Consider the following 72089-nt stretch of genomic DNA (forward strand, 5'->3'; position numbering starts at 1 on the left):
AAAATATTAATTCCTTTATGTATCAGAATAATTAATTTAATTTGAAAAATTTAAAATTCCTTCCTTCCTTTATTCCATATACTTTATGTGGGGCCTCTGCTATGTGCCAGGCTCTTTGATGTAGAAGATATGGGAGTGAATGTGGCCTTTGTGCAGTTGTAGGGTTATATAAGGTTATGCACTATGCTGAATTGCTCTGGACTGAGGGGGCTTCCTGCTAAAACTGGGAAAGTCCCTACATAGTAAGATGAGTTGGTCATCCTAAATGATAGATTCTGAGCCTAAGTAAGTTGAACAAAAAGTGAACAAAGTAATTTCAGGTACTGACAGATATTTTGTAAGAAACATTCAGGACGATGCAATGGAGAGCATTTTGGGGTGGGGGTGGGGTTGGTGATCTACAGGAGGTCTCTGGGGAGATCACATTTATCTGGGGATGGATGAGGAGGTTGGGATGTAGCCAGGAGTGCAGGGGTGCTGAGAGGAAAAGGATTTGGGCTTCTTTGAACATAGAACAGTATCTAGTATGACCCCAGTGAGCTAAATCGAATGTTCTGAAGGGAGGGAGCATTGGAGGGAGGGAGAGATAAGAGCTTTGTGATCCTCAGTAAGGAACTTGAACAACACCACCAGCAGTTATATTCCATTTTAGTCGATCACTTACATCATTAATCCCAGCTTCCCATTTATAGAACAGGATATTGAAACAGGGACTTGAATAAATTAAGTATCTAAAGTCACAAAGCTCACAGATGGTGGAGCAAAGATTCAAATTACAGTAGTACAGGATAGAACCCACACTTGTCAACTACGTGTAACTGAGGGGAGTCCTCTTGGCCAAGGTGATAGGTTTTCATCTTCCAGACTCTCCAGCCCTCACTATACTGGCAACCATCTAGCACCAAGAATAAGGGGTGGCATTTATATGCCCCTCCCCCAGGCAGTGACAGTTTTTGCTAAAACAGTAAGGAATGCTGGAGGACCCTCTGGAGATTTTGTTGACTTGCTGCAGTGCTGAATGGGGACAGTTATGGGATGGCTTAGAAATAGTCATTTTGTGTGTAATCAGGTCACTTCACTGCAAAAACATTTTTGTTTCTGCTTCCTTCCTTCCCTGGGTCTTATCCAGGCAACAGTGTCTGAACTTTTCCATCCCAAAGGCCAGAGATAATGGGGCACAGCAGGTTGATGTTGTCAAAAGAGGAGAGAACTGTAGTTAGGAGCACACGCACACACACACACACATACACTCACACACACACACACCTTGAACCAGGGTATACATCCTAAAATGTGCTTCAAAAAATATGGCTAAGGAATAAACGAAAACCTCCCAAGTCTATAACTGTTTTTCTGTTTGTCTGAGATCTCTTTTCTGCCCCAAGTAAAGGAAATGTGTGCATGCTATGAGCAAGTGCAGAGTAACACGTGAGTTTCTTTCCCTTTCATTTCCATTTTTGACCTTGTCCTGATCACGTCTGTCACCAAAAGTCCCCTTCAGTGTCCCATACCTATAAGTAACTTGTGGGTCCATTAGTTTTGCTTATTTGCAGGTGTTGCCTCTCATGGGAATCAAGTCTGGATGCTTGTAATTATGTGCTTCCAACTGCTAATTTCCAGCTCCTTGGAGAGCACAGCTCACATATCCACACCCCTTCCTAACTCAGTTCTAATAAAATCCAGAACCCATATCTGCTCAGGGCCAAGTACCTTCAGAGCACAAGCTCTCCTTCTCTGTTCTCTGGCCACTGAATAAACATCCTATTTGCCTTAAAACTAGTTATTAAGTTAATGGTATTGAGTAGGAGAAAAACCTACAAATTTGGAAACACATACAGCATTACTGTGGCCAAGGATGCTTCTCTATGAAGGTGATGTCCAAGGTCATGCTTTCTCTTTCCTCTGGTAACATCCTTTCTTCCCTCCATGTTCCCCGGGGCACTCCTGTCAGTATCTCAGTAGGCCCTGGGGTGTTGGTGTGCAGCTCTAAAGAACACTGATTAGATCTGACCTGAATTCTGCTTCTGCCTCTTATTAGGTATGTGACCTTAGACAGGTGATTTAATCTCTTTGAATCGGTGTGTTCTCACTTATAAAAACAGGATGTAATGCCAGGCTCATAGGTACTCAGTGTTTTTATCATTTAATTTAAAATCTTGAGTGTTGGTCCAAAGTCAGAAATTAAGAAGGTCAAGGCAGCAGGGACATTGAGGCTTAGTGTAGTGCAAGGAATGGCAGAAGAACTGGAGATGAGCCAGAGCTGTTCCACTCCTGTGCTCTCTTCTTCTGCCTGGTGGCATTGAGTTGTCTAGGTGCCCAATCAAGCACTATTAGACATTTTTGTTCCTAAGTCAAAGGGTACATCTGTTTTTGATTTATGGTAGTCTAAGGCAAATCTTGATGTCTTTCTTAATGTACCCATTACTTATACATTGCTGGTGGGACTACAAATTGGTGCAGCCAATTTGGAAAGCAGTATGGAGATTCCTTGGAAAGCTGGGAATGGAACCACCATTTGACCCAGCTATTCCTCTTCTCGGGCTATACCCAAAGGACTTAAAAACAGCATACTACAGGGACACAGCCACATCAATATTCATAGCAGCACAATTCACAATAGCTAGACTGTGGAGCCAAACTAGATGCCCTTCAATGGATGAATGGATAAAAAAAAATGTGGCATTTATACACAATGGAATATTACTCAGCACTAAAAGATAACAAGATCATGGCATTTGCAGGGAAATGGATGGCATTAGAGCAGATTATGCTAAGTGAAGCTAGCCAATCCCAAAAAAACAAATGCCGAATGTCTTCTCTGATATAAGGGGGGTGACTCAAATGGGGTAGGGAGGAAGAGCATGGGAAGAAGATTACCTCTAGATAGGGAAGAGTGATGGGAGGGAAAGGGAGGGGGAAGGGGAATTGCATGGAAGGTGGAAGGAGACGCTCATCGTTATACAAAATACATGTATGAAGATGTGAGAAAAAAAAAAGAATTGGGTCACCTTAGATTGGGTAGAGAGAAGTGATGGGAGGGGAGGGGAGGGGAAGGGGGGAAAGGAAGGACAGTAGAATGAAACAGACATTATTATTGCTGTGTGTATATACGTGACTGCATGACCAATGTGATTCTGCAACCTGTACATTCAGAATAATGAGAAATTATATCCCATCTGATTCAAATGTATGATATGTCAAGGTCATTGTACTGTCATGTAAAACAAATAAGAAATTTTTTAAAAAAGAAAGCACTAGACTTAGAAGTAGAAGAACAAATTCTAGGCCACATTCACTGGGTCACCTCTTTCAGAGTTTGCATCTTTCAGATAGAAAGTGTGCATCTTCATATACCTCATGTGGGCAAATGGCATAGGGTAATGTATGCGAAACTTTTTTCTCCCCAGAACCCTGACATCAGCTTTCTGCCCTTCCAGAATCCTCCCTTAAAATATTTTGCTTACATCTGTTAAAGATTCAGATATTTTCAGTTTTCTCTTTTCTGTCCTCTATCCCTAATTCATGCACATCACCTGCCATGTAAATTCACACACACAAAAACACACACACTCACATTTCATCTTGTCCTGTCATCTTTAAGGTTTTACTCTCTATTAGCCTGAAGAATAGCCTGACAATATTTCAGAGCTGCTAGTGGGTTAATGTAACACAAAACTGCTTAGTAGACCAGGGTCTGTTAATTTTTCTGTAAAGGGCCAGTTAGTAAATGTTTTAGGCTTTGTGGACCCTGCGGTCTCCATTGCAGTGATTCTGTTCTGCTTTTGTAACATGAAAGCAACCATAGACAACACATGAAGGAATGGTCATGGCTGTGTTCCAACCAAACTTTATGTACAAAAAAAGGATGATGAGCTCCATTTGACCTGTGAGCTTGTAGTTTGCCAATTTCTGTCACAGACAAAAGGGTAACAGTTAGTTGCGGCAGTCACGAACTATGGCAGACATCTAGGTCAGAGTTTTGGAGCAAATAAGGATTTGGGTGCTCTGACCCCTAACCCCTTCCATGCTTGAGTGTGTCAACCTGAAGCTGCAGGCAGGGCTGGTCTCACCATGGAACCCTGGAGGCTACTGAGCTGTTGATTAGTTTGAGGTGGTTTGAGGATGGAAATTTACAAGTCGGCGGAAAGCTTTCTCTCTGCCAAGGACTGATTCAGAGTTCAGGGATTAAGCCTTTGGCGAGGAGATCAAACTGGAATTTTACATGTCCAGCTCCCACTAGCCCCAGGAACTAGGCTAGGGCTGGCTCCTGTGCTGCTGGCTCTGAGATTGTCCTTAAAGTCAAGAAAGAAAGGAGAGGGGTCCCTGTTTTCTGCTTTTGGCCTTGATTTTGTATATTTCTTCTGAATCTGAGATGAGAACATACTTTGGAAACAGCCAAGGAGCATGAAGGAATTTATCCCCAAGGCCAAGAGTGACTAAACTGCGGATCTTAAGTTCTCAGTAGGGATGCAGAGAAGCATGGGCACAAAACTTGCATTTCATCCCAGCGGCTTTGTTTAGCTGGCTCCATTGCATTGCTCCCTGTGGGCCTGGAAAATGACCCCTACTTTCCTAAGAGCTGTGTCCTTGCCACACATGTTTATGCCAACAGGCAGGATCTATTTCAAAAGAAGCTTTCTGTTACCCATTGTCATTTTGGATCCTCCTGTTGTTGTCAGTCATGGTAAAAAATGTTCTCAAAAGATCCTGTATGTGGTAGAGTTGGAAAAGATGCCCCTGCACTGGTATGTCTTTTTATTTCTTTCGGGGAGATATTGAGACCCAAACAGTGAGGTCAATCAACTTCGGGGTCAAACAACAAAGCTCAGGTGAAAGAAGGATTAGAATCCAATTCTCTGGACTTCTATTCTATATTTATGAGATAGAATGACACTGGTGCTCTCTGATGATAAAGGTCATGGGGTTAAAGTCACCAGTGGTAGATTTGAAACTGTATCTAAGAAGAACAGGGACTTTATTTTTACCTCTTTACCTTGAGATATAAAGAAATTTTTGCTTCATTCTGTCAATCCAATCTTATCAAATCATATGAAATCAATTTTGGCTTACTTCATCTTTTTATACTCATGAATCAGTCAGCATGGGCTTAGTTATGTTGTGGTAACAAATGATCCTCAAAGCTTAGTGGCTTACAAACACAAATTTGGATTTCTCATTCATGCCTCATGCTTCTTGTAAGTTGTGTTTCTGCTCCTTATCTCTAGGAATGAGGTGGGCAGAGCTGCCTCTGTCCCAGGGGTCATACAAGTCATACAGGTCATAGCCAAGTCGGTCATATCACCTACTTTGGTAAATAAAGTATTATTAAAACATAGACATGATAATTCATTTGCATACTGTTTATGACTGTTTTTACTGCACAACAACAGAACTAGAGAGTGGCAACCAAGATAGGATTGTCTGCATTGCTGAAAATCTTATGTTTTCACCCTCTACAGAGCGAGCCACTGACCTGGGTCTGTGAAACATGGATGGTTTGTGGCAGAAGGAAAGGAGATAGTGTGAACTGTGGTATGGTTCTTAAACTGTCTCCCTAGAAGCGACACTTGATTGTTTCTGCTTGTGTTTCCTGAGCTAAAACAAGACACGTTGCCATTATTGATCTCCACAAAGCGGGCAGGAAATAAATCTATTGCAACATGTTTGTATTTTAATTGTATTCTGGATATATTCTTGGTTGCAAACAATAGAATTGGATTCTTTAACTTAAACAGATGAAAGATTTATGTGAAAGCCATCAGGTAAATGCAAAGTTGATAAGAAGGCCTTGGGAGGCCCCAGAGGGGACTGGGGAATCACAGCCCAAACCCCACTGCAACAGTTGCCTCTGTGACCTGGGGATCTTGCCCTCTGGCCTCTCCTCACTGCACTGTTTCTTTCTCTAAAGCCACCATGAGTAGCTTTAATTGAACCTTAGCTCCGATGTCACTCCCTCAAGATTTAAAGTGCTGGGTGGGTGCTGCTTACTGACCACATTTAAGCCGTGTGGCCATGTCCTAGCTGCTGGGAAAAGGAACAGCAAGACTTCTTCATGTCTGGTAGGAGGAAGGACCTTCACTCCCCTAAAGACTTACAAAGTGAACAATTTCTTCGACATAAGAAACCATGCTGGGAAGCCTAGAAAGCCCCATTATTATCTACTCTGCTATTCAAGTGCTTAGAGTTGGAAGCTGGGTGGAAAATTTGGCAAAGTTTGACACTGCTTTGAATTCAACTTCCTAAATGAAATGTTTGGAAAGGATGCCTTCAGCAGGCAGCCTAGAGGGATTGGAAGAAGGTAGGAGAGTTTCCTTCATTTTTTGGTCATTCACAGTCTAGGAAGACAGTCATTATCTGGATGTTTCTTTTTTTTTCTCATTATTGTTTTATCCCCACAAAAGACCTTAACAATTTAAATCAGCAATCGCAGCCTTGACCAGTATAAGAGAAGGATGGTAATATAGGTTTGAATCGAGTGAAATATGTTTTGTATTACTGCTCCCATCTGGTACCTCTTCTGGTATGAACAATTCAGATTGGATGGTCTCTGTGTGTCTTCATAAGTATGAAGAGCAGAGGTAGTTTGACTGGTTGAGTTGGGACCTGGTTTTGAGAGAGTGTGCTCAAAAGATACAAAATCTGGCTTTGTGTAGGGGCAGAGAGTCACTCTAATGAGGGCTTGTTGTCCCACAAAAGGCCTCCCACTTGAAGCCTTGAGACCATATCCAAATGAAAAAATTATTAGACTTAATGATTGAAGGAAAATAACATCTGCTGTGCAACTTAATTTCTTAATCCATTCCTGGATTATCTTTCTACAAATGAATATTTTTAATAAATTTATGTTTTGAGTAACATGATTATATCACATCATACTTTTGCCTTAAAAATATTAGCTGGTTTTGTGCAGGTATTTTAAACTCGGTTTTTAGCTAAATTTTAGTATTTCTTTGTGTATGTGTGTGTATGTATACACAAGTGTGTGTGAATGTGAAAACAGAATATGGATGTGGCCAGAAAAATTCTTAAACTTTAATTCTTTCTTTTTCTTTTTCTGGGGAGAGGAGCAGGGTAGGTACTGAGGATTGAACTTAGAAACACTCAACCACAGAGCCACATCCCCAGCCTTAAATTTTATATAGAGACATGGTCTCACTGAGTTGCTTAGTGTCTTGCTTTTTGCTGAGGCTGGCTTTGATCCTCCTGCCTCAGCCTCCTGAGCCTTTGGCATTATAGGCATGTACCAACTGTGCTCTGCCTTGATCTTTAATCCTTTATCTGAGTTGATTCAAGCAGACATACCTAGAGTTTCTCTAAAAGACATGAAACCTGAAGCAAGAAGAGCAGGTAAGATATTAGAATGTGCAGTCACTGACCTAAGGACCTGGAAGCCTACTTCCAGGGACTGTAGGGACTGAGGGTGGAGATGGTTTCTGAATGATTGCCTTGAAACTGATGACAGAACAAAGGTGTCCTCAGAGTGTGAGGCATATACCAACTCCTGTCACTTCCACATTTAGAAGTACCTGCTGGAAATTGTCAATAAATTAGGTCCACATGGCAATATAGCCAAAAGTTCAAAGGTGAATAAAACAGGAACAGGTTAGTAGGAGGGGAGATAGTGGAGGCAGGCTTTCCATGCCCAGTGCTTCTCAGCCTCAGAGGCTGATTCAACCCTCTGATTCTGGAGCCCATCATGTCCCAGAAGCTTGAGTTTCGTAGAATCCATCTCATCTGCCAGTGGAGAATAGAATAGGCTTCAAAGTTGGCTCTCCAATTTCTTACTAGAATAAAGACCCTAAAATCACATCTAAATTCTTTGAATCTTAGACTCTATCTCCACGCCTTCGCCCTCAATTGGCATCCTGGTGGACTTTTTCCCCTATATCCTCGCCAACATTCATTGTTGCTTGTATTCTTGATTGTTGCCATTCTGACTGGAGTGAGATGGAATCTCAGTGTACTTTTGATTTGCATTTCTCTAATTACTGGAGATGTTGAACATTTTTTCATATATTTGTTAACTATTTATATTTCTTCTTCTGTGAAGTGCCTGATCAGTTCCTTTGCCTACTTATTGATTGAGTTATTTTTTTTTTTTAGTGTTAAGATTTTGAATTCTTAATGTAACCTGGAGAATAATGCTTTGAGGTGCAAGTGGCAAAGATTTTCTCCCATTTCTTCACTCTCTTGATTGTTTCCTTTGCTTTGAAGAAGATTTTTAGTTTGATGACATCCCACTTATTACTTTTTGATTTTACTAGTCCCCAAAAATTAAAGGGTGAAGGTTCTCTCTGATATGTGGATGCTAACATGCCACAAGAGGGTGGGGGAAAGAATAGGAGTTCAATGGACTAGACAAAGGAAGATGAAGGGAAGGGAGGGATATAGGAATAGGAAGACGGTGGAATTTATCTGACACAACTTTTCTATGTACAAATACGAATACTCCACAATGAACATCTACATATGTACAACCAGAAGACTGGGATTCTAATGAAAGAGAATAAGATGTACTCCATATTTGTATAAATATGTTGAAATACACTCTACTGTCGTGTATGTATAAAAAGAACAAATAAAATTTTAAAAATTGGCCTAAGACTTGCTTTTCTGGAACCTTATTGATGCCCACAAATCTGACCTCTTTTATCTCCTTGTTATCTTCTCTGGCCTCCCCTACAAAATCAGTCTACCTCAAAGGTCTAAAATAAACGCAGATGTTTTCAAAGGAAATGAATCAGGATGTTGAAGAGCTATCTGCGCTCCCAAGTTCATTGCTGCTCTATTCACAAAAGTTAAGGTATGAAATCAACCTAAGTATCCATCAATGGACAAAGACAAAATGGTATATATATATATATATATACAATGGAATAATATTAAGCTTTGAAAAAGAAGGAAATTCTATCATTTGCAAACATATGGATGAAGCTGGAAGATACTATGCTTAATGAAAAAACTAGGCACAGAAAGACATATTGCATGACTTCATTTGTTGGAATCTGAAAAAATCAAACTCACAGACAAAGAATTAGAAGGGCAGTTAAAAGGCATGAGGTAGGGTGGTATATGGAGAATGGGGACATGATGGTTAATGGTATAGATTTTCAATTAGGAGAACTAAGTTCTAGAGATATATTGTATAGCACGATGACTATACAATTAATAATAGTGTAATGTATAACTGAAAATTGCTAAGACAGTAGATTTGAAATGTTCTTATCCCACCATATATACTTGTATCAAAATGTCATGTCAAACACCATAAATATATATATTTTACATTTGTTAATTTAAAAAAAATGAAAAGAGAATAAACTTGGATGTGAGCTCATATAACTGGGTGTCCATGGCAGGCTGCCATTTTAATTTTTCTTCTTTTCCCAGCAGAGAAACTTGACTAGGGATGGAGACTGAGGACTTCCCTTAGGATATGCAGTGGCTCTGCCTGAAGGCTCTTTTGAAATTCTCAGGATACTGTCTGGGGCATAGGGCAGCTTGTCCAGGCCCCTGTTCACTAATGCTGACTTCACTCTTCTTCACATTCATGTCTGCAGATGTTTTCTGTGGTCAGAAAAGGAATCGACTTTACCAGCCAGCCCAAGTGTGCCTTTTATAGGAACGCTTTTCATGATCAGTTCTTTAGTAGAGTGAAAAAGAAATGCATGGTCCTAATCCCTATTACATGGGCCATACTTGACTAAAGCTTTTCCCTTTCATTTCCACTCTAAGGGTGATTTATTTTTATTGATGACAAAGGGAAAATTTTGGTTTTTCATTATCTGATTCATGAAAAAGAGGATATTAGTACAGATTGAGCAATCTTAAACGAAAAAATCTGAATTTATAAATGTTCCAAAATCCAAAACTTTTTGAACACTGCCAGGACACTCCAAAAGTTTTGGACGTTGGAGCATTCTGGATTTTGGAGTTTTGCATTTGGAATGCTCAACTGGTAATGCCTATGCAAATATTTGAAAATCTGAAAAAAAAATCTGAAATACTTCTGGTACCAAGCATTTTGGGTAGGTGATATTTACTCAACCTGTAGCCAAGTTAAATTTATGATTTAACTTAATTAAAAAATGAAGCTGGGGATTTAGCTCAGTGGGAGACTGCATGCCTAGTGTTCACAACTTGGGGTTCAATCCTTAGTATTACAACAAAACAACAACAACAACAACAAAACCAACCCATATTTAATGGATCAGAATCTTACTATTTCAACAAGAGAATTAGCTGAGGGATTATCTGGTCTAATTCTTAATTTTTAAAATTGGCAAACCGAGGCACAGTGAGAAAAAGAAACTTTGCCAAACTCACTCAAAGCATTCCTTCACAAGTGTTCTTTTCTTTTTTTTTTGGTCCCTTGCTCTTTTTATATGCAACTTCTCTTTCCCTTAGCAATCCCATCAACTTTTTCCTGTAAACTGCTTTTAGTTACAGGATTATCAAATAAGAGTATTTTTTAAAGGCTTGTCACAGCTGTGCAAGTTGACACATAAGCTAGATCATAGGATAAGGGTGTGGGCATCAGAAGTCCTGATAGTGCCTCCCACCAGCATGGTTCTCTTATGCTTCTAGTACGCCTATGCCTTAGAATCAGAACATCCAGGGCAGGATTAAGAAAATGTGGAGAGGTTCAAGGAACATGATGAGGTAGGACATGACTTGGAGGCCAGAGATAGGAGCGCAATGAAGCTGCATGGAACCTGAGAGGCACCTGGTTGGGGGATTGCTGGTGATGCATTATAAATAAATAGTGTTTTTTCCAATTGGTATTCTCCAATTCATAGCTGTGGATGTTTGGGGGAGGCACAAGAAAATGTTTTCACAGCCCTTGGGGGTGGTGTAATGAGAACCATGTGTGAATGGAATACTGAAGGAGCCACACCTGGGACACATTCAGCTCCCATCAGACACTAATGTGGGGAAAGAGCCAATGCATTTTGAATATGGCCCATTTTATGAAAAAATTAACACCGAAACAAACAAAAAACAAAGCAACAACAGAAAATACTACTGAGTCTAAGATTTAGACATTTTTTTTTTTTTTTAACAAAAGACGAAAGATTCAGCCATGCTTGTGTTAAAAAGAACCAGGGAAAGAAAACGCCAGAGTCGGAAGGAAAAGGCTGTTTCACTTCTGTCTCATGTGCATCCCCCAGGGGGACTATCAAGTTACCTTCCAAATGAAAAGCAGGCACTTTAAAAATGACTTCATACCAAATGAAAAATGATTCTCATCTGAGTATGGCTGTGGGGGTGGAAGATGGGATTTGTAACGGGGATATTTGTGGCTCCTCCCCTCTTCTGGACTCAGGGTTGCCAGGAAAGTGGGGATAAAGGATTGACTACCACTGATTTGAACAAAAATGCCATATTCAGTTTCTGCAGTTAAGGTAGTTTTGTTCTCATAGTTACTAGGATGTGAAAAAAAATAAAATAAAATAATATTTTGCTGGGTGTGATGCTAAGGACTCCAGAGTTCTGAATTTTACTCTGCAGCAAATGGGGAGCCATAGTATTTTCCCAGTTGAATGCTGTCCTAGGATTGGCAGAAGGAACCTTTTATGACAATTGTTTGCCTCTTCTTGCACTGTTTCCCACTCTATCACCCACCTCAGTTTACCAAATTCAGCTCAGCAAATACTCTGATGTTTTCAGGTCATCATTGTTCCTTTGCTGAAGCTAGTTCTTCTTTTTTAATCCCTCCCCATTTGCTTGCACAAAAATCACCTCATTCTAATTCCCTGGGTTCATCTCTTAGCCTGGCACAGGTGCCCTTGTTCATCTCTGTAATGGCATTCATTATACCCTGTTGTAGTTATGGAGGGAGTTATCTGCCTTGATCACCGGACCCTAAGCTCTTTGGGTGAAAGAAATGTACTCATTCATCTCTGAAATTCTAGTGTCCAGTAACTACAGGGGACACCTGAAACCTGGTAGGTACTCAGTAAAGCCATTTTTTTAAGAGAGAGAGAGAGAGAGAGAGAGAGAGAGAGAGAGAGAGAGAGAGAGAGAGAGAGAATTTTAATATTTATTTTTTAGTTTTCAGCGGACACAACATCTTTGTTTGTATGTGGTGCTGAGGATCAAACCTGGGCCGCATGCATGCCAGACGAGCGCGCTACCGCTTTAGCCACATCCCCAGCCCAAGTAAAGCCATTTTTTAATGAATTAAAGAATTTCAATTTCTTGGCCTTGTAAAGCTTCACCTGAGTTTCCAGCTTTGGACACAGATTCTGAAAACGTGGCTCATATCAAGCAAAAGTAACTGAACCCAAGGAAGAGAACCCTGGGTTCTCTTTTTAGGGCCCAGAGGTCTCTGGAAATCACTGGAAACAAAAGACTTTCCAATTCATTTATAGCTGAAAGCAAGCCTCACATGTTCAAAGTTTCCAGTATCTGAGATATTGCCTTCCACAGAAGTCCATGGGAGCTCTTGTGGAAGGTATGGGATAGACTACAGAAGATTGTGGTGGACTTTGCTGCTTTGCTCAGTGCGATTTTGTGTTCCATTTTTGGGGTGATTTTGGTCTAATTGTGGGTATTACCAGGTAAATGATAATGTAATCATCAAACTACCAAGGACTTATGGGCTGAAGGCTTATAGTACATTTACAATTTTATAGCCTTATTTCCTGCATTAATGCAAAATGATAAGTCCAACATAGTGTGAAACATTGTGTACTATGACAATTGTCTGCTGGTAACATAAGACTCTTTTGATTATAGATAAAAACCCAGCCTTAATGGATTGGTCAGGGAAAAAAGGAATTTATGTACTAAAGTTGAAAAATCCAGAGGAAGCTGGCTTCAAGCACAGATTGATTCAGGGATGCAAATGAAATCATCAAAGCTTAGGTCTCCTTTTTAAAATGTATTTGCTTTATTTCCAGATACCATCTTGTGTCCCCTCACCCCCAAAGGTAGGGCCCAGGGTCACTCTTTCCAGGTCCACCTAAAATGTGAAAGATGAGAAAACCACCTCCTGGAAAATTTTATTTCTGGGATTCTTTTTGATCAACTTGAGTAGGTGCCTCCTCTTACCCATCCCTCTAGTTCTGTGGTTTGAGTGCCATGATGGTTCAGGCTTGTGACACTTGCTCCATTTCTGAAACTGGGGGTGAGTCCCCAAATATAAGGAGAATTCCCAAATCATCAAAATAAGGGATAATGAGTATCAGTAGGTAAAACAACAGATGTCCACTCCATGGGGATAAAGATGGAGGAGGCATAGCTAGACTATTCCCAGAGCTGATCAAAGTATGAATGCCACGTTCTGACCAGTCAAGGCCAACTCTATACAAAGTACTACTTTTTCACTCAGTGTTTGAAGTTTGGAAGATGTCCCCTGTTATACAGAATGAAGAAAGAACAAGTCTTTGATTGGAGTGAGGGTGAAGGCACTTTCCCTGTGCACGTGAAATGCCTTCTTTTGGAGCATCCTTTATGACTCCTGACTATAGTAATACAAAGAGAATGTGTTCTAATGACTGCTTCTTTGTCAGAACTTCTTGGTTAGAAGCCAAGTAACAAAATAGGAGAAGGTCTAAAGCCAGGGGCTCTGTAGGCAGGCAGCTCTGTACTGGAGTGGGGAGATTGGCTGGAAGGAGCTGGGGGTGAGAGGACGTACTAATGCTGTTTTTTCTTAGTGGCTTCTGCAACTGTATACAGGAGAAGTAATTGAGACAAGGTCATTCATTCCCTCATTCATTCATCTATCAAACATTTCCTGACCATCCTCCAGTTACTGGAAATATACTACCTGGTATACTGTATGTTTTCAATAAATATTTTTGAATAAATGAAATCTGGGGAAACATACTTTCATTTTACAATTAGAGATGAAAATTTGAGCATGAAAGCATATAACTGGTGATAACATTAGTGTTAGTGAGCTTCTGTAGTAGTGTAAGTACAGTTGTCCCTCACTATCCATGGGAAATTATTTCCAAGACTCTTGACTCTATCAAAATGTGCATTCTTGAGTCTTTTACATGAAGTCATCTAATATTTGCATACAACATATGCATACTTTCCAGTATACTTTAAATCATCTTCATATGATTTAACATTTTTATTAGTGCATTACAATTATACATTATAGTGAGATTACTTGTGCCACATTTGTACATTTACATAACATAATTTGATCAATCTCATTCCCCAGTACTTTCCTTTGCCCTCCCCTCCTCCTTTCTCTGATCTCTTTGCTCTACTTTTCTAATCTCCCTTCTATTATTATTATTATTATTACTTTGATTAGTGCATTATAATTATACACATATAAGCAGGATTCGCTGTGATAAATTCATACATAGATATAGCATAAATCGATAGATCTTGTTCCCTGGAGCTTCCCCATGCCCTCCCTAAATTATCTTTAAATTACTTATACTACCTAATATAATACAAACATTATGTAAATAGTTGTTAAACTGAATTATTAAGAGAATAATGACAAGGAAGAATCTGTACGTTGTAAGTACAGCTGGAATTCTTTTTCTGCTTTCACTCTGAGGTTGGCTGTATGCTCATATGTGAACCACCCAGACACATAGGGCCAGCTACACAGTGAGGTAAGGATGATTAATAAGAAAAGCAGCATTACTGATAGTTAACACTGGAGTTTTCTAGTTGCTTTCATGCTAATTTCCCTTACACCTATTATGCCATTTAACCCCCCTCCAATAATGACTGTTAGGAACTGTTTGAAACTGTAAGTTTTCCATGTGAATTCCAAAATAATCTGTATCATCCCTATTTTACAGAAGAACAATGAGAAGTTAACATACTTGCCCATGATCACACTGATATTAATTGGTAGAACCAGGGTCTTCCTAGTAACCAGACGGCTTTCACATATCGAGCCTTAATGTTGGACAGTATGGGAGGGCAAGAACAGAATAGGAATAGAACAAGGGTCACAGATTTCCTAATATTGTCTACCAGACAAATTTTTTTATGTTCAACTGAATCAGGCAACTTCCAGTGAGGGCTTTTGTGTTCTCTCTCTCTTTTCATCACTGTGTTTTGAACTCAGTCTTGATTGCCAAGTGGATCGGAGCCAGGTAGACTTGAAGCAGATGGGACTTAGACCAGGAAGGAAAGAAGAGAGAAAGAGAATGGTCTTTTCCTACTTCTTGTCCATGTCAGTCTGTCGTTCCCTTTGCCCCTCAGGTGAAGATTGGAAAAATCCCAGTAGAGGCATTTGTTTTCTAATTTCGCTTTCACTGAAGCAAGAAGGCAAGTGGGACCCCTTGAGTTTTATCATGCCTTCACTAATGTGGGCAAAAAGAATTGAAGAGTCAAGCTGAGACTTGGAGAACACTTTTATCAGAATGTTTTGACATCTGCCAATATACAAACAGAAAGCTTTCAATGGCAATTGCTCCTTTCTGCTATTTCTGTATAGCTCCATTAGAGAGATGTTGACATCTGCCAGGATGTTGCTAAGAGAAAATCAGCAGAGATAACCATGTATCTTTATTAAAAACAAAAAGAGTAAGAGGATTTTTGTTTGGAGACATATGGATGGTGTTTGTAATTCTCATAGCCATATTATTGCTTATTCCACACCTAGTGACCTGGTTTAACTGTTTTTGAAGACCAAAAGCTTTAGCACATACATTTCAAAATAGGCTGAGAACTTGCCATATGTACTGTTATGAGTCACTGTTTCTGGAACTGTTAGGTTTCCATGTGAATCCCAAAATAATCTGTAGCATTTCTTTGCTGGAAAGGAGCTTGGGTTCTTATTAAGCATGGGCATGACCCTAAGTGCCCCCTGTGATTGGCTGATGACAAAGCTGAATTTAGAATTGGCTCCATGTCCAACATGTGCATGTTCTCATTTGGGAGAATAGTGGTACACCTTGACCACCAGAACCTCCTTTACAAAAGAAAGGACAATTATCTGGGAGGAGACTATCTGTTTTGATTTCCAGAAAGCTTTAACTAACAGATCCCCCATGTACCATGCTGAATATTTGGTGACCGTTTCTTTACCTTTTCCACTCAAAACTAATTTTAGTTCCTATAGGCTGTTAAGATACAGATATTCGCTGTAGACCTAGATAGAACAGGGCAAAAACCTTCTTGGAGAACAATGGTCCTATGTGGTCACCAACTCCTTGAGCTTGCTGTTGCCTTTTATATTCTTAATTATTTACCTAACTTTAATCTACTTAAAGGAAGCATCACAGTGGTGTGAAGGGGAAGTCACACTGGAATCTAGGCACCTGGATCTGAATTCAGGCCTTGCTGATTACCTTTGGAGTGCTTCTGGGTCTCTCTTTGCTTCAATGTTTTTCATCTATAAATCAGGATAATAATAGGAACTGCCATAAAGAAATTTCTTGTATAAAATGAGAAAAACATATATAAGTAATTAAAGTACTGCCTGTTACATAGCAAACATTCAATTTATGTCATCATTACTATGGAAGTTATATAGAATATAGCTCTTTAGATCTTTTTCTTTGGCATGAACTTGATTATTTACTTGGTTGTTGGGTAAATATTTAGATAGGTTAAAATGAACAAGTGCCAGGCATCTGACAGCATGTCCTCTCATTGAAATTCATTCATTCATTCCTTCATACATCTGTTTGACACATACTTGGTGGAAGGTAATATATCAGGCTTTGATAGTCTGGGAAAGAGCAAAGTAGATGCTTCCTTACACTCAGAATTGATGCCCAAAGGGAAAAATAGATACAAATAGTCACAGATTGTTGTTAAGTTCTTGGGCAATTTAAAGGAGGCATGGTGATGCTAAGGTCTTCAGTCTTGCTTCAGCCTGGAGGCCAGGAAGGTTCTGGAAGCCTGCTTCTGTACTTTTGTGGGGGCAAGGTAGGAGACCCATGACATTTCTCCATACACTATGAAGTTTGGAGTTTGGGAGGGGTTTTAAGCTAGATGAAACTGAAGTTTCCTTTCAAGGATGAGAATCCATTGATCTATCAACCTCTGTATATTTCCTAAGCATTTACACTCAAGGGGTAAGGAAATTTGGTGGAGCTAGTGGAAATTGCTCACCTGGCCCCGCCTGATGTTTCCTGGGGTAGGTTGGCTGGGGCTGGAGGTGCCAACATGGCTTAACTCCCTTGTCTTGGCCCTGGCTGTTGGCCAGGGCATCTCAGTTCTTCTCCGTGCAGCCTCACTTACCAGCAGTGTCCTCATTCATTCATTCACCTGGAGCCTGGCAGCTGGCTTTCCAAAGGGTGCAAATCGAAAGTACAATGTCTCTTAAGTCGTACAGTGACACTTAAGCCAAAACAAGATGTAGGGCCATTTAGATTCCAGGGAAGAAGAAACAAACTTTGCTTTTTTTATGGCAGGAAGAACAAGTCTCTTTGCAGAAGAGCTTGAGGGAAGCAGGTGGATTACTGCAGCCACCTAGAAGGTTCTCAAAAGTAATTAGATCTAGGATTTCATAAGCTTCCTTTATCTAAGCATTTTACTTGTGATATCTTATTTAATCATGACTTTTTAAGGTTTATTAATCCAATTTCACAGAGCTAATTGAAGCTTAGAGATTGTTAGGTTAATTGCCTGAGCTTTTTTAAATAGTAAAAAAGTGAAACTAGAATTCAGACTCAGGCAGGTTGTCTCTGGAGGTTAAGTACATGTAATATTTTGGATCTAGGTATGTCCCCCAAAGAACTTGTATGTTAGGTATTGCAGCAATGTTCAGAGATGAAAAGATTGGATTTTGAGAACTGTAACCTGAATAGTATTAATCCATTTGAAGGATTAATAATTTTAATGGCTACTAGATGGTAATTGTAGATAGGAGGGGTGTGGCTGAAGGAAGTATGTCACTTGGGGAGTGCCCTTGGGGACTGTGTCTTGTCTCTGTCTCCTCTCTCTGCTTCCTGGCTGCCACAAGCTGAGAAGTGCTGAGAGCCGAGTTGGAATGACGCCTGGCATTTTTGCCAGAATGGAGTGGTTGAGAGGTGATGCCGAGCCATTGAAATGATGATGGTTATGTTAAGCTGTGTATTCAATTGTATATCAGACCCCTGCTGTCCGCCTCAGGCGGCATTTGGTGGCCCGTGCAGAATGCCTGAAGCTCGGAGGTAAGTGAAATTGCTCACCCCTGAGGGAAGGTGAGAGAATGGGTGACCATTTCAAAAAACAATGTGTTCTTGTTTTGATTTGTTTTGTTTTTGTTTCAAGCTGCCTATCCCTAGAACTTTCTCAGGCAAACTGGGAAAAATGGTTGGCTCAAGGTTTGAAGTTGTTCGGCCCTGAGGAAGAGATAGAGATAGACCACGAATATACATTTCAAAAAAATAGGAAAATTGATACAACAATTTTTTGTTCTGTTTTTGTTTCGTTTTGCTTGGGTTTTGTTTTGAGTTATCTTGTTGAGTTGCGTTATTCCTCTGTTGATGGGTATCTAGGTTAGCTTTGCTATTGTGAATTGAGCTGCTATAAACGTTGATATGGCTGTGTCCCTGTAGTATGCTGATTTTAAGTCCTAGGAGTGGGATGACTGGGTCAAATGGTGGTTCCATTCCAAGTTTTCTGAGGAATCTCCACACTGCTTTCCATAGTGGTTGCACCAATTTGCAGTCCTACCAGCAATGTATGATTGTACCTTTTTCCCTACATCCTCATCAACACTTACTATTTTTTGTATTCTTGATGATTGCCATTCTGACTGGAGTGAGATGGAATATCAGTGTAGTTTTGATCTATATTTCTCAAATTGCTGCAGATCTTGAACATTTTTTTCATATATTTGTTGACTAATCATATATTTTTTTTTCTATGAAGTGTCTGTTTAGTTCCTTGGCCCATTTATTGATTGGGTTATTTGTTTTTTTGGTGTTAAGTTTTTTGAGTTCTTTATATATCCTGGAGATTAATGCTCTATCTGAGGATTTTTTTTCACATTCTATAGGCTCTCTCTTCACATTATTGATTGTTTCCTTTTGTGAGAAGAAGCTTTTCAGTTTGATTTCATTCCATTTATTTATTTATTTATTATATTGGTCTGCCTGTATTAATCAGCTTTCCCTTATTACAACAAAGTCTTGGAGGCAATCAATTTCAAAGGGAAAGGACTTGCTTTGGCTCATGACTTTGGAGCTTCCAGTTTAAGATTGAGAGGCCTCATGATTTGGGCCTATGGGGAAGAGAGCACATCATGGTGTGGGGGAGCATGTGGCAGAACAATACCGTTCATGTCATGAGCTTAGGAAGAAGAAAGAAGACCAGGAAGCGATTGGTCCCAAAATCCCCTTCGGGGGCATGCTCCCCAGTGACTTAAGTATATACCATAAGGGTCTGTCTCCTTAAGGTCCCACAATCCCCCCTAGTGCCACCCAGGGGATGAGGCATGAAACACATGGATCTTTGTGTGGCCATTCAGTAGCCACCATTTAGCATTTTACCTCTGGCTTTCAAAAGCTCATGTTGATCTCACAATGTAAAATGCATTCATTTCATCTCCAAGTGTCCTTAAAATTTTAATTCTTCCAACATTGTTTGAAATTCCAAGTCCTAAGTCTCCTCTGAGACTCAAGCAAACTCAGCTGTGAGTGTCTATGAAAATAAAATAAAATGATATATTTTCAAGATACAATGGTAGAATAGGCTTAGGGTAAACATTATTATTCCAAAAGGGGAAAACAGGAAAATAGTGAGGAGAGATTGCCACAAAGACGACCAAAATCCAGCAGGGCAAACAATGAACCATAATCCTCCATGTCTGGCATCTGCGGCACATTGTGGTGGGATATAGGCCTGGGCAGCACTGCCCTTATGGCCTTGCTGGTTGTAGCTCACATGGCCTCTCTCTTGGTGGCTCTGCTCACTGCCTGCAGCTTTTCCTGAGACATGTTACAGATAGCTGGGACTCCTTGAATCTCCGTTGCAGCTTTGGTTTAACTTGCACTCCATTACACATTGCCCTGTTGGGGCTGATTGCAGAGACAGCAACTCTGAAGCATGCTTAGTGGTCTCCCAAGCTTTGATTTGCTATCTCAGCAGAAGCCACTACGACCTCAGAACTGTCACATTCTGCCTATCTGCAAAACCAGCATCATGTGGATGACAACAGTTTCTGTTGCCTGTGCTTTTTGAATCATAGTTGATGAATAATTGGCCAGCTAACATGAGAAATGAATCTCAAGATAGTTCTAGGCCTAAAGGGTACCCAAGAGCTCTTTTCTGAAGTGATTCTGTCTTGGAAAGTCTTCAAAACTATTTTCATTCCTATATTACTTTGTCTGTGATGGGTGGGCTTTGCTGATTTCTGAAGTATCCTCTAGGCATCTTTCATATTATCCTCATGCAAAATACTTGGCTTCTTTTTATTTTATTATTTTTTAATTGATTTTATTTTTTAAAATACATGACAATAGAATGCATTACAATTCTTATTACACATATAGAGCACAATTTTTCACATCTTTGTATATAAAATATGTTCATGCCAATTCATGTCTTTATACATGTACTTTTTTTTTGCATTACAATTCTTATTACACATATATACCATAATTTTTCATGTCTCTGTTGTATATAAAGTATGTTGACACCCAATTTGTGTCTTCATACATGTACTTTGGATAATGATGTCCATCACATTCCACCTTCCTTGCTAATCCCCTGTCCCCTCTCTTTCCCTCCCACCCCTCTGCCCTATCTAGAATTCATTTGTTCCTCCCATGCTCCCCCTCCCCACCCCACTATGAGTCAGCCTCCTTATATCGGAGAAAACATTCGACATTTGTTTTTTGGGGGGTCCATTTATTGATTCTTGAATTTGCTTCTTGCACATTAGGAGTCTTGTTAAGGAAGTCAGTTCTGACCTAGTAAAGATTTGGGCCTACTTTTTAGTCTATTAGGCACAGAGTCTCTAGTCTAGTGCCAAAGTCTTTGATCCACTTTTAGTTGAGTTTTGTGCATGGTGAGAGATAGGGGTTTAATTTCATTTTGCTACATATGGATTTCCAGTTTTCCCAGCACCAGTTGTTGAAGAGACTATCTTTTCTCCAATGTATGTTTTTGTTGCCTTTGACTAGTATGAGATAACTGTATTTATGTTGGTTTGTTTCTGTATCTTCTATTCTGTCTGGTCTATGTATCTGTTTTAGTATCAATACCATGCCATTTTTATCACTATGGCTCTGCACTATAATTTAAGCTCTGGTATTATGATGCCTCCTGGTTCATTTTTTTTTTTTTTGCTAAGGATTGCTTTGGCTATTCTGGGTATCTTATTTTTCCAAATGAATTTCATGATTGCTTTTTCTATATATGAAGAATGTCATTGGGATTTTTTTTTGAGAGAGAGTGAGAGAGAGAGAGAGAATTTTAATATTTATTTTTTAGTATTTGGCAGACACAACATCCCCGTCTGCATGTGGCGCTGAGGATCGAACCCGGGCCGCACATATGCCAGGCGAGCGCGCCACCGCTTGAGCCACATCCCCAGCCCCTGTCATTGGGATTTTAATAGGAATTGCATTAAATCTGTATAACACTTTTTATATTATGGCCATTTTGAAAGTGTTAATTCTGCCAATCTAAGAGCATGAGATATTGTTCCATTTTCTAAGGTCTTCTTCAATTTCGTTTTTTAGTGTTTTTAGTGCTCTGTAGTCTTTATTGTAGAGGTCTTTCACTTCTTTTGTTAGATTAATTCCTAAATATTTTATTTTTTTAAGTTATTGTGGACAGGATGGTTTTCCTAATTTCTCTTTTAGTGGATTCATCACTGCTGTATAGGAATGCATTTGTTTTATGGGTGTTAGTTTTATATCTTGCTGCTTTGCTGAATTAATTTATTAGTTCTAGCATGTTTCTAGTGGGGTTTTTGGATCTTCTAAATAGAATCCTCTCATTGGCAAATAGTGATAGTTTGAGTTCTTCTTTACCTATTTATATCCCTTTACTTTGTTTCTCTGTTTAATTGCTCTGGCTAGAGTTTCCAGGACTATGTTGATTAGAAGTGTTGATAGAGGGCATCCTTATTTGTTCCAGTTTTTAGAGGGAATGCAATTTTTCTCCATTTAGAATGATGTTGGCCTTGGGTTTAGCATAGATAGCTTTTGAGATATGTTCCTGTTATCCCTAGTTTTTCTAGTGTTTTGAACATAAAGGGGTGCTGTATTTTGTCAAATGCTTTTTCTGCATCTATAGAGATAATCATATGATTCTTATCTTTAAGTCTATTGGTGTGAAGTTTATTGATTTCTGTATGTTGAACCAGTATTGCATCTGTGGGATGAACCCCACTTGATTATGTTGCACTCTTTTTAATATGTTTTTGTATGCAATTTTCCAGAATTTTATTGAGAATTTTTGCATCTATGTCAAAAATATTGGTCTAAAGTTGTTTTTTTTCCTTGATGTGTCTTTGTTTGGTTTTGGTATCAGAGTGATACTAACTTTATAGAATGAGTTTGGAAGGGTTCCCTCCTTTTCTATTTCATGGAATTATTTGAGAATTATTAGTGTTAATTCTTATTTGAAGATCTTGAGGAACTTGGCTGAGAATCCATCTGGTCCTAGGCTTTTTTAGTTGGTAAGCTTTTGATGCCAATCTTCTTTTCGTTGCTTGAGATCCATCTATTCAAATTATGTATGTCTTCCTGGTTGAGTTTGAGTAGGTTATATGTCTCTAGAAATTTGTCAATGTCTTCAAGATTTTCTATTTCATTGGAGTATAAATTTCAAAATAGTTTCTGTATTTCAGTTAATGTCCATTGTGATATTTTCTTTTTCATCACGAATTTTAGTAATTTGAGTTTTCTTTCTTTGTCTTCACTAGAGTGGCTAAGTGTTTATCAATTTTATTTATTTTTTCAAAGAACCAAGTTTTCATTTTGTTGATTTGTTAAATTATTTCTTTTGTTTCAATTTCATTGATTTCACCTCTGATTTTAATTATTTCCTGTCTTCTACTGTTTTTGGTGTTGGTTTGTTCTTCTTTTTCTATGGCTTTGAGATGTAATTTAGGTTTTTTTATTTGTTGACTTTCTAGTCTTTTAATGAATGAGTTCAACGCAGTGAACTTTGCCCTTAGCACTGCCTTCATGGTGTCCCAGAGATTTTGATATGTTGTATCACTATGAAGCCAGAATTAGACAGGCAGTCAATGTAGATAGGTAAATCGAGTCAGGTCAGATCAAGGAGGCCAATTTTGAATGAGTCTGGGAAGTTGGAGACTGTCCCCTGAGAGATCCTATTAAGAGGATGTGGGGAAAGGGGTACACTCATACATTGCTGGTGGGACTGCAAATTGGTGCAGCCAATTTGGAAAGCAGTATGGAGATTTCTTGGAAAGCTGGGAATGGAACCACCATTTGACCCAGCTATTCCCCTTCTCGGTCTATTCCCTAAAGACCTAAAAAGAGCATGCTACAGGGACACTGCTACATCGATGTTCATAGCAGCACAATTCACAATAGCAAGACTGTGGAACCAACCTAGATGCCCTTCAATAGACGAATGGATAAAAAAAATGTGGCATTTATACACAATGGAGTATTACTCTGCATTAAAAAATGACAAAATCATAGAATTTGCAGGCAAATGGATGGCATTAGAGCAGATTATGCTAAGTGAAGCTAGCCAATCCCTAAAAAACAAATGCCAAATGTCTTCTTTGATATAAGGAGAGTAACTAAGAACAGAGTAGGGACGAAGAGCAGGAGAAGAAGATTAACATTTAACAGGGATGAGAGGTGGGAGGGAAAGGGAGAGAGAAGGGAAATTGCATGGAAATGGAAGGAGACCCTCAGGGTTATACAAAATTACATACAAGAGGAAGTGAGGGGAAAGGGAAAATAATACAAGGGGGAGAAATGAATTACAGTAGAGGGGGTAGAGAGAGAAGAGGGGAGGGGAGGGGAGGGGGGATAGTAGAGGATAGGAAAGGCAGCAGAATACAACAGACACTAGTATGGCAACATGTAAATCAATGGATGTGTAACTGATATGATTCTGCAATCTGTATATGGGGTAAAAATGGGAGTTCATAACCCACTTGAATCAAAGTGTGAAATATGATATATCAAGAACTATGTAATGTTTTGAACAACCAACAATAAAAAATTAAAAAAATAAAATAAAAAAAAGAACCTGCCCCAGCTCCAACCTGTTGCCAAGGTAACCCATCCCAGGAATTTCCCCTCCCTACAGGGAGGTATAAGTTTGTTAATGTGCCCTTGCAGGCTCCACCCTGTCCTTCCCCCTTCAGCCCATCTGTTTCCCACCTTTTGGCACTCCCACAGAGAATTTCTGGGCCTAGTCCTGTGTGCAGGAAGGAAAAAGATAAGGAGGAAAAAGCAAGAGAATGAAGGAAGCCTAGGACAATAAATAGGGCAGAAGACCTGGCTTCTTGGGATACCAGGATACCAGCTATGGCCCCCTTCTCCTTCCCAGGAGAAGTCTATGTTACCCCTTTTTAAATAAACCCTGCTGTATATGCTTGCATCAGCATGCTTCTCTAATGTTCAAACTTCAACAGGTGGGGAAGCAGGACTCGTCATTGATAACCGCCTTTATCAACTATTCTCATTTAAAAATATATTTCATAATATATGCTCACAAAAAAAGTATTTTTTTACCCCTGGTTTCTTCTGTTATCCATTCATCATTCAATAGCATATTATTTGGTCTCTGGATGTTTAGAGTAGCTTCTTTTTTTAAATCATTAATTTCTATTTTTATTCTATTATGATCTGATAGGATGCAGGGTATTATTTCTATTTTTTTTTTTTTGTATTTGCTAAGAGTTGCTTTATGGCATAATATATGGTGTATTTTAGAGAAAAGTTCATGTGCTGTTGAAAAGAAAGTGTATTTCCTCATTGATGGATGAAATATTCTGTATATGTTAAATCTAAATTATTAACTGTCTTATTTAGTTCTATAATTTCTTTGTTTAGGTTTTGTTTGGAAGACCTCTCCAGTAGTGAGAGTGGTTTGTTAAGGTTACCCACTATTATTGTGTTGTGTTCTATTTGAAGTTGAGAATGGTTTGTTTGATGTACATAGATGCTCCATTGTTTGGGGCATAAATATTTATGATTGTTATGTCTTGTTGATGTATAATCCCCTTAAGTAGTAAGAAATGTTCTTCTTTCTCCCTTATGATTATCTTTGGCTTGAAGCCCACTTGTTTCTGATATGAGGATAGAAACCCCTGCTTTTTCATGTGATCCATATGAATGATATGTTTATTTCCCATCTTTTTCTTCTGGATAACAGAAGAAATCAGGGATAAAATAAAAGAAAAATACCTAGAGGTAAATGAGAATAGTGACACAGCAATCAAAGTATGTGGATGTTTTTGTCTATCAGGTGAGTTTCTTGGAGATACCATATTGTTGGGTCTTATTTTTAATCTAATCTGCCACTCTATGTTTTTTGATTGATGAATTTAGGCCATTGAAATTCAAGGTTATTATTGAGGTATGATTTGTATTTATTTCTAGTTTTTAATTTGAATTTTTTCTCCTTTGATCGACTATTCCTTTAGTGTAGTTCCTCCCTTCACTAATTTTCATTTGTTTATTCCATTTCATCTTCATGGAATATTTTTTAAGAATGTTTTCTAGTGTAGGCTTTCTAGTTGTAAATTCTTTTAATTTTTGTTTATCCTGGAAGGTTTTTATGGAGCATCTATGTACATCAAACAAACCATTCTCAACTTCATCTTCATATATGAAGCTTAATTTTGCTGGGTATAGGATTCTTGGTTGGCATCCATTTTCCTTCAGGGCTTGGTATATGTTATTCCAGAACCTCCTCATTTTGAGTGTCTTGAGTTGAGAAATCATCTGAGATCTGTATCTGTTTTCCTCTATATGTGATCGAATTTTTTTCTCTCATAGCCTCTAAAATTCTATCCTTATTCTGTATGATAGGAATTTTCATTATAAAGTAATTTGATCTGGGTCTGTTGTAATTTTGCACATTTTAGGGTCCTGTTTGCCTCTGTAGTTGATTTTCCATTTCCTTATTTATATTTGGAATTTTTTCTGCTATTATTTCATTGAAAAGATTGTGCATTCCTTTGATTACTCTATGCCTTCATCTATCCTCATGAATCTTAATTTTGGTCTTCTCATGTCATCCATAGTTCTCAGAAGTTTTGTTCATAGTTTTAACATCTTCTCTCCATGGCCAAGTCTATTTTCAAGATTATATATTTTGTCTTCATTGCCTGAGGTTCTGTCTTCCAAATGGTCTAGTCTATTGTTGCTGTTTTCTATTAAATTTTTAACTTGGTTTATTGTTTTCTTCAATTCAAGAATTTCTTTCTTTTTTTTCAGAATATCTCTTTATTGAAGTGATCTTTTGATATCTGCATTTGTTCTCATACATCATCCTTTACTTAGCAGAGTAGTTTAACTATGTGCATTCTAAACTCCTTCTCTGGCATTTTTTTGACTGTGGTGCCAATGGATTCTGTTATTGGAGATATTGGTTTGACTGGTGATTTTTTCCCATGCTTTTTCATTTTATTTGTGTGTCTACCCATATAATAGTATAGATCTGAGGCAGTAGAATTTCTACCCTGTGGACTTATAGTGTCCCTGAAAGTTTCCAGAACTTCATTGTTTAGAGGAAGACAAATAATGAAACAGCCAATGCAAACAGTTACAGCATTAAATCAGAGTCCTTACTATGACATCTACAATGTTAATTATCACAAAAAATAGAAATGATATAATCAGTTATTATCTATAACAAAAACAGCAAGTTTGCAAAAGGGTTTACATTTTCAAGTGATGGACAAATACAGAACAAAAGTGCTACAAGAATGTGATGATTATGAGGGAAGGGAGAGACAACAGAAGTAAAAGATTAAAGGAAGAGTGAAAGAGAAAATGATAGAGTTTGGTTGTTAGCAGAAGAAAAGAGAGGCTCAAGAGTATCAGGTAGGAGGAAAAAAATAAAGTAAAAATTAAAAAATACAAAACATAACTAAAATATACTAATCAAACATCCTAGTTCACAAAAAGCTAATCCACGTGAAATAACTGGCTTCAAAAATGCTAGAGATGAGAAGAGAGAGAGAAAAAAAGAAAATTGTACAAATATCCATGTACCATTAGGTTCACAATTAAACAGTGAAAAATAATTTTATGAAAGAAAGAAAATAAAAGAAAAAAATCTTGGTGAAAAGTTGGAGAATTCATTCTGTTGGAGTTCAAAATATTCTCAGCTTCTCTTCTCAACAGTTTTAGGTATTGAGCGTGATGCTCTAGCCTCTGGACTGCTGGAGAGAGAGAGGTAACCCTGTAGGTGGATTTCTTAGAGGCAGAGTTTAGACTGAGGTGGGCTCCAGGTTCTTTGCTGAAAGCTAATTGGTCCTGAGATTTTAAATCAGCACACCTCAAGTGCCTAGTACTTACTGGCCCAAGCTGGAAGACTTTACCCTAGGGATCTCCCCTGGGTTCCACTTTTGTGATGGAGGATCCAATTCTTAGTCCCCTATGTCACCTGCAAACCCCCTGTTTTCTGGTCTTGGGTTCAGTTTCCAAACAATTTTTTCTTGTCTTGCCTTTCTGAGTTCCTGGCCATAGTGTCTCTCCCAGCCCATACTGCAAGTATGAGGATTGGAGGGGTATGGGTAGAATCCAGTGGGTTTCCATGACTAATTGTTTCCAGCGTAAACCTCTCTCCACATTCAAAGCTGTGCTACTGGGGATTTTTTCCTTGTTGTTATTATTATTATTATTATTATTTTTTGGTATTGGGGATTGAACTCAGGGCCATTCAACGACTGCCCTATTTTGTATTTTATTTAGAGACAGGTTTCACTGAGTTGCTTAGCACCTTGGCACTGACTCTGGCTTTGAACTTGCAATCCTCCTGCCTCAGCCTCCTGAGCTGCTGGGATTACAGGCATGTGCCACGCACCCAGGTTTTCCTTATTTTTATTGTATCCAACCTCTTTTGTCCCCAGTCTTCTTTGAATGTCCTGTTATAGATTCCAGTAAAGTGCCCCCCCCCACACACACACACCTTTTTGTTGTTTACCCACTTTGCAGAGAAACTATCTGTTTTCTTGATTTCACAACATGGAACAGCCAGGAATGTGACTTCCTGTATTCCTCCATCATGGATCTTCAACAATGAACATTTCTGAACCAGCTCCGTGAAGATAGTGAGGTGGACAGAAAAAAAACATCAGAGTAAGTGGCTGAGAACCCTATAGGTTTCTGAAACCAAGTCAAATTATTAGAACAAATGGTCTTTTCTCCCCAAATTCTCAACAGATGAGGAATTATCTCCTACCTCTTCAGAGTCCTAAGCAAAATATTTGAGTTAGAGCCAAAAGGCTCTCCCAGAGAGATAGTTTAGATTATTAAAATTGCATCTAATGGAGGGATTTGGGGGAAGACAGTAGCAATTGAACAACTTTGATGCTCTCATGTTTAACACCTTCTGACCACTTACAGCTGTCCTAGGCTTGCATGTGGTCAAGACTGGAAGGGTGTGACCCTCAGGCTTGTCAGAGTCCAATAAGGCCAACCAGGAGTGAGACTTTGCCACAGTCTGGCTGGGCAAAATAACCGGGGGGTGACAAGCAACTTGTGAAGATTGATACAGCGGGAGCCGCTTTATTGTAGGACAGCAGAGGTATTTATACCTAACTCATTATACACAGCTTGTTTCAATTAACATCATCTAGATACATCAATTAGTCATTAAGGAATCCTCATCATCTTAATAATTACACACAGCTTAACTTAGTTAACATCATCTAGATACAGCAGTCAGTCATTAAGGAATCTCCATCATCTTAATGGCTCGCTGGCATTACTTCTCAAACCTCTCCTCCTGGCAAAGTGCCTGGTGCCATCTTGACTTGTCTGTGGCCCTCAACAAGACTTTACAAAGGAGCCTGAGCATCTGAGTGAGGGTGGTAGACCCATACAAACCCCAGAGACCTGTTACCTCACACAGTGTATCTACCTTGCATGTTATCCTAAGAGGTTCTCTGGGTCCCCCACCTGCCAGAACCATGGGTGAAGCTGCCTGAAGTGCTTGGATCCCACCCTCCACTGGGACAAGAGAGAAACAGATCTTTCAGCTGAGTATCACTGGAGAATTTCTTTTTGTGCTTCAGTAGGATGTTTTACTTGCAACTCTTTATGAGTTTGCTACTGCTCAAGGTTTTCCATCAATCTGACTCAAGCCCTGAGGGTGAAGAGAAATAGAAGCAAGCAAAGAAAATTTACAAGGAAATCCTGGAGAGGAGAAAGCTGTGTTCTGAGAACAAACAACTGGAGAAGATAGACAAATCATGAGTTGATCAATAAAAATAGTACAAAATGAGATATTTCAGAATGAGAAAATTGATTTAAAAAAATTAATAGCTTAGTGAAACAAGGACAAGGCTGTTAAGAGAAAAAAAGTATCGGCCTTGAAGATGAAATAAAAGAAGATCTTTTGAAACAAAAAGGAAAGGAAGTTTTAATGGAGGAGAGGTGGTTGGTAAATGTTATTAATCATTAATGTGAAGAAAATAGCACTTTATTAGGCTTGAGTTGATAGGATGGCCGACTCCTGGTCTGTCACATAAGTATCTGGCTATTTTGTGGACTCTGGAGTACACAGAAGGATATTGTAAAGCTAGAAGTGGCTCAGATGTGATAGATATCTAAGAATGTCCAATCACTGTACACTAGAAGACAGGGCATGGTATGCAAAGGAATTATTTCTTTTTCATCTTTGATCTTTCTTTTTATTGGCATCACTAGTTGTGCGCACTGATAGATGTGAGGAAAATATAGGCTAGGCTTTAAAGAACTTTTTTAACAACAAAGGTTGTTGAAATCTAGAATTTATCATCTCAATTGCTGGTTGAGGTAACATCTTTTTCAGTGTTCAAAGGAAGAACTGAAAATAGTTAAGTGCAATAATTGGCTTTAGAATTCCAGTTTCCCAATGAAAAATGATACACTCGGAGAATGTGATTTTGGCAGTTTTCTCAATGTATTGGGCCTACTGCAAAGTTTATTAGCATATTATCAGTCATCTTAATGAGCCAAGAATTTTATTAAATTTAATTTCTGAGATGGTTGTTTCCATAGATGGGCCTTTGGGTGTTTCTGGAAGATATTAGGTGTGACCTATGTGTGGGAAGAAGAATGTACACAGATATTGTGGAAGAATAACAGAACAACCAAACTTGTTCTGTTCATGTTTATGCCAGTTAGACCATTGCTCCCAGCCATCCTGCAGTTAGGTGTAGCCCATGTACCTGTCCCTCCTTAGAGTTGACAGAATCATAATTAGTTAGAGCTAAATCTTGGAATACCTCATTTAAACAACAGTGCCCCATCTGGGACTGTGCTAAGCTGTGGGATGCCCATGCAGTCACTACTCTCTGGTTGATTGTCAACATTTTTCTGTGACATAAAGTCAGGTTTGTATATCTTCAATGCTAGAAGATACTATTTCTTCAATCAGCCATTTTTGTGGAATAATTAAAAATATCTTCCTCATTTTGAATATCAATTCAGATATTTAGCAGATGTTAAAATTGGATCCAGTACTAGGGCCATCTAAATGTAGAAGTATTTTTCATCTCATTAAGATTTCTCTTGGGAAGGGAGGGGGTATGGGGTTGGAAATGATGGTGGAATGTGATGATCATTATTATCCAAAGCACATGTATGAAGACATGAATTGGTGTGAATTCACTTTTATACAACCAGAGATATGAAAAATTGTGCTCTGTATGTGTAATAAGAATTATAATGCATTCTGCTGTCATATAGAAATAAAAAATAAATAAAAATAAAAAAAAGATTTCTTCAGAGTAGATAGAGATCCTTCACTCATTCCAAATTTGACTTGGCTTTGAGGGCCTTTCTTGTCTTCAGGGGGGCCTTCCAGTATGCCCCTAGCTATAATTTTAGTTGAATTAATTTCATACATTAATGCCCCACTATGCTAGGTGATTTTCTCTCCGGTAATGTTCTCTATGCCCTCAGCCACATCTCACCTCTCTATCTTGGGTCATTATCATAATTAACCAGTGTTTTTTGTTTTGTTTTATTTTTAAATTTTTATTACCAATCCTCTTAGATTTTTTTCCCCTAATCATCCAGTCCTCCTTCTTTGACAAACTAAATTTCTCCACTATCTGATTTTATTGTCTTACTCCTATGAATTGCTTCTTCACATGCTGAATTCAGCATCTAGCTTCCAGGTAAAAAAACCTTCAGTAGTCTTTTAGTCTCCATAACATTATGTCTGAATTCTACTTTCTGGCTTTCCAGAATTTCCCCTGAGCATCATGAGGAAGGGTGTAGTCTGAAGGCTGGGTCAAGCTTGTAAGTAGCTTGGATTTTGTCCCACTGGCTTGTGCTTCCTGCTGAGGAAGAGTGTCTTGGGTAAGAGAATCAGCAGTGTAAATAGCAGACAGAATTCTGGAGCATCAGGTTTTACTTGGAAATGTAGGAAAGGAACTTTTCTTTAATGTTATAATATGTAAAATTATTTAGTACAGTATCTTGGAATGTTCCCACAAACATTTAATGTGAAACAGAGGAATTTAGAGAAAGTGTATCTTTGAGGAGGGCTGATTAAAGCCCCAACAGAAGTTACATATTCACTCATCTCTTTGAAAACTAAAGCACAGCGTTTTTCAAACTATAGATGATGACCTATTTGTAAACTTATAGAAATAAATTCTGTAGGTTTCAATCAGAATTTTTAAAAACACAAATGAGTGGAATAGAATGGAATGAAATGGAAGAGAACAAAACAAGATAGAATCACTCAGATACCCAGAGCTTATATGAGTTCAAAGGGAAGTATTTTAGAATGGTGGTGGGGGTAGAAGACAAAGCCTTAATCACTTATCATTTGCAAGGAAATTTCAATTATTCTGGTCGAGTTTGAGGATAGTTTTATTGTTTAGCCAAATGTTAAAGGGAAACATTTTGTTTAAAAAGTGTGCTAGATGTGGCCCAGACACTTGACTCAATTGGTATACATTTTTTGAAATATATTACTATGTTTATTCAGTTTCGTATCGAAGAGTTTAGTGAGTGAAAAATGAGAAATAAAATAGAACATACAAATATTTATTTGTTACATCTTGTGTTCCATACTTCCCTGACATGTTTTTTTTTTTTTTTTTTAAGAGATGGAGAGATTGGTTCATTAATTCGTTTGGTAAGTACTATTTGACATAAACCCAATCCCATTTCTGTAAATCATAAAGACAGGGTAGTCAGGGAGCAATTAAAAAATTCACAGTTACTAACATTTATTGAACGTATAGTCTGGGCTAAATACTTGCATGCAATGTATGTATCTGTTAATATACACCAGAACTCTTAAGAGCTGTCTATGTCAGTTTATTTGGAATACTCCACAATTAAACATGTGCCTTTATTTAATCAATCTTTACCAATATTGATAAACATTTCAATATTTTCCAAGTTTTGTTATTCCAAGCTAGACTGTCATTACCATCCTTGTTCACTGCTGTACAAATTATTTTGGGATAGGTACTGGGAAATGGAGTTGCTGTATCACAGGACATGTGGTTTTAAACATTTCAATACATTCTGCCAAATTGTGGTCTTTGCCACATCACTGTCTAGGTTTTCCTCAATCACATTTAACATGTTCACACTCAAAAATTGTTTTCCAATCTGGTACATAAATTGCTATCTCATTATAGCTCCTAGAGATATAGTAGATTGGAATTTTGGAGAAATTCTGAAACAGTACACTTTAAAATGTTGCATAGAATATTATAATAAATGAAACCCAAACCCTCTTTTAATGCATGGCTGAACTGCCAAAAGAAATCAGAGAATTCCTTGGAGACTAGAACCAAAAACAAAGTGGAAACCCACAGGGTAAGTGAGCTTATGTTTTCTCTGGGTGTATTTATTAATCATAGATGTCCTGTAGCCTGGGTTTTAATGAGCCAGGAATCAAGCAGAGAAGAAAAGGATAAGACCCTCTACCAACCATAAACCACTGACGACCACCCTCTTCTTTTTTATTTTTTTCAGGTGAATCCTTTTTTAAAAATTTTTTTAGATGTAGATGGACACAATAACTTTATTTTATTTGTTTATTTTTTATGTGATGCTGAAGATTGAACCCAGTGCCTCATATGTCCTAAGCAAGCATTCCATCACTGAGCTACAACCCCAGCCCCAAGAACCACCTTCTTTATGTATAACTGAAAGAATTCATATCCCCACAGAAGGAGATGTTAGGTAATTTTCTATTTTTATTTTGACTTCGAATGAGCAAGTAAAAAGAAAATGCATTTAAAAATTGGGATGCTTCCATAAAAGTTAAAGAGATAATAAGAGAATCTAGCAAACAAAACTACACATATAACTTAGAAGAAATGGATGAATTCTTTAAAATCTACAAAATTCCAAAATTCAGTCAGGATAAAAGAAATAATCAATAATCCTATAACTATTAAAGAAAGTGAATTCATAGTTAAAAACCTTCTAAAATACCTTCAAGATCATTCATTTTCACTGTTGACCAAAATACCTTCAAGACCATTCATTTTCACTGTTGATTTCTTTCAAACATAAAGAAGTGATACAAATTTTATAAATACTTCCAGAAATTATAAGAGGAAATACATTCCAGTCCATTTCATGATACCAGCCTTACTTTATCAGCCAGACAAAGATAGTAGAAGAAAACCAGAGACCAAATCCTTACAGATATCCTCAACAAAGTATGAACAAATCAAATTCAGCAACATATGAAAAAAATAAGGCATCACAACCAAGTCAGGTTTATTTCAGGAATTCAAGGCTGGCTTAATACTTGAAAATTAATGTACTCCACTATTTTAACAGTGTAAAGGACAAAAGTCAACTACTAAGTCAATTGATGCAGAAAAAGCACTTAACAAATTTCAACACATTTATGATTAAAACCCTTCAGTATACCAGGAAGCGAGAAAAAGTGAAAAATTCCTTCCTACAGAAGGAATGCTGAGCAAATAAAAATAAACATATATAAATAAATAGTAATAATCATTGACTAAAGCAATGCCAATAACTAATTTATGAGTAGGTAATTAAAGATGGCACAAAAATATGTCACAACAATTATTTATAAACTAAAGAGAAAGGATTGTAGTGAAAGCACATGATAATCTCCCTTTATCCATAGGGATATGTTCCAGGACTCCCAGTGGATATTTGGACCTACAAATTGTAACACATCTTATATATATTATGTTTTCCCTATACATACAAACCTATGCTAAATTTTAATTATAAATTAGACATAGTAATATATTAACAATAATTAATAATAAAATATAGCAATTATAACAATATATTGTAATAAGGGTTATTTAAAACTTATGAATTATTTATTTCTGGAATTTTCCATTTAATATTTTTGGACCACAGTTGACTGTGATTAATTGAAATTGTGGAAACTGAAATTGTGGAAATGGGGGAGCTACTGTACTATATTTTTTGTATATTCAGTTGTTGATACATCTAGTTTGTGAAGATAAATAGGCCTGTTAAAATATTGAAAGCAGTCACTGCAAGGACAAAGCATGTAATTTCTATACTATTGCAGGAAGACAAATTGATGAAGAAAAAATGCAAAACAATCTCAAGATAGGTAATGACAAATAATAATAACAAAACAGCAACTATCATGAAAATAACTTAAAAAAGAAAACAATACAAAATAAAGTAGTGGAAACATGTCTTAGAAATACTGGTCAAGATTGTGCTGGGGTGATAAACTTCCTCATGTCTCATTGGGACTAGTTCCCAATAATAAATTTCTACTTCTTCGTCATTCTGCATCAATACTGTAGGTTCAGTGTGGTCCCAGGCTCACAGAGCAGTCTTAGTCCTGGACATTGACAATAATTGTCAGATAAAAAGGAAACAATCTGGCAAAGCTCTCCAACTGTATACCTCATCTTCCCACAGTTCCCTGGCAAGACATGTGGGCACTCCTGCAGATGGTGTAGAGATATAGTCTCCTACAGGGATGGAAAACAGAGTATCTGGTGAAGCAATCTGAACATGTCAGAAATCACATTTGATGTAAATACACTAAACTCTCCAGTTAAAAGACAAAGATTGCCAGAAGTGTTTTTTAAAAAAGCAATTTATTTGTCTTTTATAAAAATTCCATCTGTGACATAAGAACACAAAAAATGATTGACTCATGGTTGGAAAAAATTTAATTAAATGACAATGATTAATGACTAGTAATGGCTAGATTAATATTAAGCACAAGAAAACTAAAATAGCCATATTTACATAAATTTAAATAGATTTTAAAGCTGGAAGTGTTATTAGAAGGTTACTATGAATTGACAAAGGTTACTTTCAGTTTAAAGTAGTATAGTTTTAATTACATACATTCAAAATGTTTAATGCTAAAATTGATAGAAGTAGAAAGAAAAATTTGTAAATCAACCACCATTGTGCTAATCAAGAGACAAATATATTGAATGCAGTGGTGCTTGATGGTAATCCCAGGGGTTGAAAGGCTGAGGCAGGAGGATCTTGAGTTGAGAGCCAGGCTCAGCAATTTAGTGAGGCTCTGAGAAACTTAGTGAGACCTTGTCTTATATAAAATATAAAAAGAGTGGGGGATGTTGCTCAGTGGTTAAGCAGACCTGGGTTCAATATCTGGCACAAAAAAAAAAAAAAAAGGACGAATATAATAAAACAAGATAGGAGATGTAAATCTCTCAATTAAAAAGTTGTGATTATTAGTGTATATATGTGGTATACAATGCTTATTTATGTATTATATTTTAAAAAATATTAAAATAAATATTTTAAACTATGCAGAACATTTACAAAGAATTGACATTCAAGGTCATGCAAAGTCTTAATCACATTTGACTGATGCTTTTCATTCAAAACACAACAACAATTTAGAAATAAATAACAGAAAGATAACTAGAACAGCTTCTTATGTTTTGAAATTATGAGAAAGTTCTAAATTTCTCTTGGGTCTGATAAACAATTACAATGGAAATTCTTAGATGTAAAAGATGATTAATCTAATGCATATACAAACTTGTAAGAATACTTCCAAAAATGACTTTTTGAAAAATAGAAAATCTGAATTGCTCCACGATTATTTTTAAAAATAGAATCAGAGTTGTGTGCATGTAAGAATATGTAACAAAAAATCCTAACATTATAAGCAACTGTAATGCACCAATAAAAAATGTGGAAAGAGAAAAAAATGTTGAAAAATAATTGTTAAAAAATCTTGAAAACACCAGGTAAGATGTACTAAGTTCAAAAAATAGATGCAAAATTTTTAAATACTTAAGATAATAAAGAAGAGGGCATGCCTATCAATTAATTTTGCATAATAGTATATTACAAACAAAACTCACTCATGAAATTAGATATCTGTACAATGTATTATCAAAAAAAATCTTCCAATGATAAAATTAGATTTATTCTAGGAATGCAATTTTAGTTAATGTTAGAAAATATATTAATGTCAACGTCAACATAGACAGATTAATGGAGAACTACTCATTTTTATGTTTGAAGAAATATTTGCTTATACTTATCATACATTTTATAATATTTATAATAAATTATAATTTAACAATTATATTTAGGATATATATTATATACAAACATCACATTTACTATATATTAAACATTTAATTATTATATATATTAAATATGACATTTGTATGTAATATATAAAATAATAATGTTTTTATTTTATGTTTATAATAAAAACTGTTATCAGAGTAAGAAGAAAAACGGTATTCTACAAACAACATCAGTAAACATACTCATTAGTAACGTCACACCATAAGAAAAATTTCCTGTGAAACATAAAGATGACAAAAATATAATTATCAATGCTTCTAATCACTGTGGTACTGAAAGTGGTGTTCTTCTGTATAAAATAGAATAACATAAAAGAAATGGCTTAAGATTCAAAAAAGAAGAAAAAATTTCTATTATGATTTTTAATGATATTATCTTCATACAAACCCTGAAAATAGTTAACAAATTATTATAATTAATGAAAGTTACATAAAATTTCTTCATAGATGATTAACATATGAAAGCTATTTTAAAAATATATAGCAGTAGTAAGTAAAAGTGATGTAAGACTAAAAGTAACATAAAATATGCAAAATCTTTGTGGAAAAAAGTATACAACATTATTATAGATTAGAGAATGCTTTGTCTAATGGAGAGTTGCTTTAATTTCAGAGAGCTATCATAACAAACAAATAGGTGGCTTTAAACAATAGAAAGTTATTCTCTAACAGTTCTAGAGGCTAGAAATACTGGTCAAGTGTTTTTTCTGACTTGTTGAAGCTAAACCACAATAAAGGGGTGAGGGGAAGAAAAGAAGTTCAGTAGACTAGACAAAGAGAACAAAAGGAAGGGAGGGGGGATAGGAATAGGAAAGACAGAATAAATCTAACATAATTTTCCTTTGTTCACATATGAAAATACCTAAATGAATCCCACCATCGTGCCCACCCACAAGAATGGGGTCCTAATTAGAAAAAGATATATTTCATGCTTGTAATAATCTTATTAAAATGGATTCTACCATCACGTATAACTAAGAAGAACCAATTAAAAAAAAAAAAAAAAGATGTCAACAGGGCCAGGATTCCTCTGAAATTCTTTGTAGAATCCTTCCTTGGCTCATTCTAATTTCTGGTGGTTGCCATTAACCCTTGGACTTCTTTGTCTTGGGGCTACTTAGCTCCAATTACTTCCTCCAGGTTCATATAAACTTCTTTTCCTATATCTTTATATTTTCTATAGACAGAAATCATATTGGACTAAGGGCCCATTCTGCTTCTGTATGGTCTCATCTTAACTAATTATGTCTGTAATGACCCTATTTCCAAATAAGGTCACATGCTGAGGTGCTGGAGTATAATAACACTTGAACATACCCTTTGTGTGTGGGGAGGGGATGGGATGTGGGGGAAAACAATTCAACTCACAACAGTGTCATACCATGTTAAAGATAAATGTCATGTGTAATGTTAAAAAGCATCTCTCACAAATATATGAATTGTTCAGTTTTCATAATATGATTTTGATAAAAGTTCAAACAAAGCTTATTTTAAATTTTATAACAAAGAGAACAAAGAGGATAGGCGAGATAATCTTTATGAAGAAGAGCATAAATAAGACTTGCTTTACAAGAAGTCCAGACATGTGAAGTGATAGTATCTAAGACAGTGAGTTACTAGGGTCAAATTAAATGAATGAGACAGAAGAGAAAACCCAGAAACAGACCCATACCAGTATGATAAACTTTATATTTGAAGAGCTGGTATAGAAATTTTCTGGAAAATAATAGAACCATTCAATAAATGGTTGAGGAAAACTGCATATATATAGAAACAATGGAAAATGCATGCTTATTGCACACTATTTTTAATACCACATAAATCAAGGACTTACAAGTGAAACACAAATTATTAAATTTATTAGAAGAAGATGGAGAAGAATATCTCTATTATCTTAAAGATAGGCAACAACTTTTTAAATGAACTATAAAATGTATATAGAAAGCTTAATAGCTTTTCTCATACTAAAATCTTGATGTTAACCATCAAATATATTATTTCTTCTCATTCTTCCTTTCAAAAATCTCAAATTATAGGCTCACAGTAGGCACTGAAGAATATAGATGTGTAATGGGGAAAAGGTACATTTGGCAAATATTTTTCAATTTTTTCTGTGCTCTAAAGGAAGACTGGGGGGGCCCTAACTTGCTGGAGTATCAGGAAAGATTTGTATGACAGAAAATCTTAAAAGGAAGCTAAGAGAGCTGAGGTGACAGGAAAAAGGTGCTCTCAGGTGGGAGGAGAGAAAACCCCAGATCTTTGGCCATATGTATATATAAAACATGAAGTTGAAGTGAAGAGAACTAAGGGAAGAGAGGCATAGGAGGAAATATAAAAAGTGGCAAGGTCAAATCATGCAAGGTCTTGTGGTCTGTGGTCAAAATTTTGAATCTTACCCAAGAGTGATAGGAAACTGTTTTTATTTGTTTGCTTGTTTTGTTTTTTTAAGTCAGGGGAATGAGGTGACCTGATAGGCAAAATTATTCAAACAGCACTCCAGGTGACATCTGGAGAGCAGAGAAAGCATGAGTGGATGTGGGAAAAGCACACATTCATTTTTCCACTGTCATTCTGTTTTCTTTCCTTTTGATTTCATTCTCATATGTTCCCCTTTTTATTTCATTAGATGCTCTTTTTCAACTGTGCTTTATCTAGGGAACTAAGAAAGCTTTAAAAAATAATAATGTATTAGAATAATAACAATGGTAGTTAATATTTATGGAACACTAAACACAGGCCAGGAATTGTTGTATATTTTACATTTATTAATCCTTCTAGCCTTGTCTCTGTCTATGAGGTAGATTCTACTAGGATCCTCATTTTACAGAAGGAAGTTCATTGGCTTGCCCAAAGCTGCTCATGATCTGGCAATTGAACCAGGCAGTTTGGCCCTAGAGTATTTGCTCTTAGCTGCTACACTAGGTTGACTAGAATTAGGAGAAATAATAGGACAACTGTCTGAATCACTCAAGCCATTCTCAAGCTTAAATAAGACACAGTGGACCTGAAGTGCTGCTCTAGTATAACCACAGAGGTCTGGTGAGTGGAGTACCTAGGCCCAGTGGCTCCCTTGATGCTGAGATATGCCATTACTGATGGCTGTTACTTGGTTAAGGACTAATGTGGACTTGAGCAGAAGTTCTGTTTTTGAGTTTAGTTATATCTGCCAAATATTGATCTGATTTAAGTTCACTGTTGTTCCATGGCTGTACCCAATATTGAAGTGATCAAAGATAATATTTGATACAGTCATGGAAAGATGATAAAAACTAGCCCTACAATGTTGCCCATTTGCTTCCTTGTGCCATTTTGTTGCCTGCTGTGTGTAACCCAGAGTCTATGGTCAGCGCTTAGATTATGCAGACAATTTCCATAATAGCCATGGTTTAGACATTATCTGAATCACACATAAACATGTGCACTAGCTCACAGGTGCACATATGTTCACTAACAGAAATAGTCACACTCCTGGGAATAAGGTTTCCCTAAGGTTTTGGAAGAACTTGCCCTTTTGGAAGAGTTGTCTTAAGCCACCTCCCAGGAAATTAAGGATTTGTTTGTGTTTATAGCTACTGCCCTGCAGTGTACACACCTGTGGGGTAGCCACCCAGGATCTTTGCTGCTGGACAAGGCTTGGAGGGATCCCTGTGAAAAACTGCAGGCAAGAGTTGCCTGTATGTATTTTTAAGGGAAGTACATTGAAGTGAAGTCGGGGCACTTCTTGCAGTGGCTGTTGTTTTAACATGTTCTTTGTTGGTGTAGCTCCTTTACATTGACTGTTATTTTTTACTTCTCTTTATCTATTGTCAGCAGGGTTGCAGTCAGGGGTCCTTTCTATGAACTGCCTTTTTTTAAAAAAAAATTTTATTGTTGGTTGTTCAAAACATTACATAGTTCTTGATATATCATATTTCACACTTTGATTCAAGTGGGTTATGAACTCCCATTTTTACCCCGTATACAGATTGCAGAATCACATCAGTTACACATCCATTGATTTACATATTGCCATACTAGTGTCTGTTGTATTCTGCTGCCTTTCCTATCCTCTACTATCCCCCCTTATGAACTGCCTTTGATGGCATTTGGTTCAGCCGTGCTTTCTGTTGTGATTCCAAGTGCACATGATGGGAGCCAATGGCTTAGAACTGGATGGCTAGGAAAAACAACTAAAGATACATTGAGATACATCAGTCCATTTCCTCTGTGTGAATCTGTGAAAGTACAAGTGGCTCTTTTTCTCTGGATGTGACATGATACATGCAATATGAGTGTATGATCATTACTCTGTTAGGCCTTTTGTTTTGGATGGAACTTTCAATTTAGGTTTTTCATTCAGTCCAATAATCAGTCAATTCAACTGTTAACCACCCCAAACCTCCACACTGCCTTCAAAAGAAGTCACTTCAAATATGAAATGACAAAAAATGCACAAAGTCACTGGCAATTCAATTGCAAAAAGAAACCAGAATAGACTAGTTTTGCTTTTTAATTTTTTAAATAATAACTGACAGTTAGGTATGTATCCTTCAATTTGCAAAGCACATTAACATATTTCACTTGCTTCCAAAAGCTATGAAGAATCTTCAAGAAATTGCTAGTAATTGTATTAGTCAGGGTTCTCTAGAGGGACAGAATCAACAGGAAAAGGGGATTTATTAGATTGGCTTACATGACCAGAAGCTGGATAGTCCACAATGGCTGTCTGCAGGCTGGAAAGCTGAAGGAATCAGTAGCTGTGCAGTCCAAGAGGCTGAAGCCTCAGAACAAGAGGGATCAATGGTGCTACCCTTGTCTGAGACCAAATGCTTCTAAAAACTCCCTGGAGAATGACTGGCAGAGTCCCCTTTGGAAGAGTAAAGGAGTGAGAGTCTGATATCCTCAGGGGATCATAGCAGCAATCAAGAATAACTGAGCTTGCATCTGCTGCTGTTTTCTTATTCTTTCAATTTTTATTCCTTCCAAGCCTCCATTCTATTGGATGGTACTTCCCATATTTAGGGAGGATCTCCACTTCAGTTTGTTATTTCACATGCCAATCATTCCTAGACACACCCTTGCTGACACACCCAGAAGCCTCTTAATCATCAGCATCCCTTAACCCAATCAAATTGACAATTCAAATTAACAATTATAATAATGATTTTCTCTAGGGAGTAAGAGACTGAGTGGGGGCTTTTACATTTATCTAAATCATTTTAATTTCTCAATGTACATACAATATATTTGTATTTGGAAAAGAAAAAAAAACATTTAAAAATACATACAGAAAAAAGAATGATAAAGAAAATGGGAAAAATTGAAGTAACTGGTGAATTTGGCTAATGACATATGGAATTCTTTCTACTATTTTTGAAATTTTCCTGTAAGTTTGAAAGTAGAATAAAAAGTTACAATAATGGAATGAAATGACCAAAGACATGTAATTATTAATGTTTAAAATGGATAATTCCGATAAATTTACTTGAAATTTCTCTACAAATCTTAACCATGCTTACATTGCAGGCCTTGCTTAAATTCACGAATGTAAAATATAATAAACTCTAGGCTGAGGGAGAATTTATTGTACAGTTGAAGAAAAATATGAATGTGTACTCAGTTTATAGCCTTTACCAAAATACAAAACTTGGAAACTCTTTAAATTTTCATTGTATGCAGGTGTACTATTATAGAATAACTCTGCTTTTTTCTGAACATAGTTTATTCCATAAATTAGAGGGAAAAATTATGTTTTAGATATCCTTCATCTGTTTTAAACATCTAAGTCAAATACTTTTGTTAAATTTATAGAGTTGTCCAGTCATCAGCACAATGCAGTTTTAAAATGTTTTCATCATTCCAGAGGGATCTCTCAAGCTCTTTTACAGTAAATTCCTTTTTTTATTTATTTTTCTAGACCTAGGAAAATGCACTTTCTGTCTTCCTAGATTTTCTTCTTATAGATATTTTATATAAAAGGAATCTTACAACATGTGGTCTTTCTCATCTGGCATCTTTCACCTAGCACAATGCTTTTGAGGCCCATCGCCTCTGATTTTTCTGGGACTTTTTCCTTGGTATAAGAAATATACTCAGAGAATAAGTATGTACCTCACACTTATTCCTAGGCATGGAGACAGCAAGCTGCTAATACTTGGTGGCAGATCTTAGAACTGAATCTATAGCAAAAGGAACTCAGCTTGAGAATTTTCTTGTCCAGAAGGAATGCTCTTCTAACACACACACACACACACCAAAAACAAACAAACAAACAAACAAACAAAACTAGTTGACTATCTACAATAACTAGCCAGAACCTGGAATGTTGTGACTACTCTAATTTCTTAGTGACCCAGGAAACATCTTCAGAGACATCTTCAGGGATTCATGCAACTCACAAGAGGATGCACAACCTATAGGAATCTCCTGCTTCCTGGGAATAACATTTGTTAGATTTAAGAATTATAAAGTCCCTTTCAGTTTTTAAATTTTGTGGGCACAAACTCATTAGCAGTAAAATGGGGGAATTGATTCAGTAGTAAAAAACAAAAAAAGTGATATCTGAGACTCGTGACCAAGGTATTTAACATTCTCTAAATACTTTCATTCCAAGAAAAGCCAACTGACACCACACAGACATGTTTTGTGTTGATATCTTGTTATCAAATGTGAGATATAAGGGAATGGTAGGACACAACTTTGTTTTAACAGAATATCGACCTCAGGAAATATATTTAATATATATGTGTTATGAAAAAATAGAATGTGTTTGTTATCACTTAATAGCAATTTAAAACATTTGGTTTACCAGAAAATGGAAAAAATACATTAGCCTAAAAAGTCTTACGGGTAAATTTTTTCTTATCCGTTCAGATAGATTGAAAATGAATTGGCTGAGGGAGAATTTACAGTACAGGTAATCAACACTCTTTTTGTTGAAAATGGCAAAAGAAAACACACAGATAATTTTTACTTTTTTAATTGGTTCTTTTTAGTTATACATGACAATAGAATTCATTTTGACATAATTATAAGAACATGGAAGGTAATTTATTCTAATTGAGTCCCCACTTGGAAATTTTTATACTATGAGTGGGAATAGAATGAAAGTCTTCTGCCAGTATTTGTTGCAACAGCTTCTGCAAAGCTGAAGGTGAGGTAAATGGTCAAGATACATTAGAAAGACTCTGCAGTGTCATCTGCTGGCTCTTGTCTTGTCTTACCTTTTGGATTTCTTTTTCAGCTTCAATATTCCTTCTTCAGTCATAAAAATATTTTGTCTTCTATGAAAACAAAGAGATTTGCACATCACCATTAAGCTCTTCCATGGAGTCTGTTGAGGATGCAAATCAAGTCAAGATGGCGCCTGGCACTTTGCCAGAAAGAGTGGTTTGTGAAGCAACGCCAGTGAGCCATTAAGATGATGAGGATTCCTTATTGGTTGACCGCTGTATCTAGATGATGTTAATTAAGTTAAGCTGTGTATAATTAGTTAAGTATATATACCTCTGCTGTCCAGCAGAGAAGCGGCTCCTGCTATCTCAGGTGCCCGCTACTTTGAGTTCTCGCTCAGTTCCTGCTGAGTTCACTCGCAATAAAGTAGTTCCAGCTTCAACCTTCAAGTTGCTTGTCACCTCTCGGTTATTTAGCCCAGCCTGACTATGGCAGGAGTCCTTTGCTGCTGTCGTCGTTACCAGCTTTATCTGCCTTGCTCTTCCTGAGTTGCATAGGTTGTCATAGCATCACTCATCGGTCCATTCACAATCAGACCTGCAATAATAACACCTGGGTCACTTGCAGTCATACATTAGTCATGTTGGTGTGATTTTAAAATTAGCTATTTCCAAAAAGAGGTCCTGTATAGATATTTCTGTTGTCTGGATGCTCCAGGTTTTTAGATATCCAAATAAAAGCTGTTTTACCAAATCTGATTTTTCTTTGTTGGTTTTCCTGGACATTTTAATTTAGGATAGATGGGAAAACCTTTGGTTAAAACAATTGTGAAGTTTTCTTCAGTGCTCAAGAATTATATGATTTCTGGAATGGAAATATATTAGTCTGCATCTCATAAGATTAGGTTTCTGGACTGAATATCAGAAGCTGTAATAGATAAATATCTGAATTTGCAAGTCAATGAAAATAATAAAGGCATTTATGTTTGACCCAACTCCAGCCACAATGACTGAGCCTTGATCCTCTTCCTTGACTCTAGGAATCCCTAGAGATGGTGATGATAAGAAGATGTTGGGCACCAATGGTGATCCTCTGCTCCATCCCTGTGACAGGTGCCTGAGAAGGGTAAAAGACACCACATTGAATTGTCTGTCATCACTATGAAAACTTGACTTCCTTCCCCCCAAAATAGGCCAGCAAAATAAAAGAAGCATGCCTGAAGCTGGAGTTAATTGCTACAAGGGATTAAGTGAGCTAAGGGACTTTGGGGGTAAGCAAACTATCCTATCCCTTAAAGGCATCAGAGGGAAGGAGTAATAATGTTATAAAAGTTCTAAAATCGAGACTACTAACTTCACACTTTAGACCTTCTCACATTAAATCTAGAATGTCCCACACAAATGGAGCATCTGGATGTGGTTTGCTTTCATTCCTTTTTGAGCCTCACCACCACTTGGAATGGACCATTGCTTCTGGCCCAAATCTTGCAATAGGGCTTAGAATTTTTCCCATCATAAATTTTGCCATTTTAAAGTTTAGACTGTTCTTACCTTGTTCCCCCTTCCCCATACTTAAATTTCTCTCTCTGCTAATCATTCCTCATACTTGCAGATTATAGAGGAATATGCAGGTATGCTAGGTCATTATTATCAACAGCAATGATATGGTTAACATCAGTATTGTTACTTCAAAGTGACAAAAAACGGTACATGAAGAGAAATCACTGAAGAAGTACTTCAGGATTTGAAAGAGAAAACTTGCAAGCAGGATGAGTTAACAGATGACGGCTAAGAACAGATGTTTCTACACATGTTTCCATGTGCACATACCCTTTCTCACCTGATCTCTTGGGAAAACACCAGGACAATCAAACTCTCAGCAAAAATAGCACTTCTATCCCACATCCACTTCTAATAAGACCTGCATTTTCCATTGAAATGCAGTTGTTATGGTTACCTGAAACTCGATCAATCACCCTAGAGATCCAGTGATAAAATAATTTCCTCAAATTTCTCTGAGGTTAATAAAATTGAAATTCATCCTAAATTGGAGGATTGAGACCATTTATTAAAATCCAGAGTGTCTATCATAGATAGATATTATAACACTTTATTTTGGGAAACATCTTCAGCATGACAGAAAAAACTCTGACTTGAAAGAAATACGTTTTCTGTCTTCTTCAAAAAGTACAGGCATGGAGAATTATGAACCAGTTAACATTTTAACAGCAGTTTGCATAAACAATCATCTTCAACAATCTTTCATATGATGGCTGTTATGCTAGGGGTTGGTAAAACAGGGCTAATGATAATAATAGCAGAAATTTATTGGAGATTTATGACCAAGGTCTTCCTTTCATGTACTGAATTTAATGAAATGACAGTGGCTACTTGAAACATGGTGCTAAAATAGATTCTAAGACTACATTGGGGTTAATGAGAAAGAGTGCTGTTATTGATTAATGATGTCTGTTTTGGACACAGGAGGGAAGAATGATGGTACATACAACTATATTCACTTTCATGGCATTGATCATCAATAAAAAATAGAATATGACAAAGCACATTGAACAAGGCAAAGAGAGTTAGGAAGTTCTGAGTAGGAATTCAGAAAAAAAAACCCATAAATATAAAGGTAAAACTTCAGCTTAGCTTTGACAGAAGATAACGTTGAGAGAAGACAAGATGATCTAAAGCAGAGAATGTTTTGAGCAAGACATGGGGTCAAGGAAATGTAGGGGGTGTAAGTGGAGAAGTTAATAGTTGTGGCCTATCTTGTACTTATAAGGGATAGTGGGAACATGGTTGGGTAGTCATTTGAAATAAAAGTAGAAAGAACTTTGGTACTGAAAATAGTAGAAATGGAGAGCTCTTTAAGTTTTTTCATTGAGCAGCTAGATATATTATATATCTTAAGAAGCTATTCTGAAAATAAGGACACAGAATGTTCCAAGAGAAGTATTGAAGAACAAATGGAAGGGCAATTTTAACACTCAGGTGAAAGGTACAGAGGCTGATTAGGGAGTAGGGACACCCGGAGGCAGGATGAGATCCTTGATAGCCAGCTGGGCACATGGGTGAAGAAAGAGAGGTATGCATGACATACATTTCTGTGAAATTTATTTACTAGCAATAAAGAAGACAGAAGGTTTTATGATGATAAGCTGTGTTTTGTTTATCTTGACTTAAAGATGTTGAAAGGAAGTCCATGTATAGTTATCTAGTAGATAGTTGGAAATTATGTTTGACAAGCAGGGAATATGTTAGGTGGGAAAGATGGTTTAGGGAGAAGTAAGTTTAGGTATGATAGTTGAAGAACTGAAGATTCAGAAGGGTTCCAAGAAAAAAAGCACAGAGACAAAAGAAGGATAGAAACTACCTGGGGCTCCTGCATCATTTAAGTGTTGGAGGGATGGACTCAAGCTGGCAGTAGTGACAGAGAAGGAAAGGTCATTAAGTAGAAATAGAAGAGAGTGCCCAGATCTCACCTTTATGAGTGATAATCCCTGGAAGTTATCGTAGACTTTGGATTGTCAACATGTTCTCATCTATTGTATTAACTATATTGATCAAATGCATTGTTTTAGAAAACAATAATTATGATTATGGAACATTCCTGAAAATTTCCTTGGTTTTGTGCTGTCTTTTCATTTGTATTAAAAGTTGAAGTATGTAAAGAAAGTGTTAAGGATAAGTCTGTGTTGGACTTTCCATCTGCAGTCAACTCCCAGTGTATGTGGGTGCTCTGTTCTCACCATGCCATTCCTATTCATTCTGGGTCACAGAATGGATCCATCAGAAGGGGATTCATCTTTGGGGCTACTTTCTCTTTGTCTGGAATAAAATACAACTTCTGTATATAGAAGTTGATGTTTTAAAGTTATATGTAAATAAACTTCAAAGACATTGTGTTTTGAAAATGAAGTCATTTTCCGCCTCCCTGTTTTTCCTTTTTTCATTATTTTCTCCCTCTCAAGAAAACCTGTATGAATTTCCAGGCCCCCCTTCCTTCAATACATCCATTTTATTTTCTTACACCAATTTTTTTCGTTGTTGTTTAATGTTTTCTTTGGCTGCTTTGCTTCAGATTTTGTGATATGCTGTTTATTTACTTTAGTAAGTATGTGAAGTAGGAGAATATGTATGAGAAACAACATAAAAATTATTAGTGCTTCCATTTTGTAGGATGGAGGTGTTAATAGATTAAAAATTATTTTTTTACATAATACTTTTATTTTATTTTCTATTTATATTTATGTGGTGCCGAGGATCAAACCCAGGGCCTTGCATGTGCTAGGCAAGTGTGCTTACCACTGAGCCACAACCCTAACCCAATTTATTTTATTTTAAAAGCTACACTTTGGTACATGACTAACATTTGTTGGTAAAAGCATTTTTAAATAAACTTATGATTCTTCTTGTTTCAAATGCATCTAGCCCTTTCTCCCTTGGAGTAATTTTTGTGCAGAGTAATCTTTAGGAGCATACACACTCCTCTCTTTCCATGCTCCATTTCAGAATGGGAAAGGTAGCTGAATGTTCAATAGTAATTTTTGTGACTGTGATGTGGGAAGGAAAGAAATAGAAATTAAACCTCTCTTTTCCCCACAAGCCACACACAGATTGGCTCCAAGTGAAGGGCTCTCATACAGGCCAGTTTCTGTACTATGAATTTACTCACTTTCTGACCAGCCCTGAGACATATTTTAGTTCTAGCATCTAGGCCACCTCTTAAGCACACGTGTGCCACTGTGCCAGCAGTGGGGCTGCTTTATTTGATGAGGACCACAGTCCTCTGGCAGATAGGCCATAATTTGATTTGCCAAACCTCCTGGAGGTGAACGAAAGCTTGCTGACTGTGGTCAGGAAGGTCCCAATTATGAATGATTCCCCAACCAAGTGTTGAAACACTGTACTTTGTAATTAAAATGCATGACACACACAAACTGCCAAACCTAACAAAAAAAATCTTCAGGAATTTTCCTTGAAAGTTTATTTCCTCACTTCCTTTGAGCTTCTTCTGCTAAACCTACATTACTTCCTTTCACTCCTCCATAAACAAAATGATCTCTTCCAATCCCCTGTAGTGGCTCTGTCCCTCAAGAAACATGGACCTGATGTATCCTTATTAGTAACATGAATTTTGAATCCCCTGCTTTTCTTCTCATGTATCTCAAATGCTGTCCTTACTTTACTGCTATTGTGACAGTTTACTCTGTGATACTAAGAAAAATGGAGGAAAAAACCAACTTTGGAGAAAGCAATTTTACCTTAATAATCTGGAAAAATTTTGCTCTATGTATTATAAAGCTCTGTTATTGTGTACATTCAAGTTCAAGTCTTGTTGAATCAGATAGCATTATGTGGTGATCCTCTTTATTTCTAATAATGCTTTTGATAACGTCTATGGTGTCTGATAATAATATATTTGTAACAACTTTGTTGTAGTTGACAGCAGTTGTCTGGTGATTTTTTTTTCATTTTCATTCTTTCCATGTCTTACCTTTTATTTTCCATGCAATTGGATTGGAGGTGGTAGGGCAGAGTCAAGAATGGAAGAGGGGAGAAGCAGGGGAGAGAAGAAGAGAGGTAGAGGGGGCTGGAGGAGTAAGAGAGAAACTTAGAGATAGAGAAAGAACAAGGATTGAGGCAAATGAAAGGAAGGACAAAAAAAGACTGCACTTAAAAAAGCATCTAAGGGACAGTATCAATGCATTTACTTATGCATTGGGACACATGTATAAAGAAAATTTAAGGTAGAGAAAGGAAAATCTTCTTTAGCCAAAGATCCCATAGACAGGGCTGGGGATGTGGCTCAGTGGTAAAGTGCTTGCCTAGCAGGTGTGAGGCCCAGAGTTTAATCCCCAGCACTGGTGGGGGGCTGGGGGGAAGATCCCATAGACAAAGTAAAATACTGTTATTAAACTAGGAGAAAGGTTTTAACATACGCAGTAGAATAAAGGTGCCTATAATTTGGTAAAAAGATAACAGATAATCAGAAAATAAAAGGAAAGGATGTGGATAGGTAATTTACAGGAAGCAAAATGGAAATGACCAATAAGTGCATTTTAATATGTACAACTTCACTAGAAATTGAGGAGAGGAAAATTAAAATGAGTTCTTATTTTTAATCTATTAGGTGGGGACATATTTCAAAATTAAACATAATATATTGTGAGGTCATAAGGAAAAGGTAACTCTCCTCTCCAAATTAAATAAGAGGATAGAATTTAACTTTGAATTGCCTTTTTTATTGCGGGGCACTTCGCCAAATCTTTTAAAATTGCATGTATCTTCTGAGCCAACAATCCCATTTCTTGGTATCTACCCAAGAGAAACAGCCACATGTATGAAAGAAGGCAGGCAAAAACGTTCCCTGGGATATTTTATGAATCAGTTAAAAAAAACCTGAATTTTCACTTATGAGATAATAACTCAAACTTTCATAATCCATTTTATGGAATATTATACAACAATTTTTAAGAGCCAGAAATCCATGTTTACACTGATGGAAATCTTTCTGCTAATTAAAGACATTCACAAAAATGAAGAATTACTCCATTTATGTAAAAAACACAGACTTGAAACAAAAATATTTATTTGTATAATTTCATATGTAAATAGAAAAAGGTTTAGTGCATACACACTAAATTCATGGCAGATATTATACATATTAAAAAAATGGAGCAAGAAGTAATGTTTTCAGGGTGACTTTACTTGCATCTACATTACTTAATTTTCCTTTAATCAGAAACGGATTCACATTTTATTTTGTAATTAAAAGAATTGTTTTCAAAAACAGATAGTCATATATTTGACTAATGGTAGAATTTTTAGTATGATTTTCACTGTTCAGATTAATTGGATCACAGCTTTTAATGCAATGATAAAATTCTTCTCTAAACTGAAAGGATGACACTAGGCACATAACAACATCTACTGGCTGACCACTGTGCCAAGTAAAATTAAAATTAACTCGAACCATTAGGGAGAAACATGCCTGAAGTGAAATGGACACCTGGAAATTTTGAGTGAATCTCTCCTCTTTGACCATATGCAATATTGACGACCATCCTAACTGAATCATAAGGGGTTTCTGGTAGACAGCAGTGATAGGCAGAAGATGGGTGGGAACATCTTGTTCTCTGGAATCATTCTTTTCTCTACTTCATTAGATTCATCTTATCCTCCCAGGATGAAATAATTTATTTTTTACTTTTAGTGTTCTATAGCACTTGAACACTTGAATAATTTTTACTAGCCCAGTAGGCAGAGGGATGTTATGAAGTTATGGTTTAGATGCAAGGTGTCCCTCAAAAGCTCATGTGTGGAACAATGCAAGAAACTTCAGAGGTGAAATGATTGTGTTAGGAGACCCTTAATCAGTGCATTAATTCCTTAATAGGGATTGATTGGATGGTAATTGTAGGCAGGTAGGGTATGGCTGGAGGAGGTGGATCCCTGGGAGATCGTCTTTGGGGTTTATATTTTGTTGGGGCCCAGGAGACTTCTCTCTCTGCTGCCTGCTTTCCTCTATGATACTCTTCCACCAAGATGTTCTGCTTCATCTTCATCTCCAAGGAATGGAGCTGGTTATCTATGGACTGAAACCTCTGAAACTGTGAGCCCCAAATATACTTTTCCTTCTGTAAACTTATTCTCATCAGGTCTTTTGGTCACAGTGGCAAGAAAGCTGACTAAAACACAGGATAAACAGTTCAGTCCTAAAATGTATCAACGTCTTTAGGTTGATAAGCATTGTGAACACTATAAAACTACAAACTGAGTGGTGAATTTTAATCTTGTTTAAAACACATAAGGCTTTGAAAAATGAAACTGAACGTCTGAGCTATAAGAAACTGTAGTTTAATCTTTCATTTTACAAAGAAAGAAACTGAGAACCAGAAAAGTCAAATGTCTTGCCCAAGGTGTCAGCTGGTAGTAACTCTTGTATTGTCAGGTGCACAGTGGCTTCAAATAGATTGCAAATGACCAGTATAGACTCTCTCAAGACCTGGGAGCTCCTCAACTGTCACTCATGGAGGAAGCCTCCTGGATGATCTCAAGCCTCCTGTTGATCTTGTGATAATTCTGAAGAATGTTCAATTCTGAACAAGAATGGTTAGGTTCAGAGTTCCCAGTTAAGGTTGTCTCTTCACAGAGAGTTCCAGACAATATTTATTGTTTACTTTTCCTAGATTATTGTGATCTTATACTTTTTAAATTCTACCTTCACATGGGATTTTAAAACCAGTATCCCTATAAACACAGAAGAAATTGAGCTCTTAAAGTACAAAGATTTCTAAGGTTAGAAATATATAAAATGTGAACTTTTAGAATTAAAGCTATTCCAGTCAAATGTTGATTAATAAATATCTATAGTAATCTAGAGTGAGGTGCCCTGTTCCCACAATTCTTAAGTATCTACTTAGAGTAAAGATGAAATAAGGATAGAATATTGATCCTTCTTTGACATTTATTGAATTTTCTGGGTTGACATAAGATGGCAATATTATTTTTGTTTGGCAAAAATATCTAAAATAGTTTTGTATTGAGATTGGATCTATTATTACCTTCCTGCATATTCTTTTTTCCCCTCTCCCTTCACATATGCATGTGTGCAGAACACACAAAACAAAAACAGTGCCTGGAAATTCCAAACACACTGTCATCTTTCTGCTGAAACTGTACATAGACTCTGGTCAGGTATTCTTACATTCCCCTATCTTTTCTTTAACCCCTTTCTTGGCATTGTCCTGAAAGTTGTTAAATGTTGGGACTCAGGACAGAAGCCCATTATGACAATCCAGTTCCACACCTAGTATATAGCTGAGGACACATCTGGAACCCACTCCCAGCCAGCGTGGATGGTGGATACAGTGCAGTAGTCAGCATCCATTAGTCTCCCCTGTCTGGCTGGTGGCTACCTCTCATGGCCAGAGCCTGAGAACATGGCTGCTAGTGAAAGTGTTTATGTGTAGGGGCTGGGGATGTGGCTCAAGCGGTAGCGCGCTCGCCTGGCATGCGTGCGGCCCGGGTTCTATCCTCAGCACCACGTACGAACAAAGATGTTGTGTCTGCCAAAAAATAAATATTAAAAAAACTCTCTCTCTCTCTCTTTAAAAAAAAAAAAGAAAGTGTTTATGTGGTTTATGTGATTACAGGTATGTGCCCTGGGTGACAGTTCTACTCCGTGTATATTCTGGAAGGCAGTGGGAAGTAGGAGGGAGACAGAACGAACCTCCCTGAGGTTGTGACATCACATCCATAAAAGGGAAAGTCCCTGGGATATGCAACAGGGGCTTTGGGGGAACAAGTGTGGCATTTCTTCTGGATTCCAGGTGGATGAGGCCTTTGGGAGTGACACTTCTGCTGCTGTTAAATTTAGTTATGGTTTTGTTTTATATTGGAGGAGATGATCTGTCTCCCAAATGACAAGCCACTGATTCTCTACATTGTGAATGCGTATTATGAGAGTAGTTATTTACCTTAGCATAGCCCTGACTCTGGTCAGGTAAAGATGGTATCCTCTCTGCCTACCAATGGACTCTGAATATCAAACACTCATTGAGTTTCAGGAGATATTTTTCCACAGATTGGAATGATATCTGTGCTTAGCAAAGTTGAATCACAGTAGGAATACTCCTTTCCCTTTATGAATGTTCCAAGAAGGGAAAGGGCTGTGGAATGCCAGGTGAGCATTGAATGTTCACAGGGAACTCAGCACTGTGCTGGGCAGTGTGGGGAATACCTCTGTTGGGCCTGTTCTTCAAGGATGTGTCCTTAGTTTTTGATAGAGGCTTTTCTCCTTACTCTATATACTCTCCATTTTCAAGGCTCCAGCAATCACTCATTGGACAGTTACTCCAAACTGGCTTCTCTCAGTCACAGAACCCATATATTTGTCATTTATTGTCTTGTGGACATCTCCTTCTTGCCCCACAGATGTCTTGAGCTTAGTGTCCCACATTTAATTGCAAATCCTCTTCTTCATGTTTACATGCTTCAGTTAAAAGATCCACAATCCTCCCAGTCACCCAAATTAAAAATCTCAGAGCCTTTTGACAGTCTCTTCTTAGTTCCATCCTTTCAACTTTGACTTCTGAAATATCTCTTGACATATTTTCTTTTCTTTGTCTCTAAGACTCTCGTTCACATCTGTAACATTTCTTCCTTGGACTATCAGAGAAGCCTGGGAATGCTCAGTATAATAACAAATGTTTCTTTTTCATAAGAAGTATTTTGTGCAACCCTGCTATAGTTTGGATCTTGAAGGTTTTTTCAAAGACCCATGTGTTGAAGGCTTGGTTGTCAGCCTGTGGCACTATTTTGGACGTAATTTAACCTTTAGTGGGATCTAGTGGAAGGAAGTTAGGTCATTGAGGTTGTGCCTTTGAAGGGGACATTGGGATTGATTGGGATTCTGACACCTCCTCTCTCTTTTTCCTTTCAGGTTACCAGAAGTGAACAGGCCTCTTCCCACTATGATGTTCTGTATTGCCTCAGGCCCAAAGAAACAGAACTATTTTAGTCAGTTTTTGTTGTTGCCAAAAGACCTGATAAGACCAATTTAGAGGAAGAAAATTTTATTTTGGCTCACAGTTTCAGAGGTCTCAGTTCATATATAGCCAACTTTGTTGCTCTGGGACTACTAAGGTGAGGCAGAACATCATGGCAGAAGGGCGTGGTGGAGAAAAGCAGCTCAGGATGTAGCAATCAGGAATGGGGGAGGGGGTACTGCTCTGCTCACCAGGGACAAAATATAAACCCCAAAAGCATTCCTTTAGTAACCTATCTCCTCTTATCACACCTTATCTGCCTACAGTTACCACTGAGTTAATCCCTCAGTGGATTAATCCATTCATTAAATTACAACTCTCATAATCTCATCATTTCACCTTTGAATGTTCTTGCATCATCTCACACTTGAGTTTTTTGGGGACAGACACCTCATATGCCAACCATAACAAGGACCAAGTGACCATAGCAAAAATAAACCTTTCCTCCTTTTAAATTGATTTTCTTAGGTATTATGTCACAGTAACAAAGCTGATTAACACACACCTACTTTTACTTCCCTGAAATTAAATTCATATATAATATAATCTAATTGCACACATATTTTAAAAATTCATATAGAGCCCTAACTTTGATGTTAAGGGAGAATACAATTAAAGAGGTTTATAATAGATAATGTGTATTTTGGTACATGAAAGCTTATCATGACATAATTAAGTGGCTCATTATTGCACTATAATGGAGAATTGTCAGGAAGATGAGAACTGAGACTATAGTCCACTGTAGGCATAGTCTATGAATGATTCAAATATTAAGAGTGATGCTGCTGTTGGTGACAAATTTTCCAATAATGTAAAAGGTGTGGTAAAATTCTGACTCAAACAAAGGATAATATCCCTTTAATTTATAGGTACAAAGTTTGCATTTCTGGAAAATTCAGGGTATATTTAATCATAATACTCAAATCATTTTGCTTTTATATGTAAACGTCTAGTAAGACATTTTAAAATTGAGCAAGACACAAGACAATTCTTTGTAGGCGACTGCTCCAGCTTAGCAGGACCTCCTCCTCCACCATCTCTATCCATTCCTTCCAGTGGTAACCTCCATCACTGTAACAACCAAGATGCCCCACCACATGTGGCCTGGCAGTTGATAACATTACTTCTGGGAACAACTGTAAAACCTCAACTTATTTAATTAACTTTTACTTACATAGGCAATCCACAATTGTCTTCTTGTTAAAAAATATGAAGCTTCTTGCGAAGAAATTAAATCCCCTTTCACTTCTGCCTCCACCCTGGTCTATTGCACTCTAATCTTCAGAGGTAACCAAGGTCAACTGTTCAATATGTATCCTTCTAGAACTTTTACCTGCAGTTTATGGACCTATAGAAAATATACGGTATCTGTTTTGAGTTGAATTGCATCCCCACCCCTAATTTGTGTGTTGAAGTCTTAGTCCCCCCCCACCTCAGAATGTGACCTTATTTAGGAATAAGATCATTGCAAATAGAGTTAATTAGATTAAGATGAGGTCATACTGGAGTAGGATGGGCCTCTGATCCAAAATGTCTGGTGTCTTCATATGAAAGAGACATTTGGACATAGACTCAGGGATGATCCCTTGAAGGTGAAGGCAGAGATCAGGGTCATTCTTTACAAGGTAGGAATTCCAGCAAACCAGTGGAAGCTGGGGGGAAGGCATGAGGGATGGTTTCATCTCTGGAAGGAATCAATCCAGCTAATAACTTGATCTTAGACTTCCAGCCTCCAGAACCAAGAGACAAAAAGCTGTTGTTTAAACCTCCTCAGAAAATGTGTTACTTTGTTAAGGCAGCATGAGCAAACTCATTGAGCACCCTTTTGTGTTTTAGGTGATGTACAGACAGTTTATCAGAATGAAGACAGGCTGAAGAGCTTCTGGGGTCTGGAGGCTACTGTAGGATGGGTGACCCAGGGAAAGCCCTTCATGGACTCGTCACTCAGACTGGAAGTGGAAGGACAAATTCACTGCAGAGTTGATTCTTGTATTCATATTGTACCCTTCCTCTGAGCCCCATCTCACACTAAAAGACTTATGTATTAGGTCATATTGGCAATCAGATTGTTTGCATCAAAAGAGAAAAATTGTAATTAGACTTGAGACTTTCATTTTTCAAGAAATAGATTTGCCTTAAAAATGAAAAATAACGAATAGTACAAACTGTACCCAGGAGCATGACAGAGTTTTAACTGGCTATATTTATAGTCACTATGACTGGGAGAAATGTGATCTCCATTTCATTACAGATCATTCTTTACATTTTATATATGCATGCATGATGAAATGGGTTCCCAAATACAGCTTGAAATGAAGTACATGACATTTTGCTGATGCCAATGAAATGAATAGTTCAAAATCATGGGGCAGTGAAAGAAAAAGCAGATCTTTTAATATCCAGTTTCATAAAGTAATGCATTTAAAAAATAATTTGCAAGCTGGAAAGGTAATAAAAGTGTCCTTTTACTCCCTTATGCCTCATGTCACATCCTTTAATGTTTAATGAGAGTTGCTCATTGAGTCTAGGATTTAGCCAAAGACATTTGACTTGAGCAAGAACTAAATAAGCCTGCTAAAGTGATTATATTAAACTTAGTGCCTTTAAGACTTTCAGTAATGGTGGGTTACTCTGAAAATACAGTTTGTAGAAGCTGAATATTTCACAGCATCTTACCTTAAATGTCTACAGAAATGTTTCTGTGCTTTAAAAACTGTATAAATGGAAATTTATGAATGTCAAAATATGCTAATTTTCTAGATTTTGAAGTAATTTAAGGTAAGAGACCTCCATTAGTTTGCTATTTATTCAAAATAAAGTATATTTGTGCATAAACAAAACAAAGATGTATAACTACAGAATTAAGTAATTATCCTATATATCCAGTATAATGAAGACATATAGCAAAATTTTATAGACATAGCACTGTGAAATTGACAATTTGTATGTCAGTTTCCAAGACTGATTTGAAAGCCATTAAGAATATGAAGTCTCCTTTTCTTTCCTAGTAAGTTTAATGTTTTGGGGCTTTATTTTTTTGTACCCGGGATTGAATCTAGAGGCAATGATCCACATCTCCAGCTAATTTTATTTATTTTTTAGTTTAAGACAGGGTCTCGCTACATTGCTTAGGGCCTCTCTAAGTTGCCGAAGCTGGCTTTGAACTCTTGATGTTCCTGCCTCCCTCAGACTCCCAAACTGCTGGTATTAAAAAAGTATGCCACCACACCTGGCTTTTTTGGCATCTTTTAACAATGCAGTTAAAATATTAAAGTACTTAGTCTTTTCTTATGTCTTTTTGTCACACTTTTTTGTCATTTGTGAACTGGGATACACAAAGCAATTTTGCCAGTTCAGCAAGATAATCACGTAGTGCTCTAAAGGATATTAAATATTTTGTTCAAGTTAGCTGTCTGGAAGGAGTGATCTAGTTTATCATCATCTGACACTATTGGAGCTCCTTGGAAGATTGACAGGAACAAACAAAAATGACCTTGGCCTTGTGATGTTCCGACTACAACAGTGTACAGCGTCCTCTATGGAAATACTTGCGTATGTTGCCCTTTATGATCATGATTGGCTCTGACCAAAATGTCTAAGTGTTTTCCGAGTCATATGTTTAACCATTCAGAATGGGTTCACCACTAAGTCTCTTTTGTCCAGACATCTCAACCATGTGCAGCTTCACCTCACTTTTGCCTGGGCCTGAGGGCACTTTTGTTTCTTCCACCCATCCCACTTTCCTTCTCACCCTTCATAAACTTCATTTTTTTTTTCCTCAGGAGAACTTTTCCTGGGTCTTTCCCTCAAAGTCAGACTCTCTCTCTCTTTTGCTTCCACCCCTTCTCTTGGCACTCCTCCCTCCCTTCTCCCCGCTCTTGCATGTCACATTTCTGTGTGCAAGGATGTTGTGGATAATGATCTCTTTTTTAAAAACAAGATTCCTTGTTGTTATTTTTGTGGTTGTTGCTTGTTTTTAAAAAAGAGATCATCTCTTATTTAATGGATTTTTAAATGGAAACCCATTTTAGATTATAAACTTGACTTTGTATAAATACAGTAATCATCAAAGCTCATTCAGTTTTTAAAAATATATATAGCATAAAATTGATCCTTTCAATATTTTTTAGGATGTAGAATTCAGTGACATTGACCCTTGTCATTATCCATCTGTAGAACTTGTCCATCATCCCAAACAGAAACTCCTTATCCATTCATTAAACATTAGCTCTCCATCCTCCCCTCTGCCAGCCCCTGGAAAACACCATTCTAATTTCTGTCTGTATAAGTTTGACTATTCTGGGGGCCTCACATAAGAAAATCACCTAATGTTTGTTTGATTTTGTTCATTGATATCTATTGGAGTAGCTGGATCATACAAAGCAACTATTACTAATCACACTTAATAAATATTGATAAGAGAGTGAATAAAGGGCAAGTTATGAAGTATTTTAGTTTGAAAGCATTGTGTTTTGGGTTTACTACTCTGAAAAAGAAGAATGATGCTTTTCCAAACACCTGCTTGCACCACTCAGAACTGGCCCTACCATCAGTATATTGACCACAGACCACCCATGGTACCCAGGGGGCAGGATGCACAGGGTGTTTTTAACAATTACTATCACTTCCATGGTGAAGGAGCACATTATTTCAGCATGTCTGATTAAGGCCTTGAAGAAAAGGCAATTCAGTTGACTTGCCTTTCCTTGTGGCTTCTTTACTCATCCAAAACCCCTGGTATGCTTACCATGCACTAGGATGTGGGAGTGAAGGAAATAGGTATTTGCTCTTGTGGGGCTGGAAGTTTTGAGCACTGGTTCTCAGTGTGAGGTTCTAGGTTGCTGGCCTCAGAATCACCAGAGTGGTTACAAACGTGAAACTTCTTGGCCTCTGCTACAAACTAAATTCAAATATTTCAGAATGGGATTGGAGAAATCTTAAACTGAATCAATCCTCTCTGTTACTCTCACTATTGGAATCCAAAGAGGTTGGGAGGAACATTTCTGATGGTTTCTTTTTAGTTAATACATGATAATAGATTATGACATAATTATGAAAGCATGGAATATATTTTGTTCTAATTTAGTCCCCTCCCCATCCTCCCATCCCAGTTCTTTTCTTTCTATTCTACTGATCTTATACTTGTTTTAAAAATTACTGCCTCGGGGATGTACATGATGGTGAGATTCACTGAGGTTTATTCATATATGTACATAGGAAAGTTAGGTCAGATGTCAGATTCATTCCACTGTCTTTCTCTATTCCATTTCTCCTTCCTCCCCTTCATTCTCCTTTGTCTATATCATTGATCTTTCTTCTATTCTTTTTTTAAAATTTTCCCCTCTTATTTAGGATTAACTTTTACATATCAGAGAAAAGTGTTGACCTTTTACTTTGGGGGACTTATTTCACTTAGCATGATAGCCTCCAGTTCCATTCATTCACTGACAAATGCCATAAAGTCATTCTTCTTTATGGCTGAATAATACTCCATTGTGTATATATACCACATTTTTTTAATCCATTCATCTGTTGAAGGGCACCCAGATTGGCTCCATAGTTTGGCTACTGTGAAGTATGCTATTATAAACACTGATGTGGTTATATCATTGTAATATGCTGATTTAAATTCCTTTGGATATATACCTAGGAGTGGGACAGCTGGGTCATATGGTGTTCCATTTCTAGGTTTTTGAGGAATCCAAGAGGTGCATTTATTAAATGCAATGTCCCTCCCCACTCACAAACACAGTGTTGCTTTTCCTAAGTCAGCTGGTACCACATTATACAACTTTTGGGATCCATCTAGTTCTTAATCATCTCTTATTCAGCAAGGCAGCCTGGGACCTGGTTGGACTAGATTTGTAAAATCTCTGTTTTCCAAATAACTGAAAGGATGAAATAAAGACACTAAGCTCATCCAAAGATGCTATTATGTGAAGAAAATGCTAAGGGCCATTTCAACAATATTTGTCACTTTTGTTGACAACCCCAACATAGAGCCCTGCAGGTAGGGTAGTTAGAACTTCATAATGGCATTAATCCCAGCAGGAAATAAAAGTTTATCTAGATGATTCAAGTAAAGAAGACATTAATGAATGCATTACTTACAGAGGAGGAAGGAAGGTTAAGATCACAAGCAAGGGATGCCGAGAGATCTGGAGGCTTGTAACAGTAGGAAGCCATCATCACCTTCCCTAAACTAGAGGAACACAGCAAGAAAGAGTGCTGTTGGGATTCACCTCTGAGAACCAAAGGTGAGAGGTGGCTACTCTAGCCAAACAGTGTCAGGAGAACCTTGGATATCACCAGAGATGTGGGAAAAGACAGGAAAGGAATTTCTGTCCCCTGTCATCTTCTGTTTCTGTGCTCTTGACAGTTCCTGCTATGAGCTAAACTCAAGTAGCCAGGGACAAGCCATTGACAAGGGATTCTAGGTACTGAGCCACCATGGAGAAAGACTGAGAATAGATTGGGTGGATGGGATAGGAAATGGAGAATAATGGAGATGTTTCTATAGAGTAACTGCTTTCTGAGAAAACTTACTCAGGTCATAACTCTAGCATAGAATTGGATCACAACAGACTCGAGTGTAGAAGCACTGTCTTCCATCCATTTCATAAGAAAGGCTTGCAAATAATGCAAAATCAGAAAGCACTGTGCAAGTCAGGACTCGTGTAAGGATCATTGAGAGTGCCTTTTTATTTAAAATAAATTCTATGTTTCAAAATGTGCTTAATTTAACCTCATCTTATTGTCACAATGTATTCAATTTTCTCTTGAGAAACTATGATTTTCCCAATATTATTCTTATTTAGCTTATTAACTCAAGAACATTTTCCCTATAGTTAGGCAGGAAATTGGAGAAAGAGATTGATAGATATAACACAGATAATCTCTTTTTCAGACTACTTTGATAATCTATGGAAATCCTCACAATTGTTGATTTGTATACACAAGTTGTACTATTTTTTGCATTTCAAAAATTATTCTAAAGAATTAAAGAAGCATCCCCCTATTTGTCTAGTCTACATAGGTTTTTGTCATTTCTCATCAATAGCACATTTGTATAATTGAGTCTGTATTTTTGGCTAACCCAAAATTTCTCAGAATGAAATGTGAATTTGATGGCAAATTTCTTGGGAGTGAAAAGTTTTCTTTTCTTTTTCTTACTTCCTTTTTGTCCCCCCTCTCACCACTTGATTTTGCTCACATACAACATAAGTTGGGAAGAAGCTCAGACCTGCTGGTGGGGGAGGGTGGAAAAGAGCGTGCTAGTCTGAAACTCCTTTTGATGATAGACAAAGGATGATTCAAGGGAGGGGTTAACTGTCAGGGTTCTCTTAGGGTCAGGGGTGAGGTAATTGCGAAGCTTAAAACTCCTGCTCTTTATAAAAGGGCTTTTAAGTATCCTTCCAAGGCTGTTCTTTGTTTTTCAGAGTACCTTGCCTAGTTCTATATTTTGAGGATGACAACTTTGGGCATGGTGACTGTATTGTCAGAGCATTTGAGGTCTGGCCAAGAAGATAAACTGATCACCCCTATCAGACAGATGTGAAGGTTCCTCTGCAAGGCTATAAATTTTGTTGTAGGCTTTTAGCACCTAACATGGCTGTCTCAGGTATGTCCTATCCCCCTGAAATTCCCTGAGGAAAAAAATCTCTCGCTCACATGCTACTTTCATACCAATACAACATGTTTCTGTTCAATCAAAACTCCTGACATTTTCTCTTTAGAAATACATTAGCTATCTCCAAGAATTATATCCCAAAATGGTCTATGGGAGATCATTAGGTTTTCAGGCATATAATGTTGAATAATGTGACATTATTTATTAAAAGTGCATTTCTGTCTGTGCTTTGCAGATATTGCAGAATGCATGTGATTCCTGTTTTTTCTTTCACTCATTTGATTGTTTTGAAACATTTTACTAATAGAATTGTCACCACATCAGTGATCTGTAGTGGGAAAAGCACAAGGCTTATAGTCTGAAAATGGATTTCAAGTTTTTGGTGCTGGCCTATGGCAAGTCACCTTTCCTCTTTGGGTTCTGCATTCTTCATCTATAAAAGTAAGGTTGGTCTGATGGGCCAAGGACTCTCTCAGACTCAAAACAGGAGAAGAGGGTTCGAGGAAGAGTGGAAGTTTCCTTGGTGCTGTTGAAGAGGCTCTACTCTCACTTGTAGCAAAAGTGTGTTGTCTGGTGGGAATGAAGTCATCAGTGTCAGCTCCAAAACCTTCAAAGACACATCAGTCTTTAGGCATTAAAGTCTGACCTTAGTGTAATGCCTAAAGACCTCCTTATTCCAGATATGCCTGCCCTGATGTTCACAGCTGGACAGTACTAGCCCCTTCAGCCACATGTACAACTCATGGTATCATCATCATCATCATCACCATCATCATAGCACATGCTTTTTCTGCTGTCAACAACACACTCTTATTTCTCCCTGCCCATGCAATTGCTACCCACCAGATGCCTCCTTTCATGGATTTGAACCTACCAACCAGCTCTACTTCCATAAGAGTGCAAGGTTTGGGAATAGAGGAAGGGAGCTGGCATTACTGAGTATCAAAGAATCTTTCAGTACTCAGTTTTTGTGCTTATACCCATCCCATGAGTATCATTACCTTATTTTATTTATAAGGAAGCTGAGGCTCAATGACTCTAAGTGACTTGTCCAAGGTCACATGCCACTGAATGACTAGTTTCAGGATCACATTCAGGTATGTACAGTACTTAATGCTGTCTCATTGCCTAGAACCATGCCTCTTTTAGCAAGCTTGGAATTATTTTTTAACTATCATGGTAAGTAAACAGGAATTTATTTGCTGATAGAAGTCATGATGTCTTAAACCCTTTCTAACATCAAATGGTTAATCATAAACTAGTACCTAATGTTGAAAGACAGCAGTTGGTTCCTGAATATAATATTCAGGCACTTTTCCTTTTTCATTTTTCCCCTTAATTAGGTAAAGAATTTGGAATTATTTTCTCCAAAACTATATAATGGAAGAACAGTTAATTTTTTTCATATTTAAACCTACTAATGAGTTGTGGGGTTTACTTTGAATGATCTGGGAATCATAGTTCAGAGAAGTAAATTCCACATTATTTATTAGCAATGTAATTTTCTAAGAATGTAATTGGTTAGGCATGATTTTTGAAATATGTCTAATTCAGGGCCTTTTTTGGCACTAGCAGCTATGGCTTCTTTCACAATGAAGGGAAACTGCCACATGGAACCAGGTGGGCTGCAGCTGTGCCACCCGCTGAGGTTGGGGCAGCAGGGGAGCCAGTTACAAGCTGCCTATTGGAAATGAAGTATTTAAGGCCTTCTGGAGAAACTGAACTCATGTTAGTTTGCACCCGCACCAGACAAGAAGTTACCAGGTCCCAACACTGTGAGACACACTCAGAGTAATCAGTTACCACAGTGGTTGAGATTTTTTTTTTTTCCTAAGCTGCCCAAGGTGATAGTGACTCATTGCAAGGTTAATGCATTTCACCTTTCACCAAAGCTGTAGCCAAAATATTTTTCCATCTTTATGACTCACTCTTTTCCCAGGCTTGTTAAATTAATAGGAGTTTAAAGAAAATATACAGGAAAGGCAGAGCCAGTCTCCATCGTCTACCTGATGAGCAAGGATACGTCCGAACTCTTCTAGTTACCTGAGTTTCCTGATTTTTCAAGGTTCAGGTTTATTTTCAGGACTCTTAAGGGACTCTTCAGGTTTATTTTCAGGACTCTTAAGTCCTAGTGGAGAGTGCACTAGGGCTCTTAGAAAGCTGCCTTTGCAATTTCAATTTCACAGAATTTCTCTAGTTAGTATGAGACAAGTATCTACTTGATTTAAAAAAGGGATGCATTATGAACCAACCAGGGAGATATATAATATATATATGTGTGTGTGTGTGTGTGTGTGTGTGTGTGTTTTCAAGTGTTTTAACACTAAGCGACACTGCAGGCCTTTTTATTTTATTATGAGACAGGGATTTGCTAAATTGCTGAGGCTGACTTTGAGCTTTCAATTCTCCTGCCTCAGCCTCCCGAGTAGCTGGGATTATGGATGTTTGCCACTATGCCCAGAACAAAAATATCTTTAATTGTGGATAACTAAGTCCAAATCTTTAGAGGGCCTTAAGTGTTCAGTATAATCTAGCTTGAATCTGCCTGCCTAAACTTATCTCCTACCAGATACCTACATTTATTTTTTGCTTCAACCAGACTGTTCTTTTCATGTATCTGAAGTCTCAGGAGTTACTATTCCTTTTGACTTTTGCATGGCTGCATGTTTTTCTTTCCACACCCATGATTAGAATGTCCTTCTCTCCTCAGATCCATTTACCTGAACCTTGACTTCCTTTTCAGGGTCCTTTTTTATTTTGCTTGTGACTGCTGTCTTGACAAAACTACCTTAAACTTCTATAACAAATATAGTATCTTGTTTGTTTTAAGAACTTCTCTTTGCCATTTATTCTGTAACTGACCATAACATGCATAGGTGTGGATTTCTTTTGATTTCCTTAGCTTGTGAGCATGTCTAGCATCTTCTATAAAATTTGTTTTAATTTCTTTGAAAAAATGTTTCTTGTCATTATCTCTTCTCTTTTTGGAACTCTTATTAGATCGTTTCATACTTTCATCTCTTTTCCTTCCATGTCATATAATTTCTTTGGATCTCTATGCCTTTATTCTTTTTTTTTCTTTGTGTTTTCCCCCCCATACTGGGGATTGAATCCAGGGGTGCTTTACCACTGAGCCACATCCCCAGACTTTTTATTTTATATTATGAAATAGAGTCTTGCTAAATTTCCCAGACTGGCCTTGAACTTATGATCTTCCTGCCTCAGCCTCTTAAATCTCTGAATCCCAAGGCAGGCATGTGTCACTCCCCCGGCTTCTAGTTTGATTTTCATAGTGATGTTCATCAGAGGTTTAAATTGCCCTGAGTTTCTTTTAAAACAACCCTGTTCATATATAATTAACATACCATAAATATCAGTTATTGTAAATGCACAGTTTAAGAGTTTTAGTAAATTTTCCCAGTATGTCACTGTTCCCATAATCCAGTTTTTTAATACTTCTATCTCCTCATGCAATGGTTCATGGCCATTTATAGTTAATTTCCATTCCCACTCTTGTCCCTAGGTACTACTAATCTCTCTGTCATTATAGATTTACATTTTATGGATATTTTATATAAACTGAAGCACATAGTTAGTAGTATTTACATTTGACTTCTTTTACATAGTGTGATGTTTTTGAGATTTATCCATGTCGTTGTGTTTACTAGCAGTTTGTTCTTTTTTATTGCTAAATAGTATTTTAGTGTATAAAATAGTGTTTAACTGCACCATGTTTGTTTAACATTCACCATCAATCCATTGAGGTTTTTTGTTTTTGTTTTTTTGTTTGGTTTTTGGTACTAGATATTGAACCCAGGGACGTTTTATCACTAAGCCACATCGCTAGCGCTTTCTATTGTTGATTTTGAAACAGGGTCTTGCTAAGTTGCCCAGGCTGGCCTAGAACTTGCTGTTCTCCTGCCCCAGACTTGTGAATCATTGGGATTACAGGTGTACACCATCACACAGGGCTATCCACTGAGTTTTTAATGTTAAATAATAATTTATTTCAGTAAGTTCTATTTGATTGTATTTCAAGTAAACTTGGACAATTATGTTTGAGCTAGTTGATTTCTCTTATATTTTTCTATGATTTTGCTTTAATTATTCTAAACATATTTTATAGTTTGTTTCAAACAGTTTCATTACTTGAAATGTTTAAGGGTCTGAATTTAATGTTTTGTTGTTTTTTTTTCAAATATGTGGTTCTTGTTTATTCTGTCTGTGTTTCTTCTTATATTTAGATTTGAGCTCATATTTAGAGAGAATCTGGTGTGGCCTGGGTTTTAGGTTTCCTGGTTGGCCCTCGGACCCCTTTTCAGACTATATTTTGGTTTGAAGTTTCCAAGAGCATGCCAGTTGTGTAAAACTGAATACCAGACTTCTCTAAGTACAGACCTACAGATGAAATTTTCACCATAGATTTTTTTTTCCTCCCAAATCAAAGCCTAGGAGGAGACAGATATTTTCTTGTAGTCTGTCTTTGCTGTTTTTCTGGGCTTTTCTTTTTTCCTCTTAGTCCACCTCTTCCCTGAGGGTATGGTTCTTTGACTCATGCAGGCCAAAGTCCTGGACTCCTGGTGTTGGGAAATCTTAAAAACTAAGACCACACAGTATTCTCAAGATAGCCAAAGGACCAACTTCCACTTTTTGTTTTCATCTTACTCTTCATTTTTTGTCCCCTATTTAGATGTGTAATCATATATACATTTAACAGTGTTTGTTCTATTTTATTTAGCATTCCTGTATGTTGTATGGCATGAGGTTTTTCAGTTTATTTTATGTACTTTAGAAAACAAAGGAACCTAATTGGTTAGTGGCTTTCTTACTCTACAAATAGCAAAATATTCACATTCGTCGAAAATGCATATGTGCTTTTACATGTGAATCATCAGCTGCTTCGCTAAAATTGTGAGCTAACTTATTACTATGGCCAGCATAAATATCTGAATAGAGGTGATGCAGTTCTTTATGGGGATAACTATTTTAACAAAGAGATTTTGAAGCTTACATTGAATACTCCTAAGGATCCCAAGTCTTGCCTGAACATTTTAATTATGGTGTACCCTATAATATAGTAAATTTCTAGGAAATAAGAGACCATAATAATTTTTGGATTTTGTGGAATGTTTATTTTGTTAAAAAAAAGAGTGTGTGCATTAAAAGTCACAAACACTTTTGGATTGTAAAGATTGTGTGAACTGAACAAATGTTCTTTTGCAAGGAACTTGATGATATAGCATGCTGTGATCACAGTCTTGTCTGAGCCAGGGAACAGAGTGGTTATCTCTTGACAATTCCTTTCATCTTAAAATTTTCATTTTAGGAAGAACACGAAGTTATCTGATCTTGGCAGGAATGAAGGAACCTATTTATTTCCTCAGATTGTCAACTCAAAATGAAAGCAATCTTGCATATTAACTGAAGGCTTAAAAACATGTCTTTAAAGCCCAATCTTAAAGCTCTAGGTGCCTATCTTTGAAGAAATGTAAGGTTATTGAATTTCTTAAAAATTTTCTCTCCAATTTTTATGTATTTGCTATTTTCTCTCCAGTCTGTATGTCTTTGTTTCCTAGAACTGATGTAACAAAGTAAGAGGTGTCTTAGACAAGAGATATTTGTTTTGTCACAGTTTTGGAGGCTAGAGATTCTGAATTTAAGTTGGTTCTTACTGGGGGCTCTGAGGGACATGTGTTTTGTGCCCCTTTCCTAGGTTCCAGTGTTCACAAGTGCTTCTCAGCATTTCTTGGTTTGTTGACCCATCTGCACTCGATCTTCCCATGAGGATGCTAATCATTGGGGTAGAGCTCACCCTAATATAGTATGATCTCAATTAGTTACACCTGTAAAGGTCTTGTTTCTAAATAAAATCACATTGTAGTGATCCAAGTGGGCATTAATTTTGGAGGGACAACCCAGTCCAGTTGTGTGGACTTTTGGGTGGACCAGTGGGAACCCAGGCTCTGGGAAGAGGCACCACCGGCCCATGCCCCTTGTTAGCACTATGTATTACTACTACCCAGCGCAGGTGTAAGGAATAGGATCTAAGACCTAAGGGCTCCTAAATGTGGAGCTCAAATATAAAGGCCCTCAGAGAGAAACAGAAAGAAATACCCTATCTGTTGTGAAATGTGAAATGTGAAGACCATCCATAGTAATTAGACTTTATGGGCTCCTCTGTCTGGGTTGTCCTGAAAAGGATGGAGCATGCATTTCAAAAGGTGGAAAAGAACAGAACTTAATTGTAAAATAAATATTAGTGCTACCAGGAGGCGTTAATAAATGCAGAGACATATTCATTTTCACAGCTTTCTGTTAACTTCCCAAGAGCTGGAGGATTCCTAACATTCTTGAAATTATGAATGCAAGTGGAGCAAAACTGATTCTAGCCAGGATCCTTCATATCTTTTCCTGTTTCTCTAGAGCACAAAGGTAAGAGCCTGGTGAAGGGGTGTCTACAAATATTCAATTTTAGAATACACTATCATCAAAACTCAACAGTACTATTGGAAGAGTAAAAATATTTGGATTCCTTTAAAGCCCACAATAATTTAAACAGTACTAATTTTGGGGGGTTGGATTGATGGAAATAATAACTTTTTTTTTCATTAAGAGGCAGTATATACCAGATCTCCATTCTTTCCATCTCCCAATTTGTCCAGAGAGCAAAAAGAGACTTTTTTTCTTTTTAAATTCTAACTGCATGCCCTCCATACTATACACCAACATTAGCTTTAACCACACAAACTTGTGTTTTCTAATGAAGCTTGCTGCAATGGGAATATAAGCAGAAAGAAAAAGAAAAAAGAAAATCAGCATGATTCAGGTACAAAGGGAAACTGAAGTATAGAAGAGGCTGCCTCTTAATTCATAATACTTCCTTATTTTGTCCGTGTGTGTGTGTGTGTGTGTGTTTTCCTGGTGTGAGAAATAGAAGGTTTGGTGATCCATTTTCAGGAAATAATATTTAGTCTTAATTGGTATGTAAGATCCAATTGTAGCCATTTTGAGATCCAATCATAGCCATTTTAACTATAGACCTTCCCTTTACCTGTCCCAATTTTAAAATTAGCCAGTTGCATAGATTGTAATCCCAAGCACCTCCTATCAGAGCATGGGACAGTGCTACATTAGGCATAAAAACAGGTAGACTGCTGGCCCAAGTGTGCTTACTTGCCATACTTTTTTGGGTAGCACACTCTCTTGCAGAGAGTAGCTCTATTTGCTGAGCTACTTGAGCACATGTTTGATTCCTTGAGGCACTTTATTTCTCACACTGGGGATAGAACCCAGGGGTGCTCTACCACTGAGCTAGACCCCCAACCCTTTTTATTTTTATTTTAAGACAATTTCTAAATTGATCAGGCTGGCTTGAACTTGCCATCCTCCTCCCTCAGCCTCTCAGGCTCCCAGTAGGTCTGATAGGTGCATGCTACTGTACTCAACTAACATTTTCTTTTTTTAATAAGCAATGTCTAACTGCCCACAGGGATTTTAGAGGAATTGTTAACTACATGTGAAAAATGAAAAATATGAATTAATTTTAATTCCATAATAGGTCCTTGTGGTTGCTGACTGTGTAAAAGGAGGGATTAGAAGAAGGGAAACATTTCATTCTATTAGCTAAACATCATAGTTAATACTATTCTAACTTTAAATCCCTGTTTACCTAGTGTATTAGGTCTAATAGCTTTGTCAAACTAGTTCTTCCTATTAGAGGTCCTGATTTAAACCTCCTTCAAATCAGTTTCAACTTCAGTTGGCTCAACATCCTTACCCATAATGATCTTAATTCTGCAGAAATAATTACTCGGCTTTCCATTCAAGCTTTACCTTTATCTGGGGCTTTAAAAAGTGTTTTCAAAGCCCCTGGTACAGATGTACCAGCAAGGCCAGAAAGCCCACAGGGAAAAGAGTATATGTTGATCAGATGGCTCCTATTTAAGATTTAGGAAATTTGATATCAGTGATCTGAGGCTATCTTTTGTGGAACTGGGCTGGTTTGTTGTTTCTTTCTTAAGCTTTGCAAGTTTTAAAGTCAAAGGCTGGAGCAATAAGTAGAGAATAATAAGCACATTATCTAACTTATGGGAATGAATATTGCTAACTGTTAATCACTTTTTATTCCTAAGATTGAAGTCCAGGTATTTGTTTGATGGGCAATATGAGTTGCTATTTTTATCAAAATGAGAAGAGTTTTATTTTGTAGTTAAGATAATATACTCAGATTGTTAAAAATTCCAATAATTACAGGAAAAAAAATTAGAAAGTTAAAAGCAATCCTCCAATTGGGTCACCTAGAGATAACCAGGGTACATTTTTTCAGGTTTTTTTATATATATACTAGATACATTAATAAGTAATATACCTATAGATGATAGTTATAAAATTGGATCATACTATATATATTGGATATAGTCTTCTTTCTTCCCTTAGTGTTAACTCATGCACATTTTCCAATATCTGAATAAAGATTCTCATCAGAATTTGAAATTGTCCTATAGAATTCTCTTTTACAGATGAACTTTATTCACTTTTCTCTTGGTAGATCTATTGTTTTTCTAACAAACAGTCTATGTTTTGTGCAACTTGAATCAATTATTTGCTGCCTTGTATATGTATTTTTTTATGAATAATGAAAGCATCCTCCACCAATCACTCATCATCTACCACTTCTACAAACTATGTCCTGATCTTTTAGGGTTCAGTAGAAGGGGATGTGATTCTGGATCTTGGCATTGCTCGACTACTCCTTCCCACTGTTTCTTGGATTGTTCTACTTTCTCCTTAGTGTGTGCGCACACACTTGCACACACACACCCACATCATATAAGGAATGCTCATCCACAACTATAAACAATTTAGGAAAATGAAGTTCTCTTTCCCAACAGCACTGACCAAATATATCAAAAACTTTGCGTTTTTAGCATTTTATGGATATTTTCACATTTGGGTATTATCTTTGGAAAGTATTTTTCAAATACTGATTCTAAATATGAAGAATATTTTGAATCTTCTAAAAAACAAAAAATGAAAGCAACAGTATTATAAGTAAAACATATTTTAACCAAGTTTTTCAGAATATCATCTTAACTGTGTAAGTAATGCTATTGTTAGGAGAAAGAATGGTTTCATGAACTACTATGATTCATAATAAAGTTAGTAATCATTATTATTATGATAATTATATATTTACATGATAGTTACTAATACAATACTAATTATCAATAATGACAGAATTGTAGAGAACTCTGTTCGTGTGCATTTTGCATTTGTTATTTATAATAATTCTGTGAGAGAAACTGAGCAACTTATGATCTCCACTTCACGAATGAGTAAGCTGAATTCAGAAATGTAAACTTGTTCAAGGATACCATCCAACACGGGGCTGAAGAGCCAGGGTCTCTGAGTCAGACCCCATCTCAACTGGTTTTCTAATATAGGTGTCATTAGTTAATTTGTCATTCCATTAAGTCTTTCCATTATGATAGTTTTCCCATTACTTCAGAGTTTGAGTGTGTGAGCATCATTTGGAATGAGATCATTTTGCCATAAAACGTCTGTTAATAAAACTGTTCCATGACTGAATTGTTATATATATCCATCTAGTACAACTTTGCCTACCAGGTCCTTGGCATTTTAAAATGGTATTCTAGGGGCCTGTTTGGGGGAAAAGAAAGTAGTCTGTGACCTCCTTTAATGTCTGCTAATGTCATCACTGAGCTAGGGAATGTGCTAATGTACATCTTCCTTTAACCTCCACTTCTGGCCTTCTTCTCTGGTTAGCTCTAAAAACCATCTTCCCATAATTTTTTAAATTAATTCATGTATTTTGTTATAAAGTGATAACAAAATCTAATTTATTGATAATCCTTAATCTTATGTATTTTTAGTGATAATCACTCTTAACATTTAAATATATTTTTCCATTTTTTATTGTTCCAATCTTTTTTTTTTTTTTTGTAATAAAATAAATATTTATTAATACCAGGAACCATTCAAAATCTGTTTCTATAAAAAGTTTTGAGAATAATCATATTACAGAAATAGAAATAGAATACTAGTGCACCTACAGTGCATTATATTGTTGGCATAGTAAAATTTTATGATTATTAAGA

Source organism: Marmota flaviventris, chromosome 13 (genome assembly GCF_047511675.1).
Source record: "Marmota flaviventris isolate mMarFla1 chromosome 13, mMarFla1.hap1, whole genome shotgun sequence".
Classification (NCBI taxonomy): Eukaryota; Metazoa; Chordata; class Mammalia; order Rodentia; family Sciuridae; genus Marmota; species Marmota flaviventris.